This window comes from Pelobates fuscus, chromosome 1, assembly GCF_036172605.1.
Source record: "Pelobates fuscus isolate aPelFus1 chromosome 1, aPelFus1.pri, whole genome shotgun sequence".
Lineage (NCBI taxonomy): Eukaryota > Metazoa > Chordata > Amphibia > Anura > Pelobatidae > Pelobates > Pelobates fuscus.
The window spans coordinates 161,000,128-161,072,216 of NC_086317.1; the positions used below are offsets into that span (position 1 = coordinate 161,000,128).

At 44.1% G+C, this 72,089-nt stretch overlaps 1 protein-coding gene across 2 annotated transcripts; it reads left to right on the forward strand.

Moving 5' to 3' along the window:
- The first annotated feature begins 802 nt into the window (after window positions 1-802).
- On the forward strand, window positions 803-57,592 carry KLHDC8A (kelch domain containing 8A). 2 transcript variants are annotated; one of them, XM_063451387.1, is made up of 6 exons: window positions 803-1,124; window positions 40,340-40,766; window positions 41,803-41,967; window positions 46,583-46,798; window positions 52,986-53,087; window positions 55,663-57,592. In XM_063451387.1, exons 2-6 carry the CDS (start codon window positions 40,391-40,393, stop codon window positions 55,854-55,856), a joined length of 1,053 nt encoding a protein of 350 aa, XP_063307457.1. In that variant the 5' UTR covers window positions 803-1,124; window positions 40,340-40,390; the 3' UTR covers window positions 55,857-57,592. The 2 variants fall into 2 exon arrangements, with proteins under 2 accessions (XP_063307457.1, XP_063307465.1); XM_063451395.1 differs by lacking the exon at window positions 803-1,124 and adding an exon at window positions 21,262-21,400.
- Window positions 57,593-72,089: the final 14,497 nt, after the last annotated feature.

The window sequence follows — 72,089 nt, forward strand, 5'->3', positions numbered from 1 at the left end:
GATTCCAGTTTTCTGTCATTAGAGCTATCAACAATGTGTTTTGATTCAAGTTTTTCTCTCATTGAATTGCCTACAGTTTGTTTTGGTAAGTCTACAGTTTGGAGTTTGGATATTACCATATTTCTCTCTCTCTTTTAGCTTGACGTTATCGGTTTGTTGCCGTTTCCTGTTCTGGACAAGTTGGATTTCGTTCTTCTTACCTGATCTTCGGTTTTCGCAAGAAAGAGGGGGATTGTGGGAGACACAGGCCTTATATAGTCACTTCCTCTGTTATGTGATTGGTTGCCTGTGTATCTATACTGTTTTTTATTTCATTTTAACAATATTTATATTCCTCTATCTTTGCTGCTGAGGAAATAAAGAAAGAGTTATGCATAATACTCGCCTCCGTGTCTTTAATAAAATCATGACTTTACGTCATGTTAATAGTAAAATCTTGGAATTGTACCTCACAGTAGACACATTTTAACAATAAATTAAGATAGAAAAGGATTATCAAGCTGTTTAAAAAAAACAATGCTTATAGGGAATATCCATCAAGTTAAAGTAACCTTTGTTTAAAAATCATTTAATGTTCATATCATAAGAACAAAAGCTACCATTCAAGTTTCAGGGTGTGGCTGTTAAAATGATATTTGTAACTGTAATTTCATGCTTAGCTAGAACACATTTCATTTCACTGTTTAGTGACTACACCTTAATACACATTATGGAAATCGTGAGGATTGAACAGGACCTTCCCATCACAATCAAAGCAGCACTCGATGCTCTGATTATTCCTCCCTCCTCTGCTTACTCAAGTTTTTTTTTCCCCCCTTTCTCTTTCTTTTCATGAAGCCTGCTTCAATCACAGATTGTGTCATTCCCTACAGGCTGTAGGAGACCAGGGGAGGGAGAGAGAGAGAGAGCGAGCACACATTACAACGCATGTATGTGAGAAATAGTGGGACTGTCAGGAAAGATGTGAGGCTGACACATGCTGTGAAGAACCGCCAGGCATGTTTAGCTATGAGAAAGGAGACAGCATTTCAGGAAGATACAATTCTATGCTTTTGGACTTCAGCAGCCTGAAACTTGAAGAGGAAAGAGCAGCAGCTCCTAAAACTGGGGATTCCCAGATTCTGGTAAGTAAGACATATTGCTGTTTGTAAGTGAAGAGGGAGTTGGATAATGTAAAGGGCTTCATAGATGGAATGTGTGTGATCTGCTTCTATGCCCCCATCACAAAGCTGCTAAAGAGACACCTCAGAGATTGGAGAGGGGGTTGTCTTAATTAGAATTCACATGAATAGAAACATTTCATTATAATTCAGTTTGCAAACACTGCTGGGTTTTCAGGAAAACTAAAAATAATAATAATAATTAAGGATTACAATAATCAGTCAATGCTTCCCATATCTCAATCCATGTTTATTCTAAATACATCAATGGGTTTGGCTGGTAAACTTGGATTTCCCTTGCAGTATTCAGAACTGAAATGTTGTACCATAGTGTTTCGATGAGAGGAGAAGTGCACGTGAGGTTATTGCAATGTATTTTATATAAGTAGTTTTTTAATTCAGTGTGCTGTAATAACACAAATGGAGTTATTGCTTAAGGGCCCTTAAGAGCTTTGTGCCGTGGGTAAAAAAATAAATAAAATAAAAAGTAATTTGTAATACTGGACTAGACAAGCCCATCTAACCGTGACACCGCAGATGTTGTATAAACTACATGATGTAAAACTAGCTGTCAGGTTAGCTAAGCATCTTGGGAAATGTAGTTTGCAACTATTTGGGGTGCGGAGGTTGGCTAATACTAATTCAGTTCAAAGTTTAAGAATTAGGACATTGCTAGTAGATGGTGGCGTGGTATTTGATTACAAGAGTACCATCAACTTGCAGTGTTTTTATTTTTATTTTTTTTATTGTCTGGCAAAGCCTTGTAAAGGGGTTGCATTCCACCAACAGCTGGTGGGTTTGTGTTTGGATTACACCTGGGCTAATAGGATTTAGTTATCGGATGCAGTACTAATTTAATTTGTATTTTCAGAAGAGGCGCTGGCAACAAAAATAATCCACTACTAAAGCCATAGCATGAGCTTTTAAAGTCTATTCTCAAGAACATTCATCTGCACACTACATCCGCTCTGCACAGCTGGGAACTTAGACAATATTAGCTGCCCTGGAATTAGTTGCCGGATCCACCATGATTATTTTTTGGGGACACACATTCTTCAGTGTGCTGTCAAATAATGCATGAACAGTGCTTCCCTGCAATATCTAGAATTCATATGCTGCAGGGGGGCAATCAATTAAGAATGGGATCCTGTGCGAGTTGCCAAACTGAATTATTGATTTATCCCCTACAGCATATCGATTTTTCTCTTTTGATGTACCTGCTAGTGAAAAAATAAATAAAAATAAAAAAAAGGCATGGGGTTACCTGGCTAACCTAGAATTTCATCCTAAGACTCCGCACTCATACATCAGTCTCATGGTGAACAAGTAGAATTCTCTGGAAGCAATGTCTTAAGTATATTCCTTCACTTTGATGTTATTAGAATCTTGAAATCCCTGCTTGAATGCAGATAACGTGAGAAAATGATGCATCCTTGCCTGTTTCCATGATTTCCTACATTACAACCATTTGTCAGAAATGGCACACATTTACACATAAAGTGTGCATTGTCAGGAATTTTAATCATGGTCGGCTTGTAGAATTTTTCCAATGTTGCTGCTTTTGACAAAAATTTGAAGACACTTAAAATTAATTTTGAATACCTGACAATTTAAATTTCAGGGAATAACCCTATCGGTTTTTGTGATGGGCTAACACAGGGTTAGGCAACTTTCAGCACTCTAGATGTTGCAGGCAACATCTCCATGGCTTTAAATGGACACCGTAGGCACCCAGACTACTTCAGCTCATTGAAGTGATCTGGGTGCTCTGTCCCTTTTGCTCTTAGTGCTGCATGTAAAACATTGGAGTTACAGAGAACTGCAATGTTTACATTGCAGCTCTAAGTCTGCCCTCAGTGGCTGTCTACCTGACAGTCACTAGAGTGCTTCTGGAGTCCAAACGAACTTTAGATTCGTTATCTGACGCTGGACGTCCTCACGGACCTCCAGTGTCAGATTTTCCCCATAGGAAAGCATTGCATAATGCTTTCCTATGGGGAGGTCTAATGCGTGGGCGGAGCCTGATCCAGCGCCAAGGGACATCAGCGCTGGATTCAGGTAAGTGGCTGAGGGGTTTTAACCCCTTCAGCCCGAAGGGAGCGGGAGGACCTATTAACCCTATAGTGCCAGGAAACAACTTTGTTTTCCTGGCACTATAGGATCCCTTTAAGAGCATTATAGGAGATGTAGTCTGCAAAATCTGGAGTGCCAAAGGTTACTAACCCCTTGGCTAACAGAATTGTCTCTGTACCACATACACCGTTCCCTTTTGTTCTCCTGTCTTGAATAAAAAAATACATTAAAATAAATCTCTAATGGACATAATTCTCTGTTTAATTTGAAAGTGCACAAAAGGCGTTCAGAGGGTACAGGCACCAAACACATTTTGGGCTATGGGCAGCCCTTTAAAGGCCTAACACATCGCTTCATCAAGCTGTTCTATGTTTCATGAAAAGTGCTACCTTGTGGTATATAGGATTCAAATGCTGCATGAGGAAAATAAATTACATTAAATCCCCAAAAGCCTGCCATTATGAATTAATTGATTTCTTTCTTGCATCATATGATTTCTACACACATCAAGGCAGCTCTTTTCATGTACTGTCCATCATGATAAGGGGATACCTGTCGCAAACAATGCGCTGGTGAATTTGGAAACAATACAGGAGCTCATGTATGGATACTGGTTGAAAGTGTGTTTCTTATTGACCTATCCACTGATGCTGTAATCATCATTTTACTGAGAGTATAGAAAGTCTGACTTCTTACGTCTAAAGGGCTTTTATATTCTTTTTTATACTTTCTAAAGAAAATGTGATTATATTGAATAGGAAATCTTGATTAAGAGAGATGAGGGATTGATTGCAAACTGACGTGTTTTGAGACAGTGCAGGAACAGATTAAATGGGTCAAATTGTTTTTATCTGACATGAAGGTTTACATGTCAGAGGCTGATCTCACCAGTACACAAGAATCTGATGTCTTCATTTCAGATTTTATTTCAATCTCTTTTATCAGTATAAAATTATACAAAATAATGTTCTTGATTAAAAAATAATAATAATAATAATCCTGCAGCCCTTCACATCGAGGCTAATAGTTTTTTTTCCCTTCCTGCCTTTGTAACTTTACATGCATTATCAGATATTTTGTGTTCATGCTCTTCCGAGTTTGCTTTGGCTGCTTTCGTCTTGTAGAGATCTGAATACATTTTAGGATTTCAAAGAGAGTTTACATCTCAAAATGTGTAATTTAGACAAAAATAGCTGCCTGGGGGGAATATTTTTCAGTTCATTAGTGAATAGACAATTAATTAGTAAACTGGAAACGGATTTACAATATTCAGTCTAAAATAAGCCAACTGTGACCGTAGCAGTATGTACCCCCTATTTGTATATCGAAGACTGTCACATTAACCCTTGTGCTGTTTGTTGGTTGCTAGACTAGTTCCAATTATCATACACTTTGCTAAGTGAATAAAGGCCTCCCAACCATGCTGACTTCATTGGGACAGTTCCGATTTTAGGATCCTGTACCGGCTTTGTCCCCTTGTGTCCTGCTTTTGGGGACACCAGGAAACTGTCCCCCAAAAACATAATGTGATTGCTTCATTAGACATGGTTTCAATGTTCTCAGGACACTAGGACTCTTTGTCACCTTATCTGCCCTTATATGTCTGACCTGAATGATTGATAGGGAGCCTGGCATGCCAATCCTTTGGGCCGACCTGCCCTCTTTGGGTGGTATCAGTGAAGCAGTTTGCATCACTGGCCCAGCCCCTGCTGCCCAACATCACCATGGGATGCTGATGTTGGTAGTGTGGAGGTGAATAGTTACAAACTATACCCAGATTAATCAATACAATGTATACACTAAAATGTTTCTAGTGATCATGTGCTTTTGAGCTTATATGTAATAATTGTCTGGGAATCACAGGAAACCCCAGTTGAGTCAGTGATTAAGAGATATCTTATTAGTCAGTACATGTGATTTGACTGTCAATTAATTTAACAGCAGCTTGATATTGCATTTATGAGCAGAAAATCTCACTTGCCCACTATAGTACACATTGACTGAAGAGCTGCTAACCCACTTAATGAAAGAATAGGCTTATTTACAATAGCGGTTATTAGTAGATTATATGTGGCATTTTTAACACAAAAAATACAAGAAGTAAAAAAAAAAAAAACATTATGGAAACAGGCATATGTGGATCGAGATAGATATGTACTTAGATATATACATAATGATGGGTCATGTCATTTGAGAGACTGATAACTACATCCAGGTGTAGGGTTCTGTAGACAGTAGGATAAATCATGAGAGGTCAGTGTATTACTGTCTCCAGACAGTGGGAAAATCTGCATAATTTTCCCACATTGCATATTTTACTTGTATATATCTTTTAGCTTCATATTTTCTTTTTCTATTTTTAATTAATTTTGGGGCTAGGGCTCCTTTATCCGAACATGTCCCAGTTTACCAGATAGTGATGGGAGCATCTGCTATTTGACCTTAATTCAGTTTATCTGCCTTTTAGTTAGTATTGTCAGACTCTGATCCCCCACATGTGGTTGAACCATAACTTCATTAATTGCCTGTCCCACTGTGTCATTTACCAGTTGTAGCTGATGGGAGTTGTAGTCTATCAACATTTGTGGGCCAAAGTGCTTTAAGTGATATAACAGGAAAAGATCAGGGAGAGAGAATCTGCTCCTCTCACATTCAGGAGAGGGATTGAGTTAATGGTAGAATCTGCATATAGCAGCTGCTGCCTGCGGGTCTAACTCCCACTAATCTGAGGCAGGCTGAGACCTGTATCTCCTGTTGCTTCACTGAGGATATCTTCCACGAACAGTATGAGATTTTAAAACATGATCTGCACGTTGACCTGAATCATCTTCCTCTTCAATGGATCTTATATGTGTGCTTCTGACTACAGTGGTGACCATATTTTCTCCGCATGCTAACAGGTTAATTAGTAGGAGAAGTGCTCACATTATAGGGCCTTCATACTAGCGGTAGTATAATTAACCAATTCTGGTAAATATCCTCTTAACAATCTAACCTCTAGGGATCCTGTTCTAACATGGAATGTCCTACATTTTTAATAACATAGCTGCAGGTGTTAAAATGCAGGGCATTCTATGCTGGCACATGGGGTGTTTAGGGATCAGATTGTAATGTTTACAAAATACGGCTTTGGTCCTTAAAGGATTAACGGGTACATATGACTCCTACACGAGATCTTGTGTAATAGCCACTATAGTAATGGATAATGTACTTTTGCTCATTTTATCATGGTGTTATTAGGATACTCTGTTTACTGAATCCTTTGATTTAGAAAACACAACCAAAAGGGAGGCAGCCATGTGACTATCACATCGCTGTGCCTCCAGGGCTTCAAGCATAAAGAAGTGACCTGGATTTGTCTACTTTTCCCTAGCTGTTCCTCCTTCCTCAATAAACCCTTTCATTTCCCAAAAACTTCAATGTGAGGTCAGCTCGACATTCATACACCGGCATCCTCCTTAAATACACTTGTACAAGCTGGAAGAGACTGGCAACTCATAGGTTAATCTGTCTGTTTAATAATTGTAATATGCAAGTGCAACGTGTAAATTAATGAATTTTAATTTCCTTTAACAAGATTCAGCCACTGTTGTGAATGCAGCCTTGTTGTGCCGCGTGGTGTGTTCATGTGGGTGGTGGTTGCTTAGTAACCGGAACTCATCAGGCTGAGTGCTATCTTCAAGGTAGAGAGGTGGAATCCACTTGCTGCTGTGTTTAACCCCCAAACTTCCTTTTTTTTCTTAAACTATTATCTTAGCCTAAATTCCTAGGAGAGGACATTGTAAGCCAAAGACACCAGTTGTTAAAGGGCTACATGTTTTCTACAGAAGGATTAACCCAATTAAAATCTAATATTATTGTGGCTCTGTATGATGTGAAGATTGGTAAAAAGACAGAGCTACAGATATATGCCAGTTAATTTCTTCAGCAGATAAAGGGGTAGCTCCCTGCCCTGTTGTGATCTTTGAGTAGTACCTACTTCAGGTGTCGGCAACCTATGGCACTTGAGGTACCTTTGCACGGCACACACGGCTGCCAGAGCCGAACAGTCTTAAAATTTTGCGTTGCAGCACTTGGAGGAAGTGATCTCAATTGTGAACGGGAATCCACACTGGAGTAGGGCAGCCTGCAGCAGCTGTCACAGCTCTTGCTAGATATACACAGAGCTGCGGAACAAGCCTCCCCCTCATACAAATAATACAAACAGCCCACAAAGACAACACAACTGACAAACCACATACATGCACACAATCACACAGGCAGCCTCACACATATACACACCATCACAAACACTGTTACGTATTGTCCACACACAATTCCACAAGCAGCACCCATACACAGCCCACAGTCATAGGTATACACAACTTCACAAACTACTCATGAACATAATCAATATAACAGCCCACGTACAGCGCTACAAAGCAACTGCAGCACACATAGATAGCAAACGGAATATGGCAACTCATATACTCAATATACTCAATAAAAAAAAAAAACAGTACCGGCACACCAAGGGACTTCAAGATTTTGTTTTGGCACAGTACTACTAAAAGGTTCCCTGCCCCTGACCTATGTGTTTGGATGTATGCACAACCTGGAAACTTAGACTGGAAAACTCATCATGCTCCAATTTCTATAAATATATGGTGCTGTGCTAGTGAAAGCTGTGAGCCCTTCTTGTGGCAGTGAGGGCTAACGTTGACATTGGCTATGCCTGTACTGGTGTGCACACTTGCTGTGATAAGAGAGGCAGAATTAAATCTGCACATCCTGGCATGCACAGTACAGCTGCTGAACAGCCTCTGAATTCAGTGCTTCACTAAAAGACACGTAGTTGGGGCAATTCCTGCACATGCGTCCTGTGTCCCCAATGCTTCTCTATTAGAATCATTGGATTAGACTGAATTCATTAAGGATGATCTCACCATAGCTGGTCCAGTCTGGAGAGAGGATGCTGTCGTGGAGCTGGAAGAAAGATAGATTTATGTTTAATATTGGGTAGTTCCTTTCAAATAGTAAACTCTGCATAAATATCTGCAACACTAACACTCTATACACACACACTCTGACATTACAGTTAAATGTACATTAGCATTTGTACACAAATAGAAGCTTACATTCACACATTTACTACTCAGAATTAGACATTTTCATTTCACACACTAATGCAGCCGTGTACATACTGCGGTCGCAGCTGCGACCGGGCCTGTCACTCCAGAGGCCCGACTGCCCTGCGGACCCCCGCGACCGGCTACCAGTTGCCACGTTTTGAGGCCTCGGCCTGCGTGGCAAAACGCTGGGGCCGCAAGTTAAGGGGTCCACAGGGTGTCCCCATGCTGTCAGGGCCACCCGATGGATATGGATTATCAGGGGGCCCGGGCCCCCTGTGATGACATCACAAGCTGGGAGGAAGTGACTGCACGTCACTCCTCCCAGCATACAGAGAGCCCGCTCGGGAGGAAGGAGGAGGGAGTCAGAGTGGGAACTCTGACTTCCATCAGGCTGAGCCCCCACCCCAAGGAAAGTCACAAAAGGTAGGAAACAGGAAACATTTTGTATGTGTGTGTGTCTCTCTCTCTCTATGTATGTGTGTGTGTTTGTGTGTCTCTGAGTCTCTGTATGTGTGTCTCGCTGTATGTATGTGTGTCTCTGTATGTGTGTGTGTCTGTCTCTGTATATATGTGTCTGCATGTGTGTATGTATATATGTGTGTTTGTGTGTGTCTGTATGTATGAATGTGTCGGGGGGGGCACGGATCGGGGGGGCACGGATCAGTTTCTCACCGGGGCCCCATGGATTGTGTGTACGCCACTGCACTGATAGTATATATAAATTGACCCTTTTATACACACCAGACACATACAACAACCCATGACACTACATCCAAGAGCATCCTTGCATTGATACATACTGACAATGCACAAATATAGACATCTGTGCATTCATAATGATTTTACACACTGAAATACATACACGTACTCATAAACATGCCTTCACATTATATACAAAGATGCAAATACACCCAGCAGGTTTACTCATGAAACTTAGAATTGTGAAATAATGACAAGAGAATTGCAAATTCTAGGTCAAACAGCAGAGTTGGAGAATTTGTCTAGTTTTGCTTTTTTAATCTAGTATTATATACCAAATTGTAAACAGTTGGGATTTCAAGACACCACAGTTGACTGTATAGTATGATGTGAAGATTGGCAAAAAGACAGATCCTGGGACGGTTCCCCTTTAAGTTCATGTCTGCCTTGGCTAAGGGGACATATGTCTTGGGTTCCTCATGGCCAGTCCATGTAGAAGTGCAGGTTAGGAATTGGGCTGGAGGTTCTATAAACTCAATCACATAAAACAGTAGAAGTAATGCAGTTTTCAATCATGCTGGAAGTCATTAGACAGCTGGAGGCCTGATGAGAGTTTCTGGCCTCACATTGTGACATCCCTCCTTTAGAAAGTTGTTCCTCACAATACATTTTGCAGTTTAAGTTCTGTTCTTTCACACAGGATTCATTGTTTATGCTAGAAGAATACAGCCAGTCACAGTGCTTAATAATACAGCATCAGCCCACTTCCACTGTGTGTGGGGTCAGTCTGTATACATGTTCGATCTGGAACTATATCACTTTTTAATGTGTTAAACTTGTTTTTATCAGAATCTACTCGTTGTAGAATGCAGACTATGCAAGCTCTGTAATCAGCCATAGTGATCATTCTAATGGTAGATATATCTGTAACCATACCTCCAAACGGAGGGACAGTCCCAATTTTTCCCTTTAGTCGCACTCTCCTGTGTTTACTCCATGGTGTCCAGCTTCTGAATAAACTAAGGAATTGCCATTCACGCTTGGGCTGCATTACAAGCATATGTGACCCTGCACCTGTGCATATGTGACCCTGAGTGGGGACGGGCACGGAGGCTGCCTGCTTGGACTGCATTAATGCCAGGCTGACATGCAAGAGTTTTTTTTATTTTGTTTTGAGAAATCCACCTCTTAGACAGCCCTGTTCTTTTTTGGGATCACTAGTGAGGTAAAACACATCACTGACATGCCTATCTATATACTGATCAGATACAATATTAAACCTACCTACCCAACTACTTAATGTCGTGTATGTCCCCTCGTGCTGCCAAAATACCTCTGAGGCATGAATTCCACAAGACCTCTGAACGTGATGTTTTATATCTGGCACCAAGACATAAGCAGCAGATCCTTTAAGTCCTGAAGCAGATCCTTTAAGGTGAAGCCACCATGGATCGGATTTGTTGTTTTAGCAAATCCCTCAATTGGATTGAAATCTGGGGAATTTGGAGGCCAAGGCAACACCTTGGACTCTGTGATGTTCCTCAAACCATTTCTGAACAATTGTTTACAGTGTGGCTCGGTTGTCCTGCTGAAATAGACAATTGCCATCAGGGAACATCATTGCCATAAAGGGGTGTACTTGATCTGCAACAATCTTTAGATAGATGGTATGTGTCAAAGTGACATCCACACAAATGCCAGGACCCAAAGTTTCCCAGCAGAACATTGCCCAAAGCTTGACACTGGCTCTGCCGGCTTGCCTTCTTTCCATAGTGCATCCTGCTGCCATCTCTTCCCCATGTGAGCAACGCATATGCACCCAGTCTTGGGATCAATCTATATAGTCATGATGATGAATTGCACCAGAATGGAAGAGGGTCTGCTTTGTTGGGGGGAGGTTGGGTTTTGGAGGAGATTTTAAACTAGGAAAAAGATGCGGTGTCATGATTCTAAGCAGGTCAGAGAGGAGACTTATGCCAGGGTTGACTTCAGGTGCTTCAGCCAGGTAATTTTTTAATCACAGCAGACCAACTGAGAAGGGTGCTGGGCCAGAGAGAAGGTTTTTTGTGAGCATGTTGGTTCAATGTGCAGAGCCCTATTTATTAACATGCTTGCACTGTGTTTGATTGTGACCTGTCATGGGATACCAGAGGACAAAGGGACCAGGAAATCAAATTGTGCATGTGTTTGAAGCCTGCTTGTGGAATTGTGTGTGTGTGTGTGTGTAGAGTGTGCTGATTGTGGTGTGGCATTTTGTGTAAATAAGTCAGTTTTAGTTGTGTTTGTGGTGTAATAGGTGTGGCTAGAGGCTGTAGAGTGAGAGAAAGTTTAGATGTAGCAAGTGTGTGCATAGGGACTGTAGTGTATGTTTGTAGGGGTTGTAAAGAGTCTGTATTTAGAGAATGTAGTGTTTTTGCTTGCAGAGGATCTAGTTTGTGCATAGGGGATCCAGAGTGTGTATGTCAGTGTGTGCCCATAGGGGATCTATTATGTGTGGAGGTGTTAAGGAAATCAAGTGCGTGTGTATGTGCAGAGGATTCAAAGTGTGCATAGGAGGTCTAGTGTGTCAAGAGTTATTGTGTGTGTGTGTGTGTAGGCAGATTAATTGAGGGGAACTCACCTCCCTTGAGCCGCGCAGACCTCCTCTTGCCACGCAGTCTGACCGCTCCGTGCGGCATACTAAGGGAGACTCACCTACCTCGAGCTCCGCAGATCTCCTTCTGCCGCGCAGTCTGATCGAACCGCACAGCAGGACATCTATAAATAGATATAGGCATGATGTCATGCCCACTCTTAAAATGACCACGTCATCATTTCGATGCTAATCTATTTTGGGCTGCAGTGATGACGTGGACCTATCAGAACATCAGTTAGCCTATTTAAGGCTTGTTTTAACACCCCCTTCATTGCCCTATCGTGTTTTCTGTATAGATCCCCGCTTTGTTTTTCTGTGTTCGACCTCGGCTTCATATTGACTTGATTTTGGGTATCCTGACCCGGCTTCGTATTGACCTTGTCATTTCTGGTTTCCTGACTCTGCTTTGTATTGACCTTGTCATTTCTGGTATCCTGACTCGGCTTTGTATTGACCTTGTCATTTCTGGTATTCTGACCTCGACTTTGTATTTGACTGTTATTTTCTGGAATCCTGAACCGACTTTGTCTTGACTTTGAGTATTTCTTGACCTTGATTCTCGCTATATTAATACGTTAAGTCCAGCCACTCTAAGGCTCGCTAATACGCCTTTTGGATCCACCTTGTCACGATATCTAGTGACCCAATATAGGTAATGTTTACCGGTCCTTGGAATGGCTGGGTTATACGTTATAGAATAGAAAATGGTCAGGGACAAGCCGAGTCAGGGAAGCCAGAAATCAGGGAAGAGAAAAACAGTAGCCAAGTTAGGCAGAACAGAGCGGAGAATAGTCAGGAGGAAGCCGAGATCAAAAATACGTAAGTAGACACAGAAATACAACACACTCTTGGGAACTGTAAACCGAAATGCCAACTTATAAGCCACAGGATTGATACGTTGTATGACCTTGTAAGGGACGATATATATGGGGGCAAGTTTCATTGATGGCACTTTCAGGCAGATATTCTTAGTACTGAACCAGACCACATCACCCAGTTCATACACAGGAGCAGCACGCCGTCAATTGTCAGCATGTTTTTTGTAAAAAACAGAAGTACGAGACAGGATGTAATGCGCTTGTTCCAACATCCTTTTTAGGTTTGCAACATGTTCCTCCACCAGCGGCAGTTCCTGCTAAGGAATTGCGGATGGAAGAACAAGCGGATTAAAACCAAAATTAATAAAGAACGGGCTGTAACGAGGAGCCTCACAGACCACATTGTAATGTGCAAATTCAGCCCAAAGAACAAGGTCAACCCACCCGTCCTGATGATCAGAGAGACGAAACATCTTAAGTATTGTTCCAACTTTTGATTTGTACGTACGGCTGCTTAATTAGATTGGGGATACTAAGCCGAGGAAAAACAAAATATTTAATCTTTGTGACACTTAAATAGAATTTGCATAATAATTTGGAACAGGGTGTACTCAAAAACGGTGCATATCCCAGCAGAAAGAGATTTTAAACTATAAGCTGACGCTCCAAATGCCGAGCATACCTTGCTGAGTCTGAATCGGAGAAGCTTGCTGGGCATCGCCCGTGTCAAAATCTGAGGCCTACTGCATCTGGCACGTTGACGGTGTGGAGACGCGGACGATCTCCTACCAGTGGGCGTGCAACTCAATACTAAACACTCAGAGCCCCGTTTCACCTTTGCCCCCTTTGGTCCGGTGGGGAATATCCCGATCCCTACTGGGTTAGCTAAGCATGTTCCTGGGAGACTAGCAGAGGAATCTTGAAAGCCACGTGGCTCATCCAAAATGTCCGCCGCATTGACACCTCAGCACAATCAAACAAGCCTGTCAGGCCAGAACTGGAGAGAAAGCTTCAACGCCAGATTTGAAGCAATATGCCAGGCCTTCAGGGATCGTCTCGCTAAGCAGCAACCCACAATCACCCCTCAAGTGTCGCAGACAGCCTGTGAAGGCTCTTCTGGGCTGGGTGCTCAATGGGAGTTCCCTCCATGCCGCAGTCCATACGCCCACGGAGAAGACCGCATTCCGGGACACCCGCGGGCCCACGTTCAGAACAGGCAGATCCATGGACTAAGGGCACTGGCTCCCTTTAAGGCTCAGAGCCGAAACTACAGGGATCCACTGCACTACGGACTACTGACAACCCCCCTGTCGCACACACAGCACCACCCGACAGGCCTTGTGCAGGGGAGAGGAAACAACATACCTAACATGGAGATGGACTCTCTGTTATGGCCTGCATGAGGGGTTGGTTGATTACAGCCGACAATGTATTTCTCTATACAACTCTTGTTGCCTGAAATTTTAATTAATGATGTGCTCAGCGTTGATAGTTGATATTTCCCCTACCTACTAACACTCAGTGGCTACACTGCTACTTAATCACCCAGTCAGTCGCTTAGTCAGGTCTGACATGCATAATAGTGAAGCAGCACCGTTATTACCTATGGTCTTTACCTTATCTAGCTTGCTACCTTACAATCTCTTTTATATGTACCTAAGCTCGAAGATCCTCTAGTTAGCAATGGTTGAGCTGTGACATGTTGCTTAGTTCCAATGCCACACTACTGTTTCTGCCAAACTTGTTCTTGCTCTTGTGACCTGACATCTATGCATGTTTTATATTTAGTATCCTGACATTATTACCTTGTTTATTCTCGTGTTCTAAAAATGAGCAAGTCTCATCTGTTCCCCAACTGTTATACGTAATGCTGAGCCAGAGGAATGCCATTGGGGTACCTCAGGCATGTTTGTAATTCCTTTATGCACGAGAGAAAAAAATAAAAATAATATATATATATATTTATATATATATTATATGGAGAAGTGCAAGGGGCCAGAAGTGGAACCTTGAAGTGACAGAGGTATTGGGGAGGAACATGTGTCTTAGAGACTACTCAGATGGATGGATATAACTAGAACCAATAAAGTACAATGCCACGAATGCTGTGTATATCTGCTGATGAAAAAAACGCAAGTGGGCTGCTTAGGTCTTAGTCAAACTATTAAGAAGGCCAGATAGTTGGCAAGGGAGCCCAGGCTAGCAGCATATCAACTGGGTGTGCAGGAGACTACTAGGTCCTCCCTCTGGCCAAATGTGGGTCATAGTGACTCCCATATTTTTTTGCAAAGTTCATGGTGCATGCACTAGCTAACATTTGCACCACGAAGTATTTATTTTAATAATCTCTTAATTTAATCAATTTTAGGCTCTTCTCTCCCCTCTATACGATAATTTGTGATTATGCCCCCCCACAACTAAATAAAGCACTGCTGATAAATGATCTTAACTTGCCAATGTGCCTTTCGGCATAGTGTTCATATAGACACGTTACCCAGGTTTACGATTTGTAATTAACAAACTGCCCTGTGTATTTGCAAATGATTTATTCTTCTACAGCCGTGACAATATATACAGATGTCTTTCAAGCACGCCATAAAGCTCTGCATGAGTTACAATATAATTGTCAGTATCTGAGACAAAAGGAGACAGTGACTCACACAAGGTCACAGAGGATACAAGGCAGACTGTGCTGCTTCAGACTGTTTTTACCCTCCGTCAGCATTTCTTCTAACTACCTGTCTCACTACAAATTGGATTTTTATTTTCCCCTCAGCATTCTACTACCTGTTTTCTCTCCTGAATGTGTATATTCTGACCCCTGTGACTTGCCCAGTGTTTAACTTGCTATTGCACGCCAGCTAGATATTACCACTCAAAATATCAAAAGCATAATCTCTGTCATTGAAATGCTTTCATTATTATATGGATAATACCTATTATCTTCTACTAGACAAGACCATGACCAGACTTTTCTTACTAATGCAGGCTGTGCTTCAAGAAGCTATCAGAAATCTATTTCCAAAAGAACATGCAATGGAAAGGTTCAATTTAGCCTCTAGGCCAGGCATAGGCAACCTTCGGCACTCCAGATGTTTTGGACTACACCTCCCATGATGCTTTAACAAAAAATATGGGTGTAAAAGCATTATGGGAGATGTAGTCCTCAACATCTGGAGTGCCAAAGGTTGCCTATCCCTGCTCTAGGCTATAGATAATATCCGCAATGCAAAGCCTTTAACATGAAAGTTGAGACAAAATATTGCATTCTCAAAAACAAGTGAGACTTCCATCTGTAAGGGTATATTAAAACGTTAACCGAATGAATACCAAAATAATGGTACGCTTATGGAACACTTGTCCCACCAGTATTTACAAGAATGAATCGTAAAAAAATGATATATAAACATATTGTAGTGTAGACCATCCGCTCTATATATAAAATAAAAAGTGAAAAAAATAATGTATCTGGGGTTTAAACTCACATTTCCCCTGGGTACGGACAGCTCCAATGGAGAGAATTAACAGAATCAAGGTTGATATATCGCATGAATAAATGTACTAGCCAGTATTGGGAATTTGTGGAGGTGCTATGTCTACCATTAGAGAAAAATACATATATATATATATATATACATTAAGCTTATTAAGTTGTGATCCGTGATACCTCACATTCCAATGTACAGTGGTTCTGGATCATTGGAACATGTATAGAAGCATTAAACTGAAGACTTAAAAAAAGGGGGCTATTACTGTGTAAATGTCAAATTGTGTCGCCAACAACAATATATGTAGGCTAGTGACAAAGACAATAACACTGTGCGAGTCACATTACACAAACGTATACTTAAATGTACCATGTAGATACCTGGTCACGCAACTATACCCACCAAAGAGTAACACAACAACACACCAAACATGAATGAATCTTAAAAAGGTGGTATAGAGAAGAGGGTGAATCACAAGTCAGCATTAGTGAAAAAACATGTTGGAAATAGAACGGGACACAAGTTAGGGTTTGTTCAGAGTTAATGCAAAACTCCTTGGTGGAAGGTGACGAAGATGTGACTTACAATGAATGTGCAGTGTCTATGGTTGTTTATTATATAATAATGTTCAAATGCATGACATGTTACTTGGCTTTTGCACAAGCTAATATGCTAACGAGCTACCACTATGTCTACCAAGATGGAAAAAAAAATAAAAATAAAGAATTATAAAAAAAAAAGGGGGGGGGGGCTAAAACGGGAGGCACCTTTGGAGCACATAACCGTCTATACTTCTGCAAGTGCATTTTATCACAGCGCCAACAGTGTTCATATACCGTATCACCTTATGTTATTTTATTATCTGTTATTTCTAGATGTTAACAGCTGTACTACTTTGTCTTATGTATTTTTCCTACACTTGACCCGCTCTATGTGTGTCAGTTGTGTGTTTTCCAGGCACAAAGGGTACAGAAAACTGATTTGAACAAGAAGATGAACACCCCTGACTCTCAATGAGTCATTGGGCCTGAGATGGGGCACATATGGCAATACAACCTTAGAGACTGGCATCGGTTTTAAATATTTATATGTGTATGCATCATAGGGAAGCATTGAATCCACTGCCTTCCTGTGAGCTTCCACATAACGTCACCGAGTTTTACTTGGTCAGTGCAGCAGAGGCGCCCCTAGTGGCTGTCAGGAAAATAGCCAACAGAGCTGGATTTAACCCTGCAATGTAAACATTCCAGTTTCTAAATAACTGCAGTGTTCTCCATTGCAGGGTTAAAATGACACTAGGTGACATTGAGATTCAGTGGTCTGGTAGACTTTAGTGGTTCTTTAAGAAAATTGACCACTTGGAAATTAGAAAACTTTTGAAAAAATGCTCTTTTCTTAAATCACCAGTAGATGGAGCCAAACCAACTAAAACAAAACACATGATTTGTTTTATTTGTATAGCCAAAACATTGTGCAAGTTGTTGAGTATAATGAATGTTGACACTATCTTAATCCCTTAAGGACGGAGGCAATTGTCCAACTTCTGAACCAATACAAAGCTTCACATATATTGATATTTCTCACATTATCCTGCCTAACTGTCTATTAATCCATGTCCTGTTTTGTGCAGCACGTTGTCCATATTCCCTTGCATTCTAGCTAGGGGCGAAGTGGGGGGGCTAATGCATACCTTACAAACAGAAATGTTATTTATGAAAAGATATATATATAGTATACGTTATGTGTGTGAGGTGTCAATTGCCAGGTAGCCTTTAGGTGCTGAATATAAAGATATTAATTTGTCACCAACACTGGGCCAGTCTGACATTTCTTTTCTCCAATACTGTTCCTCAGCATCTGTCTATTTGTACACCATCCTATTTCAGTCCTGCTCAGATACTTAATTATAGTCTAATATGTCTCACACTTGTTTGGGTACTTAGTCATAGGCTTTTTAGCAATATATTTAAAGGTCTGCATTTTGTAATCACACTGTGCTTTTTTTGCCCTAGCAGCGTAACATTGTTTTAAGTAATCCTCCCCTTCATTCAATTTTTAAAAAAGTATTAATTAATTAATTTAAAATGATTTACATATTCAATCTAGATTTACTTTTAGAGGTGCTCCAAGTCTAAAAAACTTAATTTCGTAAAAGGTTATCTAAATGAAGAAAAGATAACACTTTTGAAATAAAGACAAAAGCTTTTTTTTTAAATGTAGAACATGTATGGGTTGTAGAAATAAACAGGATTTTAAAGTAATAAAGGAATTTTAATCCACAATTACACAATAGAATTACGGAATACAAGAACAAATTACTTGTTTCACTAAAAGCTTTATCTCTTTAGACCCCTCAATAGGAGAATGAAATAACATATATGTAACATTAAAAAGGTTTGCAAAGCCAGTATTTCTGAACATTTTAGAATAGTACATTTTAGAACAGTTCAGAATCAGGATCCAAGTGTTTTACAAATTATAGATATTAAAAAAATGCAACAATTGGAGGGGAGGTGATTTTACTAAATTGCTGGGACTGGAAGAAATTAAGTGGTGTTTCAATTTAGAAACATTGGAACCTTCAGGAGTAAATGTGAATTTTTTTTTTTTAAATTCTTTATTTTATTTGTGCATATGATTAACAAGCGTGTTTGCCGTGCCACAATAGCTGGAGCAAACTGGACTGTATACATAAGAAAACATTGTTGCATTTAAAACATTGCACATTTTTAGGTAAGTAATCAGGATGAACAAATATATCATGTCACTGTGGAGTATGTGATTATAACAGGTTAATTAGTGGGTAAACTTGCAAGGCAGGTTGCGCTTAGTGGCCTATGTTAGCTATCATCCTTGCTATCTGTTCTACTCCTTGTGTATAATAGAAATGTATAGCACTATGTGTGATGAGAGGCAGAGAATGAAATATTACAATACTAAGAAGATACCAACATTGTGGAGATTAACAATTCGCTTGCTTGGTGTGTGTAGCAGTAGCTGCCAGCAGTTGCTATGTTCGCTGGTTGTGTGATAAGCGTGTAGAGAGTGTGTTTTCTGAACGCTAGTGTGCTAATCTGCAAAATGTGAGTTAAGATGTACACGGTCACATGTTTAGTGCTTGCTAGTTAAATAGGTAACCGCCGGGATACACTATGGAGGCATATACATATCTGATTCTATGTAGTGCGAGGAACAAGCTAAATAACAATTTTAAGTGCTGAAGCTCTCATGGTGGGTATACGTCAGAACTAAGATTGCCCACCAGCAACGTGTATGTACAGGCAAAAGATAAGCAAACCACAAATATATATATAGTGATCGCCAAGTGAGGCATATGGTGTCCAGGATGCAGTTGCTGCTTGTGGGCTTCTGGCAACCATGCCCACCCAAGGGCTAGCAAATATAAGCAAACATAAGAAAAATAAAAATAAAAGTCAGACTAGGTGAGTCGCTGGATTGCGGTGGGTAGGGCTCTACCTGCCAGGTATAGGTCCATTAGACTCAGCTAGGTCAAACGTTACAGTTCTCGTGCACAGTAGCCTGAACTGCGGATCCGATACTTTTCCCAGGGAGCGGTTAAGGTGGTCAGCGGTGGTGGAGGGTCCGGTAACAGTTGGGGAGCAGCAGATTCACTGGACCTGATGGTTAACCAATGCCTGTAGCGGGCCACATTATGCAGTCTCGTTCATTGTCGGCTATGGATTGTATGTTGAGGCTCGAACCTCTGAGGGCTCCGAGTCTTTCTGCTGGGTGGGAGTGAGGTGAGATTGTGCCCCATTCCCAGGCCTGTGCCGAGAGCCGTCGCTTTGTGCTGCTGGGCCGGGAATTAGTAAGTCCCATGTTCTGCTCTGCCAGCGGAACGTAGGGCCGGGTCGCGGTTTTTCGGCGCAATTTCAGTTGATTATTCCGCTTACGTGGTCGCATCCGGACAGCCCGGGCAGGCTGCGTGCTTGCATTACTAACTTGGGGGTAGGTGCTGTGCCCGGAGCAGGGCGCCGCTTCCCTCCGTTCCCCTCTCCAGTCTTGCGGTCCGGCTTCTGTTGGGGTGATTCCATGCTCCTCACCCTGTGGGCCTCATACAGTCCCCTCTTAACTGGCAGGGAGTGCTGGCTTGTCATTGGTTTTTGCATCCTTTCTCTTAGTCTATGCCAGAATCGGGTGAAAGCCGCGTCTATACGCCATTGAATATCATTGAGAGCTTCCATTTCAGGTGAGCGTGTCAGCTCCTCTGATGTGTTTGGTGCCGCCATTTTGGGTGCGCCGCATGGTCGGCTGCCCCGATGGTGCTGTTCCTCTATTTGGTTGCTTGGCCTTAGATTGCCATTCCTGTCGCTTGGCGTGGACCGAGATGTCCCCCATCGGTCCAAAGGGGGGGGGGGGGTAGGAGGCGATCTTCTCGAGGGGTCCATATCCAGGTCAGTCAGCCTGGGGAGCGGCCGTCTCCCCGCTGCCCGATCTCCGATAGGCCGCAAGGCATTATGTCGGTTCCCCGGGGGGTTGTGGGCTCGATTTTGGTATCGACTGATACCTCCGGGTGTACCTTTCATGCTGGGTCCTCTCCTGTGAGCGGCTGTGTTATTTTTTGTGGGGGTCACCCCCGAATAGTGCATAGTGTAGCGGGAGCTGAGGCTCAGCACAACCGCTCTGCTCGGATGCCAGGCTCCGCCCCCCGTGAAATGGTCGTAAATGTGAATTTTGAACTGTTTATTTTATTAAAACTTTTTTTAAATTTGTAGTTTGTTTTTCTAATATAGTTTTATTTTTATATTAGAGGTTTTATCTAGATTTTTTTTAGTCTCTAAATAGAAGTCTAATTTGGCCTGGTGTGTAGATATGACTTATACCCCCCGTTGCTATAGTAAAAATATTGATGTATTTTATTACCGGTATATTTTATTTCCTTTGACATTAATTACAGCTTTACAATTTTATTGAACTTTCAAAAGATGTTTCTTTATGTATTAAAGGTCTTATTGCACGTTTTGCAAAAATACTAGGCTATTATTTGATGTTCTTTGTCATTTAAATATCTAATCTGTCTTTGATTTTAATATTTAATTTATTGACTGGCCTGACCGTGTATATAACAAAGCGCTTTTGGAGAACTGGCTACGTTATGTTTGTTACCGGTTTAAGCCTTGAAGAGAAAGCAAGGGGACGCCAGTTTGACCATGAGGAATCACAACAGCTATTAATGTTCCTGACTCTCTGCTCCCCCAATCCTCAGACATGCCAAACTTGGTACACTTTTTTTTTTCCTACTGTTGACACGTTGTATTCAGAATAAAGCTACTTTGAAGCATAAAGGCAGCCTGCTTTTTACTTCTTTATTTGAAAGGCGCTTGGAGACCCAACATTCCCTAAGGATTTACCAATACTTGATAGTGTTGAGTGGCACTTATTCCACCCTGATCTTGTGAGTGAGATTAACCTCTATTTTGTTTATGTTGGTTATTATTTTATTGATTTGCACTATTTGCACTTGTATTTTTTGTTTTAGGATACTAAACTGAGAAGAATTTTGGCATTTAAGTATATATACTTTATTTTTGTGTAAAGTGCCCGATTTAGTGAATTTACCTTTTTCCTTTACTCCACACTAATTTGATTCGCATCTTCCAAGGAATACACCTCGAAATTTATACACTTCCAAGTTTTGGGATTTTTTTGCGCACCAATATTTATTGATAAGGCCTGTTTTGTACCTTGAGGAAAGGGCAATTTTAAATTGTTTGTCTTTGTTCACCATTTATTTCCCTTTTAGCAGTTTATGGCCCTAACTTGTATTATAAACAAATCTACCTGTGCCTGCTGGAACTCCATGTTAATTAGAAGACTGTTAGTGTCAAGTAAAACTCTCCACAATAATGTCCTTGCATTTAAACACAAATTATATAGTGTGACTGCACTCTAAAAATGTTTTCCAAACAAATGTGTTGAAAGGGACACTATAGGCTTCCAGACCACTTCAGCTAATTGAAATGGTCTGGCAGTGTCCATTTTGCCATTAGTGCTGCAAAGTTAAACATTGGAGTTACAGAGAAACTGCAATGTTTACATTGCAGTCTCCCAGACAGCCACTGGAGGAGCTTCCTGCATCATAACAAACCTTTGGTCCAGTATTTGACGCTGGACGTCCTCACGCTCTGGATGAGGGCATCCAGCGTCAGATTTTTCCCCATAGGAAAGCATTGAGAACTTGCCGCGCATGTGCTTTGACACTGGATCGTCGCAAAACACCAGAGGTGGAGGAGTGTTGACCCAGCGCCAAGTGACATCGGCGCTTGGATAAGGTAAGTAAATAAAGGGTTTTTAACACTTTACTTACTGGAGAGAAGGGCATGAGAGATGGGGATCTGTGGGGCAAGGAGAGCGATAGTGCTTTGTATTCCTGGCACTAAAGTATCCCTTTAAATAAATATATCAGTACGCTGATGTGCCCTAATAGCCCTGTAGTGCCCCGCTACGCTTTTCCCCCATCTTTACTGATAAAAGTACTGGAAAAGATCCACAGAGACAGGGTACAGAACTTAGTACTAGTTTACCCAATCTGGACTTCTAGATACATGATACAATCTGGACTTCTAGATACATGAATCAGTCAAGGGAACCAAGGTCCCATTGGGCTGGACTGCTTTCAGGAAACCAGCGATCTTTTGCTCAGGCACCTGCAGCTTATGTGGATTGTAGTCCTGGTAAGCTGTTAACCCATCTCCTCTTTTTGGATCAGGAGCTGGACATCCCTAAATCATCTTTAAGACACAGTGCTACGGTAACATACAGAAGGATGATAGAGGAATTCAAAGAGTGGGAGATTTCTTTTCAATCCACTTCTCATGGGTCTGACACCATTCCCTTAGCTTTAGAATTCCTTACTCTTACATTCGCGATCAGTACCATCAGAGCCTTTGACTCTGCTTTAAACTTTCTTATCCCTAACCTTACTCAAGAAGTTCTGAATTTAAGTTTATTAATACGGTTATCAGTTTGCTACTAATATACTCCACGTACCACTTCTACTTGGAATGTAGACCTCATATTACATTTCCTTAATTCCTTGGATCACACAAAGATTTAAGATGGACTGCTATATAGTTGGCTTCTCTTCGTCTTTGGTGGCTAGAGGTGCTGAGTTAATTCATTTCCATATTTCAGAACCATGGTTTTCTCTGAATCCTTTGGGGGATTCATATTATTCTAACGGGAGACTTACTATTTCCCATAATTCCCTAGGTCCAGTGGAATTAGATTTGGTTCAAGGTCCTTCTGACCCAAGCTTATGTTTAGTCAATCTGTTACAATCTTAAATTGATCTTTCTGCTGCTGCTAGATATGACGCTAGTCACTTTTTCATGACCTCAACAAAGCCCTTTTGTCCAGCTAAAGTTAATACAATTAGAGGTTGGACTCTTTCTGCTGTGTTTTTGGCTGGCATTGACATTTCTATGTTTAAAAGTCACTCTGTCAGGAGTGCCTCAGCTACTAAAGCATCGGCTTTATATATTTTGAAAGCTGCTAGTCACTAGCTTTGCTAGGTTCTTTTTTTTCAATTTGTATTTTATTGTAATTTGCATGCACAAAAAAAAATATTAAAACATTGTTATAACAGAGTCATATATGAGGCAATACATACACTATGACAATTAGGAGTTATATATGGAGACAGGGCCGCCATCAGGGGGTGAAAACCATTACGGTTGTCACGGGACCATCGGTCCTGAGGGGCCCGGACTGCCCTGGCAGTCCCGGGCCCCACATTCCCCACATTCCCACCCCCCAATCCCCAGTTGCTGAAGGGGTGAAAACCCCTTCAGTCACTTACCTGAGGCAGCGACGATGTCCCTCGTCGCTGTCTCCTCCTCCGCGCCGCTCCTCCTACTGATTCCGTCGGCCGGTGGGCGAGACTAATCCCGCCCACCGGCCAAGGAGACCTAATGCACATGCGCGGCAATGCCGCACATGCGCGCTCCCCATAGGGAAGCATTGAAAAAAGATTTTCAATGCTTTCCTACCTATGGGGAAATGAGCGACGCTGGAGGTCCTCACACAGCGTGAGGACGTCCAGCGACGCTCTAGAAAAAAAAACTCTTTGCTATTAATCAGGAAGTTCCCTCTAGTGGCTGTCTAGTAGACAGCCACTAGAGGTGGAGTTAACCCTGCAATGTAATTATTGCAGTTTATAAAAAACTGCAATAATTACACTTGCAGGGTTAGGAGTAGTGGGAGTTGGCACCCAGACCACTCCAATGGGCATAAGTGGTCTGGGTGCCTGGAGTGTCCCTTTAACTATACACACAGCATACACTACACAAACTTCCTGTAGTCACAGTACACACACTACAACCACCACACATTCAAACACTCTGCATTCACTATACAGAGACACTGCGTCTAATACACACACCACTACAAACACTACATCCACTACACAAACACACTACATTACTGTACGCACACTACATCCACTACTCAAACACACTCTGCGTTCACTATACACACTGCATCCACTGCACAAACACACACTCTGCATTCACTGCATAGACAGTATCTAATACACACTAAAACTACATCCATTACACACATTCTAATTCACTTCCACTATACACACCACATTCAGTTGTGCATCATTGACAGCGGACTAGGTAGGAGTCCTGTGGGCGGACTCGTGGGCGGCCCGGGGGGGGGGGGGGGGACTTTTGGAGGGGGAGGGGCCAGACATTGTGCTTTGTCAGGGGCCCCAAAATTTCTGATGGCAGCCCTGTATGGAGACATGCATTATATGAGAGATCTGTGGTCTGAGATAGTTTTATCTTCTCCTGAATATGAATATATCTCTCCGCTAGGTGTAATTATATGGAGATAGAGAAAAAACTGAGGAAAGTAAAGCAAAACAAAGAGAGAGCAAAAACACATAGCAGAGTTCCTAAGCAAAGGTTCTTACAAGATGGTGTAAGCTTTGTGCCATTAAGCGGATGACAAAAACCTCCTGTGCCTGAGGTATAGAGGGTCAGCACTTTGCACTGGTCCTGGCCTTATGGGCCCCATTTGGGTCGGTGTTTGTCAAGCGTAGACACTGGAGAAAGGTCACCTGGTCTCCAGGAAGGGTAACATGAGTGTGTCCTCTCCCTTCTGAACCACTAGAGAGCCATCTATCCCCCACCTATATTTAATTGCTGCTTCTCGCAGCCCTCTTGCAACAGGTGTTAGCTGCCTTCTTGCTGCCAGCACACTAAATGGGAGGTCTCCGTAGATAGCTACGATGCATTCCTCAAAGTGAGTATTACCAAGCTCTCTAGAGCGGGACATTATAGCGGACTGGGCCGTGATATATTTTGTCACTGTAATGATGTCTCTGTCAGGACAAACCAGTGGTCCAACACGCAGAATTAAGTAAAACACGTAACAAATACAAACATATTACCGGGCCTTAGAATGGCTGGAATTAACATAATAGAATAAACAGTAACGAGCCGAGGTCAGAAAGGAACAAATACGGAAAGAACAAAGCCAAAGGGTCAGGGATACCAGAAATACGGGAAGTCAAGCCAAGCCAAGATCAAAAAACAAATATCAGAATCAGGAACGCGTTCTCGTATAACCAACAGGATGGAAATCACGACAGGGCACTGAACAACTGCAGGTTTGGGTTTAAATAACCCAGTAAATCCTGCTATTAGCTGATTTGGGTCCCATGACCCCAGTACGTGCAGGGCAAAAATGTAATGCGGCACGCACGTTCACGTCACTAGTGACATAATTGTGGTGACATAATTGTGGGCGGCGTTATCATATAGCGCCACCTTTCAGCGGCCGGCGGCCTTTTACTAACACTGGACCCGGCCGCTGAATTATAAACTGCACAGAGGGAGAGGCTCTGGAGGTAAGGTGAGTAACCTCTCCCTCCATTAGTGTGACCACACCGATCATATGCGGTCACACTGAGGTGCCGATCAGGCACCGTGACAGTTACGTATCTGGAACGCTGAAGTCACAAGCTCAGGGTCTGCACCTCTCTTGGCACCCATGTAGGTCAGTAGTCGCTGGAGGAAGGGTAGTAGGGTATTTACTTCAATTCGTTCCAGCACTCCCCTGAGGCGGATATTCTTTCTTCTGTGCCGTGAATCCAGCACTGTCACTGTCCTGGTAAGTCTTTGAACTTGGTGAGGGAGGTCCTGCATCTCATCTTGGGTGGTCTGCAGCCTTATTCCCTGTCTATCTCCCTGGACTCTACGTCAGTAAGCCTTTGACGCAGGGTCCCCAGCTCAGTTTGAGTTTCTTGCAGGTCTGCTTCCATACCTCTCTCATTTCCAGCAGGAAATCTTTGATATCCCATTTTGTCGCTTGCAACGAGTCTTCATAGGAGTCAGACTCATTGTAGGGGCCAGTTGTCGGAGGAGAGGCGGGAGCTTCCTCTTCATCTCAGGATGTCTCTGAGGCCTCATCCTCATTCAACTCCGCCGGCGCCATTTTAGGGGAAGCTCGCGGGGTAGGACTATCAAATAAAAGCCTAATATCAGGCAGTTTTGATGCTTCTGGGATGTGGAATTTTCTATTTTTTTTGCCCCATAGTGTCGTCTGTGTGGGGGTATTGAGGTGTGAGGTTTGTTGGAGCTTTTTAAATACAGTTGTCTGCTGTTTTCCAGTTTCTCGCTTTGCTAGGTTCTTATATCTCCCGGAGGACAACGTTGGTTAAACAGACCTTTACTGTAATAGAGCGTCTGGATATACATAAATTTATCATACAATAAATCTACTAATATTTGGAGATTTATGAACACCATCCCTCAGTTATCATAAAAGTTAGAATTTGGGGGGGCGTGGTTTGCAGCCGAGCGAGCTGGACGTGTCCGGATAGAGCTCCGCTGAACCACGGTGCCAACGGCCTATATTAGCAGAGATATACTCGTATAACTTACGGATTTAGGTGGGTGACCTGAGATGGATAGGCGGGTCCAGAGAAAGCAGCAAAAAAAATCTTCGGAACCGGGCGCTACGGTGTCGGAAATGTTTGCGGCCTCTCGCGCCATGCGCATGGCCACTCAAGATGGCGGACGGGATGGCCGGGGGACGCCTCACTCACCATCCAGCCCGGGGAGCGGAGTCTCTTCGGTGGCCCTGGAAACCGACACAGGCCAAATTCTGGCGAAGCTGGCGGAGGTTCGGTCCTACCTAGCCACGGAGATTGCCAGGAACACGGCCGAGGTCAAAACGGAGATTCAGGCCTTGGGCGTCAGGACAGCTGCCCTGGAACAGCGGATGGAGTCTACTGTGGTAGCCCACAATGCAGCTGCAGGGCAAATTAACGTCCTGACGTCCCGACTATCCCAAGCCGAGTTAGCTATCGATGACCTCGGCAACAGATCACGGAGAAACAATATCCGTCTTCGCGGCCTGCCGGAGCAGGAGGGGGAGGGGTCTCTCCTTGAACTGGTGGTGAGCATTTTTAGACCGCTTCTCCCTGACATACCAGAACATCTGTGGCATGTTGAACGGGCCCATAGGGCACTGCGAGCCCGGCGGATGGACGACAGGAGGCCAAGGGATGTGATCATCAGGTTCCTGTCGTTTCAAACCAAAGAAGCTATCATGACACATGGTAGGAATAACAAGATAATGTATAATGGGGCTGAACTGGCTGTTTACCAAGACTTAACGCCTGCTACGCTGCAGAAACGGCGCGAGTGGCGCCCTATTACTGAACTTCTACAGAGCAACAACATTAAATATGCTTGGGGCCACCCTTTCCGATTGATGGCGTTTAAGGATGGCCGCACCAAAATCTTGCTGGCTGATGGTGACCCGGTGCCTTTCTTGCAGGGGATGGGTATTCCGGTTCCAGTGGATCTGGCGATACAGGCTACTTCGGCAGGCACCTTGACTCCTCTGCCTCGTGACTGGCTCACGGCGGGAGAGTGAGGGAATCGGCTTATTTGGCGATCTACCGATTCGGATGTCCGTAGCTATGGGCTCTCAGGTGTTCAGGGGGGGCTCTCGCTGTTTGGGTGGGTAGATCTGGGGGGTTCCCTGATCCTTTTACTTGTTCCCTCCTCCCCCCCTCCCTTCCCCTCCCCCCTCTCCCTTCCCCCCCTCCCCCCCCTCCCCCTCCCCTCCCCTCCCCCCCCTCCCTTCCCTTCCCCCCCCCCCTCCCTTCCCTTCCCCCCCCCCCCCTCCCCTCCCCCCCATACCAAGGCCCTGGGTCGGCCCGACCCTATTTGTTTTTCAAGCTTCCCTTTTTGTTGGGGTTGGGACATCTTTATGGGGTGGGCTAGGGCTTACTTTCACTACGGCCTGTCATTTTTGGGCCCGACGAGCTGATGGGTGTGAGTGCTGTATTTTAGGGGCAGAGGTGGCCGTTCACATTCGGGACAACGCTTCTCTCTGGCCCTGGCCCTCCCACCGTCACACACTCTCTATTTGAGCGACATTGACAAAACTTAGGTGGCTTTGGATTTATTCTGTGCGGTGGGCGGCGGGTGGGGGTTTGCGCTAGTTATTGGGGACCGGCAGGGTAGATTTTACTTGTCACATAGTTATCGGGATATACTCCAGATGAGGTTATTTTTCTGCAATGTGTGTATGTCGGGTTGACCTGGGCGGTGGGAGCCTGCCTACGCGGCGGAAAGGGGTCATGTATTTAAGTTTAGGTTTATGTTGTACTGTGTTGGGAGGCTATCGCCCCCCCGCCCCCTCTCCTCCTTTTTGTCTTTGATGGGAGGTTCGGGTTGCCGTGGGCGGCGGGTTGGCTTTTGCGCAATGGTTTCGGGTTGTATGTACTAATTCAGATTTTTATGTGATGTTGGGACCCCTAGCTAAACTTGTCTGGCTCTGCTCCGGGCGGTAGACGGCTCTCTCCCTACTCTCCAAGTTTTTCATATCCCGGTCCTGTTTCTGGTCGGGTGGAGGTGGGGGGCGGCGGGCGGGGTTCTTATTTGGGTCATGCTATATTACTGTTCAGGATATGCTATGGAATCATGGGTCTGTGGCAGGGAGTTGGCCCTTCCCCCCCCCCCCCCCCCTTATCCCCTGAGCCGATCGATCGGCCGTGCCGCACTAGAGGGCCCGGTGTATGAGGGGTTGCCCACTGGGGGAGGGATGGCTTCGTTGCTTCTGAAATCATGGTTGCGGGGGTGGAGTCGCGGGGGTTGGTTGTCTGCCTGGGCCTTCGGGTAGATTCCTGGGGGGGAGGCTGGCGGGGCGGCTTTTAGCTGCGGGGGCAGACCCCTTGGAGTTGGGGTTGGTAATCCGCACTGTCACCCACCTAATGGTAGTATATTTAATATCTCTTAATTAGTTGACATTGGCACCCTTGTGGTGCATTCTGTTGTTGGTCTATGTTCCTAATCCGATGGATCTTCATGGAGGTTTTGAGGAGGACGGAGCTTACACCCCAGACATGCCTGGCTATAGGTAAGACCAGGCTTATTTTTTTTATGTTCTATTTTTCATTTTCTCTTTTTCTTTCTGTCCTTTTTTCTCCCCCTTACTTCCCTTTTCTTATCCCTTCCCTTGTGCTATCCCCTCAGGAGGGGGGAACGGGTGAACCTAACTGTGCCACGTACTATTGTCCTAGTCAGTTGGGCCTGGGCCTATTAATGTTTCTGAGCTACGTTATGACAGACCGCGCCTCTTGGCCTCAGGGCGAGCTGGCGCATGGGTTTAGCTGGACAACATGTAGAATAAGATGCCTCTAAAGTTATTATCATTGAATGTGAAAGGCCTTAATGCTCCGAACAAGCGCCGCCTTATGTTTCGGGAACTTAAGCGCCTTAATCCTGATATAGCATTCCTACAGGAGACACATATCCCGGCTGTAGCTAAGCTGGCCTTGAAGGACCATACCTTTCGGACAGCCTATGAGTCCAGGGCTTTAAACAAGAGAAATGGGGTCGCGGTGCTTGTCCATCATAGATGCCCGATCAGAGTGGGAACGGTCCAGGCGGATCCAGGAGGGCGTTTTATTTTAGTGACGGGGAGTGTTCATTCGCACCCGATACACCTGCTTAATATCTACGCACCGAACGCCCCCTCCACCGATTTTTGGGAGGACATGGCTCGATTGGTGAATTCTTTACCGCATGGCATGGTGATAGTTGGAGGCGATTTCAACGCGGCTCCATGTCCGGCGGTGGATAGAGGGCCATGCAGGGGACTCCCTCGATCCCATGGGAGAGGGGGACAGGATAAACTGTTATATGACTTTATTCGGCGTACGGGTCTTTTGGATATCTGGAGAGCACATCATCCCGATGTTCGGGACTACACTTTTTATTCTGCTCCCCATGATACCTACTCGCGGATCGACCTTTTTCTTGTGAACCCCCATGTGGTGCCCAAGGTATCCGGCGCCACGGTGGGGTCGATAACCTGGTCGGACCACGCGGAGGTCACAATGACCTTGGACAATTTGTGTACGGCTTCTCCGTGGTCTTGGAAGCTGAATACCTCCCTGCTCCAGGACCCGATCGTGGTGGAGAAGGTTCGGGGGGAACTGGCAGAGTATTTCGCTAGAAATACTGAGGTTGGTGTCCGTCCGCCCACGGTGTGGGCAGCGCACAAGGCGGTTATCCGGGGTGTTCTAATCCGAGAAGCCACCTTGAAAAAAAAGAGAAAGGTTCAACGGTTAGCGGCGCTCCTGGAGGCTCTTGGAAAAGCAGAAACGAAACATAAACTTAACAATTCGCCTCGCACCCTAGCTGACGTTAAAGCCTTCCGGGCATTAATACGCGAAACTCTCCTCGACGAGACGGCCAGGGCTATTGTTTGGTCCAAGCGAACTTATTACGAAAAAGCAAACAAAATGGATACACTATTAGCAAGGTCTCTCCGACCGAGACAGAGAAGCACGCACATTACGAGCATTAAAGATGCCTCGGGCACAGGCCATACGGACCCCTCTAAGATAGCTCAAGTCTTTACGGAATATTATTCCAAATTATATAACCATTCTAGGGGGACTGGCAATGACCCCTCTAAGGAAACTGATGACACCCGCTCTTTCCTCTCCCGATTGTCCCTCCCGGCCTTACGGGGTGCAGACTCCGAGGCCCTAGGAATGCGGATTTCGGCTGAGGAAATTGACGCGGCTATCTCCTCGTTAAGAGGCAACAGGGCTCCGGGCCCTGATGGCTTCGATGGGGGTTACTATAAGATCTTTCGGGAAGAACTGACTCCCCATTTGGAGAAATGGTTCAACGATCTATTGGAAGGGGGCGCACCGGATGGAGACATGTCAATGGCTGATATTGTTCTATTGCCAAAGCCAGGTAGGGATGACTCGGTGCCGGAAAATTTCCGCCCTATCTCTTTGATCAATCATGATTGCAAAATCCTGGCAAAAGTTCTGGCTCATAGGCTGAACCCCTTGCTGCCAGGCCTAATACATCCGGACCAAGTGGGCTTTGTCCCAGGTAGGCAACTGTTCGAGAATACTAGGCGCAATGTTGACCTCATCTGGCGACAAACCGCTAGGGACACCCCAACCTTGATACTATCACTCGACGCCGAGAAGGCTTTTGACAGGGTGAAGTGGCCGTATCTGTTCGAAGTACTTCGACACTTTGGCTTTCCAGCCCCGTTCCTTACATTGATTAGAGCTATGTACACGGATGTTAGGGCACGGGTAAGGATAGCGGGGGCCAGGTTAACGCCTTTCAGTTTGGGGAACGGTACCAGACAGGGCTGCCCTTTGTCGCCCCTGCTGTTTGCCCTTTCCTTGGAACCCCTTTTGCAGGCTGTCAGGGAAAACGCGGATATCAAGGGGGTTATGGTTGGAGGGCAGAAGTATGTCGTGTCGGGCTTTGCTGATGACATTCTGCTTACTCTGACTGACCCATTGGAATCTATGGAGGCATTGACGCTGCTGCTGGATGTGTATAGTGGAATAGCCGGCTATAAGGTTAACATGGCCAAGTCGAGCGTGCTTCCGGTGAGGGTGGGAACCGCGGAACTAGACCTTATAGGACGAACGTACAATATACGTATAGCGAGGGATTATATTACGTACCTTGGAGTCCGACTTACGGCAGACCCTGCTCAGCTGTTCCAACAAAATTACGCCCCTATGATGCGAACACTGATTGACGATATGGAGAGGTGGGTGGATAAGCCGATCTCTTGGATCGGCAGGATCCATTCTGTCAAGATGAATGTCCTCCCCCGAATCTTGTTCCTGTTTCAGGCACTCCCGGTCCGACTGACTAGAGCGGACTTGGGCGCGCTTCAGAAGGCGGTGGGTAAATTCATTTGGCAGAATAGGAGCCATAGGATCTCACGTAATGTTCTTTATAGAGCGAAAACGAGGGGAGGTTTGGGGCTGCCTAACCTTTATTTTTACTATCTGGCAGCCCAACTGACCCAGATAGCCATGTGGCACTCCCCTGTCGGGGAGAGGCGATGGGTTGATTTGGAATCTGCTATCTTGGGATCAGATTTGCCACAATTCTACATGTGGGTCCCTCGGGACCGTAGACCAACGACCCATGTAGCATGCCCGGCTATAAATAACTCTATAAAAATATGGGATGCAGCAGCTTTAAAGTATGGCTTGTCTCCCCATGTGTCCCCTTTGACCCCTTATTTGAGGAATGCGGCGTTCCTACCTGGGATGGAGGCGAGGGACTTTCGAGGTTTGGAGGGCACTGGGGTCCAGAGATTTTACCAACTTTATGAAGGCGGATCGCTTGTAACATTTGAGGAATTGAAATCCCGAGCCCCTCTACGTCCGTCTGACTTTTTCAGATACCTCCAACTAAGGGATTTTGCCCTGACCCCGGAGGTAAAAACGGCCGCATTGACCCCGCTCACGTTCTTTGAACGGATGTGCGTGAAAGAACAATTCCCGAAAGGTCTGATTACTAATTTATACGCACATCTAAGCACGACCACGACTGAGTGGGGGGATTTGACCTACACGGCCCACTGGGAGGCAGACTTGAATGAGGAGCTAGAAGGGGTCGAGTGGCAGGAGATTTGGGAGGCCGCGGCGGCCTCGTCAATGTGTGTCTCCCTGCAGGAACAGGCTTACAAGACCATGTTTAGATGGTATACCACTCCGGTAAAGCTTTACAGGATGCATAGGGCGCCCAATGATCTGTGTTGGAGAGGTTGTGGCCAAAAGGGGACTTATCTTCACATGTGGTGGGATTGCCCTGAGATACGGAAGTATTGGAAATTGATTGCAGACCTGCTACGGGATATTTTTGATAGAGAAGTCCGCCTAGACCCCTGGGTCTTCCTCCTGGCCAGGTCCATGGATGATTGGACCAGGAATGAACAGAAACTGGTACTTAAGGTGAACTTAGCTGCTCGGAGGGCTTTGGCACAGGTCTGGCTGCAAAGGGGGATCCCCTCGCGAGACCTGGTTATTCAAAAGATTAGAGATAATTACCTAATGGACAAGCTGACAGCGCAGGTCAGGGGTACATTGTCTAGATTTGAAAAGGTCTGGGGCCCGTGGATAGAGAGTGGAGTCGGCGAATAGGTGATGGGGTGGGGGGAGGTCTCTCCCCCGGCCCCCTGCGTCTCTTGCCGGCCGTCATCCCCTGGCCTTGTTTCATCCACCCGGCGCTCCTTCGTAGGGACGAATGTTGCTAATTGCTCGAGTTCCATTGTGGGCCTGGGCCGCGTGACTCTGTTGGGGTCGTGGCGATTGGTTCCCTGGTCTACCCCTTCCTGACCCCCTCCTTTCCCCCTCTTATACCTTCCCCCTACCCCTATCTCCTTTATCTTTCCTTCTTGGAAGTTTATGTGCTTCCACTTTTCTATAAGTCACCTTCTTCTCGGTCCTGACCGATAATAGTGCTCCTTTATCGCCAAGTAGGTGAGCTCAGGTGAGCAGGTGTGGAGTCTTAGGCGGTACTGGCGTAATGCTGGCAGATACGTGCTGACGACTCTGGGGAAGTTTTAGGCTCCCTCAAACATTCTGATCCCACCTGTACTTTATATGGGTAAATACATATGAGCATGGTGTGAGAGGATACGGAACTTGATAGCTGGTCGGATCACGATAATTTTCATCTTTTATATTATCTCTCTTATAAAAAACCCTGGCGGGGCACTTTCAGAACTTGGGATATGACAGTCTGCACACGATTTACGCATGCACTCGGAGAATACCTTATTACACTGTTTGTTTTTCTCACTTGTGCAATATCGGATGTATGCTATATTACCTTGTGTCTTACTGTATTGTGTTGTTTGTATCATTATTGGTGCTCTGCCTGGATATAAATAAAGAATTTAAAAAAAAAAAAAAAAAGTTAGAATTTGAAAAGTAATAATAGTGAATCAATTAAAATGAAATATGAGAACTATAATTGGAGAGAATATAATTCCTACAAACATCCAAATGTTCATTGACTTTCAGGAACACCTTGATACCCAATAGTCAATTTGCTAGTATAACAGGCTATGCCAGTCAAGATTATTGGAGTTGATTAGTTTTAATATTGTACTGAAACAAATTTTATGTCTGCTAAAGAGGTAAATGTGCCATTTCAACAGACTGTAAAAATGAATATGTTCAATCACAAGCAGAAATTTCTAACAAAGATTAGCAGAGTCCATCTGCTGTGAACAAAAGGTGTAAAGTTGAATTCTTCTTTCAGCCCACGAGGGGATAATTAACAAAATGAATTTTAGCATATTTTAATGGTTAAGAAACAACCTCGTTGGTTTAATAAATACACAGGTCAACAAAAGAAAACTTTTCTCTCATTGTGACGGACCGCCTGACTCCCCGACTGGGTGCCTCCGCCAATCACTGTCTTGAGTACTATAAGCACCGCCCCTGACACCATAAGCACCGTAGCCCCTTAGCCGGCGCAGCTTGGCTGGGGTCTCGCTGTCCTCCACCCACCCTTAGACCTAAAACAAGGATCCAGCTTCCAGTGGGTGGACCTCTCCTCCTCCAGAGAGTATAGCAGGTATAGCTGTGTAGCTCTTACAAGAGCTGGTGATAATAGCCAGTATAGTAATCCGAAGCAGGTATAGCTGTTCCCTACAATCACGAGATGAGGCTCTGTGTTGAGGGTGAAGTGAACTGACTTTAATGGGACCACACTTGGCCTTTTATGACACTCCCCCTGGACCTGCGAGTAAACCATAGTAGAGGGGCGTGGCCGAGCAGCAGAGGCAAACGGTCGCACAACTCTGGAGCTCCGTAATACAAACGGAGAAAACAAGCCTAATCTACTTCAAAATTACCCCCACTGAAAGCAGACCTCAAGCAAGAACCCCACAGGCTCCATGGGTCGCAAAAATAAGAAAAGGTCGCCGGATAACTCAGCCCCTGGGCTCACAATAGGGGAAATGTGGAGGCAAGCATGAGGCCCGAGCGAAGCCAATATGGCGGCGCTCCACAGATTTCTCTGATGACTACTCAGAGGAAGCGGACGAGCAATACCCCCAAATATCAGCCCCAAAAGTGAAACCTAAACCGGGCAAACCAAGGACTGACCCCGATGCCGACCTTTTTACCACCGGAGTGCTGAAAACTATCCTCACAGACGTCACCGCGTTAAGAGGAGAGCTGCAGGGCCTGACAGGCCGTATTACCGTGCTGGAAGACTCCTCTCAAAACCACCAGCACACCATCATCGCACTGCAGGGTGATATGCAGGAGCTGCACCGCAAACACACACTACTTGAATGGCGCCTGGATGCCCAAGAGAACACGAGAAGGAGACACAATATTAAGGTCAGGGGGATCCCAGAGGGACCACCGTAGACAGACCTTCCACACAAAATCAAAAGCCTCTTGGCCGCCATACTTCCCCCGGGTCAAGCCACGTCTATCGAACCCACAGACCTATACCGGATCCCAAAACCCACTGGGGCCCCAGTGGCAAGCACAAGGGACACAATCCTGACCTTTAAGAATTGTAGGGACAAGGCATCGGTCCTCAACGCCCTCTGGGGTAAAACTCCCTTGAAATTCAAGAATGCGCCACTCACCTTTTACAACGACTTGTCAGGGGGAACCCTGGCATGGCGCAGATCGCTCCGACCACTCACCGCTACACTACAGCACCAAAAGATCCCATAACGATGGAGGTCCCCTTACATACTCCTCGTGCAACGGGGTGAGACCACCCACCAAATTCATGAACCACAAGATGCAACAGAGCTGCTACTAACCTTGGGCCTCACCTGGGACTCACTCCTCCAAACAGGCCCCCTCCACACCGACCAACAGCTGGGACCCGGCGAACAGTGCACCATTTGTGCCTCGAAATCCTACACCAGTCACCTATGCTGCGGTCACCGCCTAAGCAGAGCAGAGGCGTCCGCACTCCAATCCTGGCACCACCAGCACCTGGCTACATTAGACTACCGTGCTAGTCAGGGGTAACTTATAACCCCCAGGACTCATGACATTTGCATCTCAGGCCCTGGAGGAATCCTTTTCCTAATCCTTGGAGGCTACTGCAACACTTCACACGCAGTCCCTGTCTCATATGCCTAACCGAACACAGAGAGCCATGCTGGAAAGCTACCAACACCCCGCAAGAAATCAGCAGACGGCATCAACACCCAAGTTCCTGGGAGCTTTCTTCCCTTTTTCACCTTTTTATTTTTGTAATTCTTTTTTTTATTATTATTACCGGTATTTATTTATTTTTTCATCTTTTATTTTTCACGGCTTCTGCCAGCCCATGATGAGGGACCCCAGGGGACCTTGTCGCTTTGACTTACATGACCTGTTTTGTTCCCCCGCTATTTAAAGCTATTATCTGTTTAATAGTCAATTAATCTACCTAGTTAGCCTCTAAATAGGCACATATAGACGCAATCGTACTGTTTACTTTACTTTGCTAGATCTAGCATTGTGTAAATAGCGAGATATGTCATAACCACTACGGTCTCCCGGGCACTCAGCATATAACACTCCATTTACGACGGCCATTGTTCCTTAGGTCAAAGATCGATCACAGAAGTTAGCCAGTGTATATTGTCTAGTGCTTATTAACTGACCCAGCCAATGGAGCAACCTAGTTAGACATGTAGAGCACTAACTAAAGAAACGTCACTTTGGTCAGCTGTGCATGTAATAGATATATAGACAAGATGTCTACCTTACAATCACACTAGTATTAGTAAGTTTATCCTTTTTCTTTCCTTTTTTCTTTCTTTTTAATACGATGAGTTATAAGAGTGTTTTTCACTGGGTCATGCCTTTAACAATTAGATTGGCAAATTAGCCTCCTTCCATGCTATGCTACTAAAATTTGCAGCTAGCGCGATCGCACCACCACTTACAACCACTCAATTTGATACAGTTCCACACAGAAGATTAGTGTTCAAACTCAAGGAAATCTGTCTAGATGAAAATGCTTGTTCTTGGGTAGAACATTGGCTTAAAAACAGAGTACAAAGAGTTGTCGTTAATGGTAAATTTTCAAGCTGGACAGAGGTGGCAAGTGGTGTCCCTCAGGGGTCTGTTCTGGGACCCATTCTATTTAACATGTTTATAAATGATCTTGAAGACAGCATTGAAAGTCATGTTTCAGTGTTTGCAGACGACACAAAACTTTGTAAAATAATACAATGTGAGCAAGATATTACTTTGCTGCAGAGGGATTTAGATAGACTGGAGGACTGGGCACTCAAATGGCAGATTAAATTTAATGTTGAAAAATGCAAAGTTATGCACTTCGAGTAAAGAATACACAAGCAACGTATACCCTTAATGGAAGCGAATTAGGGATAACAACACACGAAAAGGACTTGGGAATTGTTATAGACAACAAACTATGCAACAATGTGCAATGTCAAACAGCAGTGGGTAAGGCCAGTAAAGTATTGTCACGCATGAAAAAGGGCATTCATTCTCGGGACAAGAATATAATTTTGCCTCTTTATAAATCACTGGTAAGACCACACATTGAATATGCTGTGCAATTTTGGGCACCTGTTCTAAAGAAGGATATTATGGCACTAGAAAAAGTGCAGAGGCGGGCTACAAAATTAAAAAAAGGAATGGAACATATCAGTTATGAAGAAAGGTTAACAAATTTAAACCTATTTAGTTTAGAAAAATGTCGCCTGAGAGGGGATATGATAACATTATACAAATATATTCGAGGTCAATACAAACCATTGTGTGGAAATCTATTCACAAACCGGACTTTACATAGGACACGAGGTCATGCGTTTAGACTAGAAGAAAGAAGATTTCATCTAAGGCAAAGGAAAGATATATTTACTGTAAGAATCAGGATGTGGAATTCTCTGCCTGAAGAAGTGGTTTTATCAGAGTCCATACAGATGTTCAAACGGCTACTAGATGCATACTTGCAAAAACAGAATATTCAAGGATATAATCTTTCAATGTAGGGTAATAACTGCTTGATCCAAGGATAAATCTGACTGCCATTCTGGGGTCAAGAAGGATTTTTTTTACTAGCTTGTTGCAAAATTGGAAGTGCTTCAAACTGTTTTTTTTTGCCTTCTTTTGGATCAACAGCAAAAAACATATGTGAGGAAGGCTGAACTTGATGGACGCAAGTCTCTTTTCAGCTATGTAACTATGTAACTGTAATTTGAAAAACATTCTTAATGTAATTTTACATAAACATGCATCACTCCATATGGTTTTTATCACAAACTTGTGCGTAACTCACCTATTAATGACTTGCTCTCATTTATATAAAGAAAATGCATAATGTTAAAAATGCAAAAAAAACTGTTTTTTTCAGTCTTATTTACACAGACTGATTTCTAAACACATTTATTGTAATTATTGTGAGTATTATTGCTGCGGAACTCTGTTATACACTCAAACAAGCTAACAATATGGAGCTTCTAGAAAAGCGGGACATAGGGATTTTGGCCCTAAATTGGGACAGTTGGGATGTATGGTAATGGATCTGGAGTTTGGAGTATTCATTTAACAGGTGCCTCCATCCATCATTTCATTAAAATACTGTGATCATGCAGCACAAAAGGTATATGGTGTTTTTGGAACAGCAGAATGTTCATATCTAATAGATTGACAGTTTATCTACTCGAGCAGATATCTAATTGCCAGTTTGAAGTATTTACAAAATTGGAACTCACTCGGAAAGTTATTTCCATTTCTTTGGATCTCCAGCATTAAAAAAATAAATAATAATAATAATAATAATAATAAAGAATGTGTAAAAGGCTGAAGTCGATGGACAAGAATTTTTATTTCAACATCTATTACAATGTAAAAGCAGTCAAGTATATGTGTTAGTCCCAGTATAGCAGGTGATTTATCGGAACCCACTACATTTTATATAGCATTTTCTCTGTCTTATTATATGTTTTATTCCACAGGATTGGATTTTCATTGAAATTTCCATTACTTTATGATCTCAGAATACTAAAATCCTTATGAGCCTCAAAGTAAATTTCACAAAATAATTATCTGTCAGCGTATCTTTTATCTCCATCTTTGCACTGATGTGATGTCTCCTTGAAGAGATACCACTAACGGAGTTCAATAAACCATCTTATGTGTTCAGATCTGTAATTAAAATATCTAATGAGCACAAACTGGCTGAAATAGTAGTGATAGTACTGATCATATAGCTTTACGTTATCCTTCCTAACCAAAGTTAAAATAATTCCCTCATTTTCGAATAATAATAAAAAGAAATTCAATTCTATTTTCTTTCTTCTAATATACCTGTTAGAAAGGTAGTTACTTGGCAGGGAATGAAAGAGGTACAGTCCTCTGCAAATGACACACCAGAGGAGCAACCGAGGAGATAGTTATTTCACATGCAGACTGTTGTCTCAATCTGGGACAAAATATTGCATATTATAGACCTGCCCTGACCAAAATGGGAGAGGAGAAATTCCTTTCCATTATATTCCGGATTAGTGGATCCTGTTAAAAGTTCAAACTGCATTAACGAACAAGCCCACTTTTACTGAGATCATTTGGACCAAACAGCAAGGGAAGTGAGATATGTATAGGGTAAACAAATCCACCTTATTTTCCTGGAACTGTATCACTTGTTCATGCTCTTGGGCAGTACTAGAGAAATGTTGCCTTGTAGTTTGTAGAATTTACATTCTGCAATAGGGAACAGACACCTTTGGTATTCCTCCTTATTACATGATTCTCACCCTGCCCTATATAAATTCTAGATACTGTAGGGCCGCACATGCTGACAAATAACATTGTTATAGTTTACCTATTTCAGACGATGGTCTGTTTTGTTATGAAACACATTACACAACAAAATAAATACAAGTGTATGTACCCTTTTTGTTATAATTTAACAATAATTCTTCACTGATTAACTTGTTGGAATGTGTCAGTATTGAATAGGATATCCATTTTTATGGTATATTAACATTTGAATCTTCTTTTGTGTTTAAGATGCCAGCTGTCCAACACCCAGATGAGCTTCCACTACTCCGGTGATCCAGAATGGAGGTGCCTTGCGCCAAAGACTTCCACTGGCAGACACTGGCACCTCTATCCTCTCCCCGTGTATACTGCTCATTGGCAGAGGCTGGAGGGCAAATCTTTGCCATAGGAGGATGTGATGATGCAGGAAATCCAATGAACACCTTTGAAGTATTTTCTCCGGAAGCCAACCAATGGAGCAGCCTTGCACCCATGCCATCTGCGAGGGCTGGTGTCTCTGTAGTAGCTCTTGGCAAAAGGATCATGGTAGTTGGTGGGGTAGGAGAAAACCAGACACCCCTGAAAGTGGTAGAAGTGTACAACATTGACGAAGGCAAGTGGAAAAAGAAAAGTTCCCTTCGTGAGCCAGCCATGGGCATATCAATTACTGCAAGAGGTAATGTTCTGATTTTCAAACGTTGTTGGCCAAAGTAAGGGAATCAATAGCATTTTTCTATATATATATATATATATATATATATATATTATATTCCCTTCAATATCAACCCTGCCTTTCATTCTTCTGAGGCTAATAAATGGAGTAGTAATGAGTTGGGTTATAATCATGGGAAATACATGAAAACAGTAGAAAATCGATCCATTTTGGGAAAATATTTTAGCAGTACTTCTTGGGGGGGAGGAGGGGGCTTTGACAGTATTACCGATAAGAAATGCTTATTTGTTTGCATTTTCAAATGTAGTCACACAGGGTTCATTATTTTGGATAAAATGTGGATTTAATTTTGGAGACAGGAAGGTACAATGCATGCAATTCAAACCAGTTTCCGTTTCTTTCAGAATAGAACTTCAGGGTTGCAAAAAAAAATAATTAATGGGACCCATGGGACTTTTACAACAACACACTACACCTGAGGTTAATCCATGCTCCATATATTTACATATAAAATAGTGAAAAACTGCCCAAAGCAATATTCTAGGAATCTTACTTTGGCGTTTCCTGGAGTTATTCACTAAACTGCCAATGATCGGGATTTTAAGGAATTGCAAAAAAACTTCAAACATGAAAATAAAAAACTCCTTATCAATATTAAAGGAACACTACAAGCACCATAACCACTACAGCTCACTGTCTGCCATTTACCGCCTCATCTGCAGCACTAAGTTTTCACATGAAGCTCTCAGCCATTGAGCTGGCCCTGCACCCCATACACGAGTTTCTGGGCTGCAGAGGAGGAGGTACACAGGTAAGTTGTCAAACCGTCAATGACCTGTTTGCTTACGAACAGTGGGAGAAGACCAGGGCACTATACCCACTGCAGCAGGCTGTTGTGGTTATGGTATTTGGAGTGTTCCTTATTTTGACCTAGACAATTCCCGGTTTAACGAATAAACCTGCTGGCTTTGTTAACCTGTTGCAGGGAGAACAGCTGAAAACCTGCTGCTTTTTATAACACTTGTCATTTCTCTGTCAGATTGCAGGGTCTATGCTGCAGGCGGGATGGGTTCAGATCTGCGTCCACACTGTTTCCTTCAGCAATATGACATGTTAAAAGACATATGGGTTTACCTGGCACCGATGCCCACACCTCGATATGGCGCCACTTCCTTCCTGCGTGGGACCAAGATCTATGTACTGGGTACCTACAATAAGAGCACTGAAATATCACACTGCGACCTATCTCCTGTAGTTTGGAAATTTGCCCACCTGTATCTCTCTGTTCCCTGAAACTAACTACTTTTACATATATATATATATATACCGTATTTATCGGCGTATAACACACACCTCATTTTAAGAAGGAAATTTCCCCCCCTCCCATAGTATTCCCCCACCCTCATCCCATAGTGTTCCCCCCTCTTTCCATAGTATTCTCCCCCCCATAGTATTTTCCACCCCCTCATCCCATAGTGTTCTCCCCCCCTCCCATAGTGTCCCCCCCTCCCCTTGTCCCATAGTGCACTTTCCCTCCCCTTGTCCCATAATTACTTACCTGTCTTGAAGCGTGGGCCGGCTTCACAGCGCGCACCGCGGTACAGGAACTTAAATTTCAGGTTCCGGTTTCCGGCGGGACTGAAAGGAAGTGTGCACACTGAGTGCGCACTTCCTTTCAGTCCCGCCGGAAACTGAAATTGAAGTTCCAGTACCGCGGTGCGCGCTGAACACCGGCCCACGCTTCAAGACAGGTAAGTAAACCTTCACATTCGCTCCATAAGACACACAGACATTTTCCCTCACTTTTGAGGGGAAAAAAAGTGCGTCTTATGGAGCGAAAAATATGTATATCGGCGTATAACACGCACACATCATTTGCCCCCTATTTTCAGGGAGAAAAAGTGCGTGTTATACGCCGATAAATACGGTATATATATATATATATATATATATATATATATATATATATATATATATATATATATATATACAGTAAATAATTATTAACTAAAGTTTGAATCCTGCCGTCTGTTTTTGCAAAAATAACTCCCGTGAAAATACTGCTGAAATCCAACACATATTATGTAAATACCCAACCAAATGCTCAGATCCAACAGAAATGGCCACTAACTGCCTGTAAATTGACATTATTCTGTTAAAGTGCATTGGCAGATAAATATATTCTAATTCAATTTGATCACAATTTCTCCTATGTAACTCCTAGTGAGAATGGGTTAACTCTATAAAGATTATTTTAGAATGAACCCAGTTGAGTTTTTTTTTATAAATTAATGACCCTTACATTTTGAAATAGCCAAATTGCATTCCTATTTTCAAAAAGAACACAAGAAATAACCATTTAGGAGATAAGCCCCCATAGGTGGGGAGTAACCCTAATTATTATTATTATTATTTTATTATTTATATAGCGCCAAGAAATTCCGTAGCGCTGTACAATGGGTGGACTAACAGACACATAATTGAGATCTGACCACTGGACGTACAGGAACAGAGGGGGTTGAGGGCCCTGCTCGATGAGCTTACATGCTAGAGGGAGTGGGGTATAGTGACACAAAGGGTTAAAGTAGGGGAATTAAATAGTTTGTTAGAGAAGGGTTTATTGAGTGCTTGGTAGGTCATTTTTGACAGTTGCAGGAAAGGAGTCATGGGGTGGTGGATGAGAAACCTGCTGACAGTTTAATTGATACGCTTTAATGAAGAAGTGAGTTTTCAAAGATTTTTTGAAGGAGTGGAGGCTGGGTGAAAGTCTGATTGAGGAGGGAAGGGAGTTTCACAGAATAGGTGCAGCCCTGGAGAAGTCTTGAAGGCGAGCGTCAGAGGTGGGGATCCGGGCAGAGGATAGGCGTAGGTCTTGGGCTGAGCGCAGGGGTCTCGACGGGACATACTTGTCCATGAGGGAGGATAGGTATGTTGGAGCAGCATTATGTAGGGATTTGTAAGCAAGAGCCAGAATTTTGAATTAGGACCTATATCTAACTGGAAGCCAATGCAGGGACTGAGAGCGTGGAGGCGTGGGAGGTGCGACCGGACAGGAAAATAAGCCTCGCTGCCGCATTCATTATAGATTACAGCGGTGCAATCTGGGAACACGTAAGACCGGTGAGAAGGGGATTGCAATAGTCGAGGCGAGAGAGAACAACAGCATTAACCAATATCTTAGCCGCGTCCGGCGTTAGATATGGGCGGATGCGCGCTATGTTCTTGAGTTGGAAGCGACAGGATTTGACTATCGATTGGACATGGGGAGTAAAAGAGAGGTCAGAATCAAAAAGAACCCCTAGGCAGCGAGCCTGCGAGGTAGAGGTTATAGTAGCGCCGTTGACTTGGATGGAGACAGACACAGGAGTAGCAGCACTTGAGCAACTAGAACTTCTGTTTTGGACAGGTTGAGTTTAAGGAAGTGAGCAGCCATCCAGTTGGAAATAGCAGAGAGGCAGTCAGAAACACGAGTCAAGGTGGGCAGAGAGATCAGGGGAGGACAGGTAGATTTGCGTGTCATCTGTATATAAATGATATTGGAAGCCAAAGGAGCTGATGAGTTTACCAAGGGAGGCAATATAGATAGAGAACAGTAGGGGGCCAAGGACAGAACCTTGGGGGACGCCGACAGAGAGGGGTTGGGGAGAAGAGGCAGAACCAGAGAAAGAAACACTGAAAGAGCGCTGGGAGAGGTAGGAGGAGCACCAGGAGACCAAAGTTCCGAAGAATGTGAAGAAGTTGTTGATGATCAACAGTGTCAAAGGCAGCAGAAAGATCAAGGAGAATTAGAATAGAGTATTGGCCGTGAGATTTAGCAGCAATTAAATCGTTGGATACTTTGGTCACAGCAGTTTCGACAGAGTGACCAGCGCGGAATCCAGACTGAAGGGGGTCAAGTAAAGAGTTGGATTCGAGAAAGTCTGTCAATCTGGCGTACACAACTCTCTCGAGGATCTTTGAGGCAAATGGCAGTAGCGAGATAGGGCGGTAGTTGGATGGGGAGTTGGGATCAAGGTTGGGCTTTTTCAGAATCGGGGTTACGGTTGCATGTTTGAAGGGTGAGGGAAATGTGCCAGAGGAAAGGGAGAGATTGAAAATGCTGGCGAGAGGAAGAGCAAGAGAGGGAGACAAAGTGCGGATGAGATGCGAGGGAATAGGATCGAGGGAGCAGGTGGTGGGGCGGGAGGACAGGAGCAGAGCAGAAACCTCTTGTGCTGTAGCAGGTGCAAATGAGCATAGGATGGCAGGGGGAGTGGGGTTGGGTGATGTATTGATAGGGGTAGGAGAAAGATTAGAGATCTCTTTCCTGATTGTAGAGATCTTCTCAGTGAAATGAGATGCAAAGTTTGTGGCGGACAAAGTGGTGGAAGGAGGGGGAGTCACAGGGCGAAGAAGAGCATCAAAAGTGTGAAACAGGTGTTTGGGTTGATGGGACAGTGTGCTTATGAGGGTTTTGAAGTAGTTTACTTTTGCAGAGGAAAGAGCCATGCTGTAGGAGCGCAGCATAAATTTATAGTGGACAAAGTCAGATGCAAAGTGAGACTTTCTCCAGCAGCGTTCAGCAGTTCCGGAACATTTTTGGAGGTAACGGGTCAGCTTGGTGTGCCAGGGTTGTAGTTGGGGGCGCTTGCTGCGTTTAACTGTAGGAGGTGCCATGATGTCAAGTTGAGAGGAGAAGAGTAAAGTTGTAGAGTGAGGTTGCAGAGTTAGGGCAGTTGAGATTTGAGATGGGTAAAAGGAGTGTTTGGAGTTTGGCGGAGAAGTGCTGGAGATCAAGGGAGTTGAGGTTTCTGCGAGGTTGGAGAGTTGATGTTGGTGAAATTTTGGTATGGGGTATGCAGATGTTAAATGTTAGCAGATGGTGGTCAGACAAAGGAAATGGAACAGTGGAGAGATCAGAGGTGGTACAGAGATTGGTGAAGATTAGGTCAAGAGTGTTTCCTGCAGTGTGAGTTGCTGAGGAAGAAATCTGTGTGAGTCCAAAGGAGGAGGTTACAGAGAGCAGACGAGAGGCATCAGGGCAGTTGAGCTTGTTGATAGGGATATTGACGTCCCCAAGTATGATGAAAATAAAAAATAATGAATAATAATACGGATAATTAACTGAGAACACCTCGTGGGTGAGGTGAAAAATCAAACGAGCAACAGAGAATACTTGTGTAATGAATAAATGTATAAAATCTAGTATGGGTGGTATTGTCTCAGGTAATATAGGCAAAATGTCATCCTATGTCTTTTGTCCAACCCTATACATAAAAGTCCTGACGCGCGTTTCGCCAAAAAGGCTCTTCCAGGGGTATTTACTGAGAATTGCAAATCCAGTTCAAATTTGGTTGTGTTTTTATTTCCATCTGGACCAAATTCGGACTTTTAGTGAATAACTTTGCATGTGTTTTGAACATATCTATGTAAGGTCACAAACACCCCTTTAGACAATGCAGCAGCCTCTCACTGCCTTCATAAGAATGGCAAACCTTCTCTCCACAATCTTTGAGGAATCCATAGCAAATGTCTGTTCTCGCTGGTATGATCACACATACTTTATCACCTTAAAGATCAATGGATGAATATTTTAATTATTAAATATAGTCTATAAAGATTCGTATAAAAATGACAGTGTTAAATAACTAGAAAAATCTATGCTGGGACAGGATGCTTAGGGACTAAATTGTTGTGACGGCATACACATCAGTTGGCCTTATGGGGCAGCATAGCTGTTTGCTGATGTCACCCTCATACCACAATTATCCATTTTTCATTGTGATTCTGCTTTTGCTACCTACATTAAACATAATCTTACTACTACTTAAATCTTGCAGGTGGCCGCCAGTCCAAATACGCTGTGAGCGCATTTGAGGTTTTTGACCTTGAGACACGTTCCTGGACCAAGTTTCCTAGCATTCCCAACAAGAGGGCCTATTCTCGATACATTCTCAGTGACGGGTCACTCTACAGCTTAGGGGGGCTGCGACAAGGAGGTACCTACCGCAGGCCAAAGTTTACAAAGACCGTGGATATTTTCGACATGGAACAGGGTCAGTATTGACAATGAAAGAAAAATAGACCAACAGAACAAACACTGATGGTATCGTGTTTTGTGGTGGTTGGGACAAAGTGAAAAAAGATAAGTGATTAATGCAGTTACGTACCATCTTCAATGTGTTAAAGGGACACTCCACAATTCTAAAGCACTTCAGCTTGCCTAATTTCTCTATGTGTGAATGTGTGAAGATTGTGTCATCTGGTTTTTGTTTTATAAAAAGTACAGATTTCAATAGAAACTGACACTTTTATAAGTTAATCTGACTGTCAATCAGACAATTGGTTCTGTTACTTCCTGGTTGTTTAGCTCAATGGATCATGCATATTTTTTATTGGTGGTACAGCTACTAAATAGTGATTCTTATATGATTTGTATTTGGGCAGTGGAGTGTTTCTTTAAGGAAGGTGATGAGCATGTATGAATTATCTCATTTTGAACTATCCCTAAGAGGTTTAAACATTTCCTGTGTTCACCGGCTGCTTTAGGACTCACAATTATATTAACAGTTCTAGTGGAACAGCATATGCATTGGACTAGAATTGAGGTACAGCCCAATGGAAATTAAAAATAGAAACATAGAATGTGACGGCAGATAAGAACCATTCGGCCCATCTGGTCTGCCCAATTATCTATAAAAGTATGAAAGCGGAACAATTGGTGTTACCTTCAATGATGAAAGGTCACAATTTGAGAACAGACAGAAGAAAGACAAGACATTAAACTGGATACAATTTAGGCATGTGCATGGGGAAAATTTTCTGTTCGGTTCGGCATTCCGAAATTCGGAACTTTCGCAATTCGGGACTTCGGCACTTCGGCACTTCGGAAATTCGGAACTTCGACACTTCGGCATTTCGGGACTGCGGCACTTCTATTGCAGCCACTTAGTAGATAACTCCCTAATTCCCACGGTATTAGGGAGTTATCTACCAAAAGGCTGAAATACCTAGATTGGTCTTTCAGACAAATTTACTAATACTAAGTAAAAATGACTTAGTATTAGTAAATTTTGCCCCTACTCGCTATACCGCGAGTAGGGGCATGTCTAGTAAACAGTGAGCAGCCTGTGACCTAATGTCCTCCCCCCTGGCCCCCACCCCTGAGCGGCGGGTGGGGGCCCTAAATCCTAAAAAGGGGGGGCCTAAGGTCCTGGCCCCCACCCCTGAGCGGCGGGTGGAGGCCCTAAATACTAATAAAGGGGGGGACCTAATGTCCTACCCCCTGGCCCCCACCCCTGAGCGGCGGGTGGGGGCCCTAAATTGGTATAAGGGGGGGGGACCTAATGTCCTCTCCCCTGGCCCCCAACCCTGAGCGGCGGGTGGGGGCCCTAAATAGTAATAGGGGGGGACCTAATGTCCTCCCCCCTGGCCTCCACCCCTGAGCGGCGGGTGGGGGCCCCAAATACTAATAAAGGGGGGGACCTAATGTCCTCCCCCCTGGCCCCCACCCCTGAGCGGCGGATGGGGGCCCTAAATTGGTATAAGGGGGGGACCTAATGTCCTCCCCCCTGGCCCCCACCCCTGAGCGGCGGGTGGGGGCCCTAAATACTAATAGGGGGGACCTAATGTCCTGGCCCCCACCCCTGAGCGGTGGGTGGGGGCCCTAAATAGTAATAGGGGGGACCTAATGTCCTCCCCCCTGGCCCCCACCCCTGAGCAGTGGGTGGGGGCCCTACAGTAAAATAAGGGGGGACCTAATGTCCTCCCCCCTGGCCCCCACCCCTGAGCGGCAGGTGGGGGCCCTAAATCCTAAAAGGGGGGGCCTAAGATCCTCCACCCTGGCCCCCACCCCTGAGCGGCGGGTGGGGGCCCTAAATACTAATAAAGGGGGGGAGCTAATGTCCTCCCCCTGGCCCCCACCCCTGAGCGGTGGGTGGGGGCTCTAAATACCAATGGGGGGGGACCTATTGTCCTCCCCCCTGGCCCCCACCCCTGAGCGGCGGGTGGGGGCCCTCAAAAAATGCCCCCCCCAGGTGACTAGGGGTCCCCAAACCCCTAGTCACACCCTCCCCCCCCAAAAAAATTATCCCCCTTCCTACCCCCCTCACCCTAAAAATAATGAGGGGGGGACCTTTAACTAAGAACCTGTAAAAACCAAAAATAACTTGCCATTCGATGTTTTCTTTCTTCTAAAATCTTCTTTTTTCAGCCCCAAAAAAGGGCAAATAAAAAAAACACAATAACCGACGCAATAAAAAAAAAAAATGATCCTTCTTCACCCATGGAGGGCTCCGCGCAGACTGAGCTCTGCAGGGCGGGGGAAGGCGTATAAAGCCTTGCCCCGCCCTGCAATTAGGCTCAGAGCACTCTGATTGGTGGGTTTAAGCCATCCAATCAGAGTGCTCTAACAGGTAAATGAAGAGACTGACAGGTAAGTCTCTACATTTACCTGTCTCTGCATTCTGATTGGTTGGTTTGAAATCCACCAATCAGAGTACTGTCATTTTACAAAGCGTGGGAAAGTTCTTTGGAATTTTCCCACGCTGTGTAATTTGACTCATAACTCTCTGATTGGTGAATTAAGTAACCAATCAGAGAGTTATGAGTCAAATTACACAGCGTGGGAAAATTCCAAAGAACTTTCCCACGCTGTGTAAAATGACACAGAGCACTCTGATTGGTGGATTTCAAACCAACCAATCTGAGTACTGTGGCAGGTAAATGTAGAGACTTACCTGTCAGTCTCTTCATTTACCTGTCAGAGCACTCTGATTGGATGGCTTAAACCCACCAATCAGAGTGCTCTGAGCCTAATTGCAGGGCGGGGCAAGGCTTTATAAGCCTTCCTCTGCCCTGCAGAGCTCAGTCTGCGTGGAGCCCTCCATGGGTGAAGAAGGATAATTTGTTTTTTTATTTGCCCTTTTTTGGGGCTGAAAAAAGAAGATTTTAGAAGAAAGAAAACATCGAATGGTAAGTTATTTTTTGTTTTTACAGGTTCTTAGTTAAAGGTCCCCCCCTCATTATTTTTAGGGTGAGGGGGGTAGGAAGGGGGATCCTTTTTTTTTGGTGGGGGAGGGGGTGACTAGGGGTTTGGGGACCCCTAGTCACCTGGGGGGGGACGGGAAATTTGATTTAGGGCCCCCACCCGCCACTGAGGGGTGGGGGCCGAGGGGGGGCCAATAGGTCCCCCCCCTATTGGAATTTAGGGCCCCCACCCGCCGCTCAGGGGTGGGGACCAGGGGGGAGGACATTAGGTCCCCCCCTTTATTAGTGTTTAGTCCCCCACCCGCCGCTCGGGGGTGGGGGCCAGGGGGGAGGACCTTAGGTCCCCACCTTTAGGATTTAGGGCCCTCACCTCCCCCGCTCAGGGGTGGGGGCAAGGGGGGAGGACATTTGGTCCCCCCCCCTTATTTTACTGTAGGGCCCCCACCCACTGCTCAGGGGTGGGGGCCAGGGGGAGGACATTAGGTCCCCCCCATTACTATTTAGGGCCCCCACCCACCGCTGAGGGGTGGGGGCCAGGGGGAGGATCTTAGGTCCCCCCCTTTTTAGTATTTAGGGCCCCCACCCGCCGCTCAGTGGTGGGGGCCAGGGGGAGGACATTAACAGTGAGCAGCCACAGGCTGCTCACTGTTTAATAGACATGCCCCTACTCGCGGTATAGCGAGTAGGGGCATAATTTACTAATACTAAGTCATCTTTACTTAGTATTAGTAAATTTGGCTGAAAGACCAATTCAGGTCTTTCAGCCTTTTAGTAGATAGCTCCCTAATGCCGTGGGAATTAGGGAGTTATCTACTTATTCATCCTGTCATTACATTGACTGGCCAAGTAACTTACATTTTATATGAATGTATGTTACTTGATTGTTGTAAGTGTTGCAAATGCTTACAGCTGAATCCTGGCTATGTTTGTATACTTTTTATTTAAAATTGTATACAATGTAACATTTTTCTTCTTTCACTGGGTAAGTATATTAATACTGTGCTTCGGAACTTCGGCACTTTGGCACTTTGACACTTTGGAAATTCGGTAACTTCGGGACCTCGGCAATTTGGCACTTCAGCAATTCGGACATTCGGAAGTACCCAAAAGTCCGAATTAAAATTCAGACTGCTAACATCTGGATTTCCTTATTTCATAATGTATGCATTCTCATGTCTTTACAATATGAGAATATGTCACCTTTACCCCATAAATAAAGCCTATTTAGAAAGTATTCTCAATACCATACAGATGTAATAACAAAAATATGAATAAATGAAAGCTTACAGGGTTATTTACCAAGTGAGAATTGTCGGGAATTCAAAGAGAATTTCCATTTTAAGGCCAAAGTAGCTGAACTGTATAGTTTTCTAGCCTGCCTATTTTGGCTTTAAATTTGAAATTCACTTTGACTTCCAAACAATTATCATCCTAGTAAAGCTTTATTTATACATAACCCCTAGTTGTCTGGAATTAGTGAATGAACGATACAAAGTTTTCAATTAAGCAAAGTATAGGTACATGCCAAATTATTGGGTAGGTTTAAGTATGAAAATACCTTTATGAGAAAAATAGTATGTGTCAGTTTTTTATTGAAGACGACAAAATGATCAGCAAGACCAAAGACTTGTATGTGCAAAGGAAGGCACGGCTAAGGTGTAAAAACAATAAAGTGGAGATTGCTTTTGGGCAGAAATGAAACTCCTTTTAGATGTTTACCGCGATTTCTTTATTGCAGTGTACTGTACAAACACATACTGCTCCTCCCTGTTATAGAAACACAGTGTCATACTCGCCCACACACATTTCTCGGAATACAATTTCATCTGTGGATCAGTAGGGATTGTCTAGATCAGGACAATAGATGAAATGCAGTATGTCTAATAAAAATCTCTTTAATCCCCATGCTATTGTGCAACTTTGCTGTTTCTTAACTAAATAGTTTTTAACTGTTGTATCTATCTCACAAATAACTGAATAAATCATTTCAGTAGAGTATGCTGTAGTCTAGAACATGGGTAGTCATGCTTTGGAACTCCAGATATTGCGAACTACATATGCCCTGATGCTTTGCCAGCATTATTATTTTTACCACCATTTATAAAGCGCCAACATATTCTGCAGCGCTGTACATTTGGGATAAAGGCAGTATGATATAAACAGACCAATAGAAAAGGGAATGAGGGCCCTGCCGTGTGAGAGGAGATCTATGCCTGGAGATCTTTTAAACAGAGTACATTGCTAGATAACCTGTAAACTTACAATCTAAAGGTTTAAATGGAAGATGAGACAAGAGGTAGTAGGGGGAATTTGGAGGTGATGGCAGAGATAATTAATAGTATAATTGTAGTTGCTTTGTGGAATTGGTCCTTAAAGTTGCAGGGAAAGATTAAAATGATGACTTTATGGAATATGTAGTCCAAAAAATCCAGAGTGTTGAAGGTCACCTACTCCGGCTCTAGAACCAAACTCAGCATAAATGCACATAGAATAAAGTTGCATCTGGAGTTTATTAAAGGGACACTCCAGGCACCCAGACCACTTCTGCCCATTGGAGTGGTCTGGGTGCCAACTCCCACTACTCTTAACCCTACAAGTGTAATTATTGCAGTTTTTTTATAAACTGCAATAATTACCTTGCAGGGTTAACTCCATCTCTAGTGGCTGTCTACTCGACAGCCACTAGAGGGAACTTCCTGGATTATAGCACAGATTATCTGTGCTAGAGCATCGCTGGACGTCCTCACGCTGTGTGAGGACCTCCAGCGTCGCTCATTTCCCCATAGGAAATCATTGAAAATCTTTTTCAATGCTTTCCTATCGGGAGCGCTAATGCCACGCATGCGGTCTCCTCGGCCGGTGTGTGGGATCAGTCTCGCCCACCGGCCGACGGAGTCAGTAGGAGGAGCAGCGCGGAGGAGGAAGCAGCGACGAGGGACATCGTCGCTGCCTCAGGTAAGTGACTGAAGGGGTTTTCACCCCTTCAGCAACTGGGGATTGGGGGGTGGGAGGGAGGGGGAACCTGCAGTGCCAGGAAAACGGATTGTTTTCCTGGCACTGGAGTTTTCCTTTGACTAAACGAGATTATGGAGGTTATTAAAGATTTGTGCTAAAACCCCCAAACTGGAATAATCGCAGAATTAGAGAATTAGCAATTCCTATTATTATTCCACACAGTTTCCATTTTAGTGAATAAACCCTTTCGATTTAGAACAACAAAGTACATAGCAATTTTTCACATCACCTCTCTTGCAGGAGGCTGGATGAAGACCGAACGTTCATGCTTTTTAAAGAAAAGGAGGGCTGATTTTGTCGCTGGCTCAATAAATGGGAGAGTTGTAGTAGCAGGAGGTCTTGGTAAGTACAGAACTTTAACAATTTATTATTGTCCTGGGAAAGTCTTGGTTCAGTGATTAAATGGTTCAACAACTGTTCATCCCGATACAGATGTCTTGCCGGAGGTACGATTTGACTAAGTCAATGTATAACAATCATAAACATTATTTTCACAAGGCAGGTGACAGCAGTGACTTAAGGAATGTTAATCCTGGTTGCACCCATAGGATGCCTGCTTACATGAGCAATGTAATTAAACAGCTCAGTGAAGCCATCAGGTATTTTATAATCAGAACTTGATATTGGTGAGAGAAAATCCTAATTCTATGAAAATAATTGTTGCCAATAAGGTCAGATAATTGTATTGTTGTTAATTTGTTTTATCCTTATTAAAATTATACTATAACAACAAATTTTGTTTGAAATTACCTTTACTTAAAGGACCACTCTAGTGCCAGGAAAGCATACTCGTTTTCCTGGCACTAGAGTGCCCTGAGGGTGCCCCCACCCTCAGGGACCCCCTCCCGCCCGGCTCTGGAAAGGGGAAAGGGGTTAAATCTTACCTTTTTCCAGCGCTGGGCGGAGAGATCTCCTCCTGCTCTCCTCCTCCGATCCTCCTCTTTTCCTCCCCGTCGGCTGAATGCGCACGCGCGGCAAGAGCTGCGCGCGCATTCAGCCGGTCACATAGGAAAGCATTCACAATGCTTTCCTATGGACGCTGGCGTGCTCTCACTGTGAAAATCACAGTGAGAAGCACGCAAGCGCCTCTAGCGGCTGTCAATGAGACAGCCACTAGAGGACATAGGGGGAAGGCTTAACCCATTCATAAACATAGCAGTTTCTCTGAAACTGCTATGTTTCTGAAAAAATGGGTTAACCCTAGAAGGACCTGGCACCCAGACCACTTCATTAAGCTGAAGTGGTCTGGGTGCCTAGAGTGGTCCTTTAATACTGTAAAGTTCTTAAAACCCATTTGAAATAATGAAAGCAGCTATTTTGCTTTTGGGGGGTCTTTGTATAATTTTGCCTTGAAATTCGTGACCACGATCTCAGCCAATCCAGTGCTTTGCATAGGGAAGCAAGTGAGGGGGTAAAGTGCATTTTTGTCAATTGCCTATGTGACACCAGGTTCTGTCTACGTCAAAGAGACACATAAGCTGTATCTTCATGCATATTGTGAACATTCCAAATGTCAGGTTTGCAAAGATTGCAGGATTGCTCCAGGAAGCTCCTCTAGTGACAGCGACTGGAGGTGTCCTTACAGTGCATTGTAAAAATGTGTCACCTGCAGGAACAATCTCTTTGTACTGGAACCTCTACATTAAGCTATAGTGGTTCTGGTTCTGAAAATGTCCTATCTTTATGAAAAACTCAAAAATTAAAGGAACAATATAGTTATCAGAACACCTACAGCTTAAGTATAATCAGTCCCTGCAGGCTTTTTGCTCTAAACACACCCTTTGTACAGAAAAGGCACTGTTTACATTGCTCCCTAGGAACACCTCTAGTGCCAGTCACTGAGACACCCACTAGAGGTGTTTACTGGGTGCAGCACTGATGTTCAGCACCTCCACCCTCTGCATGAAGGTGCTGAACTTTCCCTATAGTGATGCATTGAGTCCGTGCATCTCTATGAGGAGATGCTGATTGGCCAGAGAAATAGCCTCCCTATGGGAAAGCATTGGATTGGCTAAGATTGTCAATTCTGATGATCTCAGTCAAGTAGGGGGATTGGGGGCGGGGTGCTAAAATAAAGGTACGTTTTCTACTTATTTAAGGAGTTAAGTAAGGACTGGGGAGCTAGATAGTGTTTTTAACACTCTAGGGTCAGGAATACATGTTTGTATTCCTGACCCTATAGTGTTCCTTTAAAAAGCCACTTTACAATATCCACTAGCTCAGATCAACCACATCTTAGCACTGCATTTCCCAAAGCAGTAACAAGGGCTCCCTTGTTTTTGAGGGACACATCTAAATGATTAAAACAGTGATACTGTGAATTAAGAATACTTTTAGCAGCATGTAGCAAACGTCTCCTGCTAAACTGAAAGCAATTAATTAACAAAGCAGTCAAGCCTGGAGTTTTAATTTTTTTTTATGAATTCATGGCTCAAAATAAAAAAAAGTTTTTTTTTAAAAGGGAAACTATAGTGCTAGGAATACAAAGTTGTATTTGCAGCACTATAGTACCCTTTAGTGCTCCCCTCCTGGGCAACCACTTCTCTGTTAAAAAATACATCTTGTCACTTACCTGAATCCAGTGCTGATGTCCCTCAGCACTGGGTCAGGCTCTGCCTCCATCCCTCCTCCACTGATGGGGGCCTTAATACGCATGTGCGGCGAGTACCGTGATCGCATTAGGACTACTCCATAGAAAACCATTGAATCAATGTTTTCCTATGGGGTTTTAGCTGACGCTGGATGTCCTCATGCAGAGTGTGAGGACGTCCTGCATCAGGTGATCAAACGTCTTATCGATGTGCCTGTTTTAAAACGTATTAATATTATTACTATATCTAAGGTGATTATTATTTTTGTTGTTTCCCCATCTCTCTCAATACTAATCTTTTCTTTCCCTGTGATGCCCACGCTTTAGGTAACCAGCCGACAGTTTTGGAAACAGCAGAGATTTTCCATCCTGTGAAAAATCGCTGGGAGAGTATAAACTCAATGCCTACTCCACGCTGTGCATGTGCCAGCATTGTCTTAAAGAACAGACTGTACGCTATTGGTGGTGTGAACCAAGGTCCGAGCACGGCAGTGGAGATGTTGAGCTTGATGGAGACGTGAATAATGTGTTTATATGCAGGGCAGTGAGTCTGACATGCTGTGTGTGTCTCACAAAGTGCAAGTGAGTGATGTGTGTTGACCGTGCATCAGGGAGTGTAAACAGACATAGAACAATGGAATGTTTTATTTAAAGCAAACTAACCCGTCATCCATGTATTTTCTCATGGGTGAGCAGCACTATACACATGAATCCTGCCTATGCCAGTTTGCCCCTGCAGGTTCTGGGGAGAGTTACATGGATTACACATTACAAAGTACAAAGTACAGGGTACTCTTACTTTACAGGGTCTTAACTTCAGGTTTGTTGTTTCCTCATTTTTTATTTTTTTTGTTCTTGTAAATTATGCACTCTCACAGGCTGTGCTTGAAAGTGCTGCCCAGTAGAATGTGGCATTCTTCTGCTTCTGGTGTGAAATTAGTTAACTTGTCGTGGCTCTTTTGGATTCCCAGTTGTGGTTAATTCACAATCAGAAGCAGACCAGCTTCACATTCTGCAGGACACCACTTTAAATTCCTGCCGTGCCGAATAAAGAATTCAGCAATGTTCAAAATAAAAAAAATGTAGACGTGAGAGCTAGGTATTATTGGATAATATGCCACACCCAAGGAAGTGAAAGATTAATATGTCAAACCGGATTTTTCTAATGTTGTACACTGATCAGCCACAACATTACAACCAGTGAAAGGTGAAGTGAATAACATTGATTATATTGTTATAAGGGGTGGGATACATTAGGCAGCAAGTGAACAGTCAGTTCTTGAATTTCAAGAAGAGTCGGAAGAAGGAAAAATGGGAAAAGGAAAAAGATATAAAAAGATCTGAGTGACTTTGACAAGGGCCAAATAGTGATTATAGACAGATGGATCAGAGCATCTACAAAAGTATGGAGTGTTCCTGGTATTGGTTAGTACCTACCAACAGCGGTGCATGGGAGCAAGGAAACCGATGTACTGGCATCAGGGTCATGGGCACCCAAGGCTTATTGATGCACATGGGGAACAAAGGCTAACCTGTCTGTTACAATCACACAGAAGAGCTACTGTAGCTCAAATAGCTGAAAAACATAATGCTGGCCATGACAGAAAGGTGTCAGAGCACACAGTGTATTGCAGTTTGCTACATAAAGAGCTGCGTAGATGCAGACCAATCAAATTGCCCATGCAAATTGTCCACCGCCAAATGCACCTTCAATGGGGTAGCCACATCAGGACTGGATCATGGAGCAATGAAAGATGGTTGCCTGGTCTCATGAATCGTATTTTGTTTTAGATCAGGTGGATAACCATTGAGCATCTGTGGGATGTTCTGGGACAAAAGAAATCTGACCTGTGGAGGCCACACTTTGCACCTTGCAGGACTGAAAAGAGCTTCTGCTCATGTCTTGGTGCCAGAAACCACAGGACACATTCAGAGGTCTTATGGAGTTTATGCCTTGACACATAAGAACTGTTTTGGCAACAGGAGGGGGACCTACATGATATTAGGCAGGTGGTTTAATGTTGTGGCTGATCAGTATATATGGTACATCACAATCAAATTAGATATACATACATCTTATATGTATATACACCTATATACAATTTTCCACTAGGTATTTTAGGAGCAGTAAATGTCAGTACAGAGGTTTGTATTAGTCTGATTAATGTACCCATAATACCTTGTTATACTATAGGTAGGTTACTAAAAAAACAATATTAATCTGTGTTAACCCTTCTTTTACCAGACAATAAAGTGATACCCAATCAAATTACTGTGTTGCATGATGTGGTTTAGTGAACAACCCTGTGTGAAAAAAATTGAAGCACAGAATATTGGCTTCCTGCTTTTGCATGGATTGATTACCTGCCTCAAAGCACAGGTGCTAATATTTGTATTTAAAGTGTAATGCACCATTTAATAGCTGTGCAGACAGGGAAGCAATCAGCCGAGAAATTCAAATAGGAATTGTTTATCTAGTATGCCAAATATAGCCAGCACGCTGCATATATGGCTTATGTGAAAATTACACACAGCACAGACTGGAGAGAGACAAGGGAATCTGTCAGGGTTATTTACTGAAGTACGGATCGTCAGAAATTCAAAGTGATTGTTCAAGTCAACTATAAGCATTATTCACTAAAGTGAGAATTGCTGAAAATTCAAAGTGAATTTCACATTTAAGCAGGATTACCATATCCACCATGTTTTCAGGGACTACATATCGATGGGCAGCACATAAATAGGGCTACCCTGTAGTATGTAGAATTCAGAAAAATGTGTATAAGATTATGTAATTAGGCAATGAAGATAACATGCTGGGCAACAGTTTTCATGCATTTTCATGACAAAATTATATGTGTCCTTGAAAACATGGTGGTTATTATGGTAACCCTATATTTAAGTCAAAAGTAACCAAACTGAAAACAGATTGGATTTTAGCCTACATTTTGACATTCATTTTGAATTCTTGTCAATTCTCACATTAGTTAATAACCCTGTCTATATTTTGGTTGGACTATATTGGCCTAAAATTTGAATTTCACATTGAATTCCTAAAAAAATCTCACTTTAGGGGATAACATGCCTTTCAAGTGGGAGGGACAGTCCCTATTTTGGTCCCAAATCCCGCTGTCCCTCTTTTCTATCCCAATCTCCTTTTTTTCTAGGAGCTCCTCTATATTATTGGTGTCCGAGTGTAAACTTCACATCAATAATACTTACGTGCCTTCAAACTACAATAAATGCTTATATATTAGTCTTTGTAAATATGATACATTGGTCAATTTCACAGAAAATTTCCCGTCTCTGTACACAATGTTGGGAGATATGGAAAAACACTGATAGTCTATGTAGGGTTGACAGACTGAATTCTGCATTTTGCTGTGCAGGGCTTGAAACTGTTCTCTGACCAAGTGGAGTTCATATACTGCAGGTATAAAAGCAATTCATTATTCTTGGCCTAGAACCCTATTAAACCACCATAATTGAATCTGATATTCTGCATTCTACTGGGCAACACTTTCAAGTCATATTTAAAAGAATGTGGAATTCACAAAAATGGAGATCTAACAACTCTACTTCTTTAACGTTGGTTACGTAACTGTCAGGGATAGTTACTAAAGTAGAAATTGTTAGGAAATCAACATTTGAATGTAACATTTTAGGCAAAAAAAAGTATCTGAACTGAAAGTCTACCCAATTTTAATTGAAAATGTATCTAATTTGGCTATTCCTGCCTAAAATGTACATTCACTTTTTAACTTTAACTTTTTAATTGACTTGGGAATCTTAAAGTTGAAATATAAAAGCTGAGTTAGAGAATTATATTTTCTAATGTGGCTATTGTGACCTAAAATCTAAAAATCTCTCAGCTCATAGCAATTCTTTGTTTAATTAAAGAGAGACTAAAGGCACCAGAACAACTTTAGCTCAATGAAGCAGTCATAGTGTATAGATCATGCCAATTCTCTGCCATTTAGGAGTTAAATCACTTTGTTTATGAAGCCCTAGTCCTTGCATGTGACTTACACAGCGTTCTAAACACTTCCTGTAAAGAGTGTCTAATAGTTATGCTTCATTTATTGCAACTTCTGTTTAATTTAAAATGTCTTATCTCCTGCACTGTTCAAAGCCTTCAAGACCCTGCAGGAGACTCATGTGTAGTTAAAGTTCAATTTACAGAGCAGGAGATAACAATTTCTAAAGCAAGTTAACATTTGATTGAAAATGAAACCATTTTTTTGTTTCACGCAGGCTGTATCAGTCTAACCCAGGGGAAGTTTGCCTAGGGCTTCATAAATAGAAACAAAAAAGATTTAACTCCTAAATGGCATTAGACATGATTGCCTACCCCTGATCTATACACTGAAACTGCTTTATTAAGCTGTTCTAATGCCTACAGTATCCTTTCAACAAATAACAGCAGGGCTTGTACAGATAACAAAATGTGCCTTCCTCAACCGCCAATAATTTCTCCTATGGCAGATAATTCTTGCTGTTACATGAAGTCACAGTGCGTTAACCAATAGCTGTAATAATAATGGATCTACCACATCAGACTTCCAACTTGGCGATGAGGCTAGGTTTTCAAGGGTTCTATTTACAACCTTTATACCTCTCTAAATACTGAACTAAAAATAGTCTTGCAGTGAATGAATTCCATGCATGTCATACAGAGGGCTAAATGAGTATAACAACAGGAGGTGTTTTTTTTCGTCAAGGCTGGAATTGCAAATACTAGATCATCACAGGCTCGGGTGAATATTTTCATGTGTAGGTGCTTGTGAGACTAATGGATGCTAGAAAGATAAAAAAAATTTCTTTTAGCAAGTGGTATATGGAAAGCTGGAGATCATTCTATGATCTTGTCAGGAATAGAATTATCCTAACACGCAAACCTAAAGGAACATGTACCGATCCTTAGAGTGGCCGGGTTAGTGCCTGAGATAGATATATGAAATGTCTGCAAGCAGACAGAGAATAAACGAGAAACAAGCAGATGTCAGGATTACAGAAATACACGGAATTGATAGCCAGGCCAAGATCAGGATAACAGAGAGCAAGTCAAAGAAGCCAAGGTCAGATAACCAATCCAATACACAGTAAACACACACTTAGGTAACAAGAACCAGGACAGGGCAAAGAAACAAGGACAACCAGGAAGTATATATACCCTATACTGGGTAGTGATTGGTCACAGAGGACCATGATGCCACAAGCCTGTACACATCATCAAAAAGCGACCCATGGGCTGACACTATAAAAGGAGACTAACGGGAGGGGTCCACATTATATATGATGTCATAATAGGGCACCAGGAAGTTAGGGATGAATGTGTGTGCATCAGAACTCAGAAAATACATAATTTCTGTGATCGCACGGTGCCGCGAGGTATCATGACAGATCTATCATCCATTCATCCTTTGAAGAAGCATATAGCAGCCATGTAGAGTGCTAGAAGATACATTCATCCTGATGAATGCTTTGATAATGTCAGTCCATCCATACATATGAATGGGGCTCAGATCCCAGGGCTGCTTCCGTCTGAATAGTGAGTAGAAAGAGCAGTGAGTAATAGGCTTGGACCCCCATAGACATTCCAAGCAGATATTCCTCATTCTAACTAGAACATAACTCAGTGAAATGGATAACTGGACAGAACCAGCACTCTGGATACCGCTTCTAAAGAATGGGCATAGACCATTATAGCAGGCAGATCCTGTGCCTACCACTGCTGCCAGGGAAATACAGCACTGCTGTAAATTTGAATTATCAGGAATTCAAAGTGGATTTGTAGTTTGTGTTTTAAATCAATCTATAATGTGTTTGAGGCTAAACAATAGATTCGACTATTTAAATTATTTAGGCCACAAATACAAATGGTCTGTTATTTTATGGTGGACCAATAGAATTTACACTTTACTATATAGGTTTTAAATCCCTAGGTGTCGACATTGCAAAATATATATTTATACAGTAACATAGTGAGCTTCCTACATGAAGAAAAACTGGAAATCTATATCCGATACATTTCTCACAGCCGTGGTTTTAATTTGGCTTTTTTGGCCTGAAATTTGAAATTCAATTTGTGATGCAGCGCATTGCTGCTTTATACATGTCTATTCAATAACTGTCAGATATTCAGAGGCTATATGTCTATAATGTAGGTACATAAGATGATGTGTGCATGCAATGATGAATTGCTATGAAAAGTAATATTTATATACAGATGCATACACACACATATAAACAGATTGGCTGGTTCTTGGATTCTATGCTCTCCATCTGTCCCCCATCATCATTTTATATAAAAAGCACCAGTAAAGCCTACATTGCTGTACAATGGGTACAACACATAAGTAATTGATGACAAATCTAGGTATACAGGAACAAGATGAGACAGATACTCTGCTCGAAACTAGATTTCTTCTTCATAGGTTTGCATGTTTGTCTTTCACAGGACTGGCTAATACATTTTTTATTCCCTCTCTCTCAGAGTGAAATGTCAGCTCCTGCTTTCAACATTTTCACATACGGTGACATTTCAACTGAAAAATGACAAAAGTGACTCCAGGCAGAAAATTAATCCTATTCATTTTTTTTTTTTTTGTAAATATATTTTTATTGAGTATTTTTCAACATTGTGTTAAAAGAGAGAAAGCATCAGCGTGGACTCGCAGGTCCCATCAATCGATTAAGTCATCTAGAATAACGAAAAAAGTTGCGATCTTATATGCAAGCGTTGGTGACGCGCAGGTCACACTGTTTCGTGTTGGACATTCACATGTTGGACTCGCAGGTCCTGTATCATATATATACTTAGATGATAACCTAAAATACTCGTTGGAGTCAACCTTTCGGGTCTCCCTTTCACCTTAGAAATGACGGGCTAGTGCGACTTATGTGGCTCTTATGGGGAAGCTACCTCTATATTAGTGGTTATGTAACCCAGTGCCCAGGGAATCTTATAGGGCGGGTGCCGGGTTTGAGATATGCTTTACCCGTGGGAGGGGTTTCCGTTCTCTGGGCCCTGGGTGTTCATTAGCTTACCCCAGTTAGGCTTGCTTAACCCTGCAGTTACGGGGGATCTCCGCTCTGCGTTCCTATCGTTGATTATCTTATTCTGTGAATATTATTGTTTGTGTATATATCAGTTTTCTTGGGTTTATCAAGGATTTTCGTACGGTAAACCAACATTGTGGACGCGCAGGTCCAAGCGTGTGTGAATACTAGCATAGCATACGAAACAACTGTAAACTTTCAAGGTGCAGCTGTGGTGGGTTTGTAGGTATGAGTGGGGTTCCCCCCTTTTTTCCTTCCCTGCAACCTTGTGCGTGGTATATCCTAAGTTCTATGCTTGAACCTGTCTATCTATGGTGTCTCGTCCAGCTGGAACAGGTACAGCACCCGCGGCAAGACATTCATCTTGAGAACTCTCACTCTTCCGAACCACGAGAGCCGCACCCGCTCCCATTCGTTTAAGTCTTTCTGGATGGTGTGCAGCAGCGGTTGAAATTTTTCCTCGTATAGCTGGGTGAGATCCTTGGTGATCATCGCCCCTAGATACCTCAGGGAGGTGTCCGACCATCTGAACGGGAGGTCCCTTCTCAGTGTAGTTGCCCTGCTCTTCGGGATCGATATGTTTAGGATCGTGGATTTGGAGAAGTTTATCTTGAAGTTCGATAGCTCTCCGTATGTGTCGAATTCCCTCAGTATTGCCGGCATAGTGGTTTCGGGTTTGGTGACGAAGAACAGCAAACCGTCCGCATATGCTGCTACAGAATGCCTCCTGTTCCCAACCTCCAGCCCCGGGATGAGTGGGTTGTTTCGGATCGAGTTCAGAAATGGTTCCAGGGCGAGCACGAATAGGAGGGGTGAGAGTGGGCAACCCTGTCTGGTCCCATTCCCAATCGGGAAGGGGTCGGTGAAAGCCCTGTTTACACAGACACGCGCCGTCGGATTCGAGTATAATGCTTTGATCCAGGCCATCATGAATGGACCCATCCCCAGCTCCTCCAGCACCCAGAACATGAAGTCCCAGGATATCCTATCGAAGGCCTTCTCCGCGTCCGTATAGAGCAAGAGAAGGCCCTCTTTGCTGATCTTTGCAGTGTGGATTAGGGCTAGCGCCCTGATTGTGTTATCCCTAGCTTCTCGCTGTGGGGTGAATCCCACTTGATCCCTATGTATTAAGTCCGGGAAAAAGGTCTGTATTCTCTGCAAGAGTACTTTTGTGAAGAGTTTTAGAGCAGAGATATTGGCCGGTAATTGGCGCATAGTTCAGGGTCCTTCCCTTCTTTGGGGATTAAAGCGATGTTCGCCTCCAGAGTTTGTGGTGGGATCTGCGTCCCGTCACGGATCGCATTGAGCGCTGCCAGGAGGCGGGGGATGAGAAGCTCCGAGTAAGCTTTGTAATACCTGATAGGTAGACCATCAGGTTCCGGGCTCTTGCCTGGTTTGGCCGTTTTGAGAGCCCATGCTACTTCCTGAGAGGTGAATGGTTCGTCCAGTTCTGTGCTTGCCTCTTGTGTGAGACTTGTACCTATGCGGGATTCCAGGTATCTTGTTATACGTGCCTTCTTGTCCGCTAGTGCGCTGTCTGTCGTGTGTGGTTCTAGAGTGTATAGGTCTGCATAGTAAGTCCGTATGGCGTCTGCCATGTCCCGTGGCATACCCTGGATCTTCCCCTGTTTGTCCCTGATCTTCGGAATGTATGCTGTCGCCCTCATTTTGGCTATCATGCGTGCAAGGAGGGCGCCGCATTTGTTAGCTTTGTTATAGAAAATCGCTTTAGTGTGTAGGCATGCTTTTCGATAGTTAGCGTTGAGGATAGTGGAAAGTTCCCTACGGAGCACCGTCAGTTGTGCCCCGTCAGCTGGGAGATGGGTCTGCTTGTGTCTGTCTTCTAGTGTGCGAATTTCGGTCAGTAGGGTTTTGAGTCTGGCGGCTTTTGCCCGTTTAAGGGCTGCACCCTTCGCTATGAAGTGTCCTCTCATCACACATTTCTGAGCTTCACAAAGGCAGAAGGGCGTGACGTCCGGCGTGTCATTGTCTGTGAAATATTGCGCATGTCGCGTTTTGGCCTCTGTCGTCACCACTGGGTCATTAAGGAGGGAGTCGTTAAGCCTCCAGCTGTTGCACGTGGGTCTGAATAGCGGGGATGTCACCGTCATCAAGACCGGGGCATGGTCCGACCAGGTTGCCGTGTCTATGGTGGTCCGTCTGATGTCTGTCGGGTAATAATGTGGCATGAGGAAGTAGTCGATTCTCGAGTAGGTCTTGTTGGGGGTCGAGTAAAAGGTGTAGTCTCGGTCCGTTGGGTGTGTCGCCCTCCAGCAATGCACTAGTCGAGCTTCATGTAGGGTCTTGTCTATGTCCGTTAGGATGTGGCAGGGCAGCGTTGAGGTGCCAGTTGACGTGCCTACCGTCAGTCTTAGGGCTACAGTCAGGTCCCCCCCTATGATCAGGCAACCTTCGGCAAACCTCTCTATGGCCCTGATTGTGGAGCACAGGAAAAGGTGTTGGCGTCGGTTGGGGGTATAAAGGCAGGCAAACATATAGGGTCTTTCAGCTATCAGTCCCTTGACACAGATGTATCGTCCCTGTTTGTCACCCTGAATGTCGGTGGGAGCAAAATGTAGCGATTTATGGATCAATATTGCAGTGCCTTTGGTTTTCCCTTCTGGGTTGTTACTAAAGAAGCCTTGGGTGTATCGCCTGTCTGTGAGCTTAGGGGCCTGTCCCTCTTTAAAGTGGGTTTCCTGGATTAGCATAACATGTGCCCTCTGGCTGTGGAAATGGCGTAACGCGTTGGAGCGCTTCTCCGGTATGTTCAAACCTTTAGCGTTAATGGTTAGGAGGTTGATCTCCGCTCGCGTGTGTGTGGTCGGTGACGGCATGGTCAGGGCACGGCTGGGTTGTTGGCTTTTAGGGGTGGGTGGGTTAGGAGTGGTTAGTGGTGGGGGGGCATGGAAGCCGTAGAAGCCGGTCTGTGGGCTTCTTCCCTACCCCCCGGGGGCTCCCCAGGTGAGGGCCACACGCTGCGATAAATAAATTCAACAATAACAGTTAACTGTAATTCAAACTCTGTAACCAAGTAAGGTAAAGGTGTGGGCAAGGTAGGAGTCGGCTCGGCCGCACCAGTCGGCCCAGTCGAGTCCCCCGCCATAAACTATACACCCCCGTCCGGTGGGAACGTGGCCTGTCTCCCCGTCTTCCCCTAGGGTTAATCCCCTTCCCTCTGTCGGGGTGTAGAGGGTGGTGTACCACCGAGACGCGCCCTTCTCGCAGGCGGTGTGTGGATAAACTTTTCCTGTCTGGGGTCACCTGTGTCCTCCGTCACTGCCCGCGTAGTAGTGGATGTATCCGGCCCCTGTAGTGTCGTCAGTTGGGAGGTCCTAACCTCAAGCGTTTTGGCGTACCCTGGGTATCAAACTAGTCCTACGTGGTTCGTGTGGTCCGGTCTACTTTCATGTGCTGGCGTGTCGCCCCTTCTATCTCCCCACCCGACCTGGAGATCTGTCATTGTTGCGGGAGGGCCCCTGTCCAGTGTGGTTCCCAGGTGATGTCAACCCTGTGGGCCATAGGCGCCATTAAGTTTCACGTCCCCTGTATATCAGCTGCAGTGGGTCTACCGTATAGCTGTCTCGTTGGCCGGTGGGGGCCGGAGGGGTGGTGGATTGCTCTCCGGGTGCCCTCAGTCTCTCTTGGCCATTTATAGGCAGTGGCGTCCCCTCCGGGTCCCCCAGCCTGCCCCCTCGGGGGGGGGGAATCCGCATCCCACCTACCCGCTCCCTCCCGCCTCACCCCTCTCCCCAAAGTGTCAGTGCATTCTCAGGCCAGTCTGTGGCCACCAACAACCCCACTGCAGGAGACCCGGGCAAGAGTCCAAGATTCTTCTGTGGCGCTGCAGGCCCACCCTCCGCCCCCCATCCCGATGCCCTCCCCAAGGGTCTCAGCAGACCGTGAAATGTGAGACCTGTGTGTATGAACCGTGTGCATGTGGGGCCGATGGCCCAGGTGTGTGTGATTATAGTTACGTGTTCCATGTGTCCTTTCGTATCCTCAGGACCGCCTAGCGTAGCTAGCGGGTTGCCCCGGCCGGCCTCTCGGTTTCCATCCGGGTTCTGGGTCGTCGCTGCGGCTGTGGCTGGCCCCTTTGTGGTGGTGGTGGGCTGTTGTAGTAGTCCAGTGGGTCCGGCCATCTCAGGTGAAGCGGTGGCAGTTGGAGTTCGTCCGTGAGGTCTTGTAGATCTTGCGCCGTGCGTACTTGTCTGGGGCCGCTTGTCGTGTGTGCGATCAGGCCTTTCGGGAAGATCCATCTGTATCTTATTTTCTGGGCGACCAATGCTCTAGTGAGTGGGTTCAGGGCACTGCGGTACCCAAGAGTGGCCGGGCAGAGGTCTGGGTATAGCTGAAGTTGGTGGCCGTCGTGTTCGAGCTCTCCCCTGTTGCGGGCCTCATGTAGGATCTCCTCCTTCAGCGCAAAGCTCTCCAGGCAGCAGATCACGTCCCGTGGAGGGGCGTCCGGCGGGCCTCAGCGTTCTGTGGGCCCTAACGAACGGCATGGGAGTCTCCCCAGGGCGCCCCAGGAAGCCATTGAATATGGTAGAGATGAGGTCTATTAGTTGGGCGAGAGTTTCTTCCCCTTCCTGTAGGCCGCGTATCCGTAGATTGTTTCTGCGGCCCCTGTTGTCCAAATCTTCTATGTGCCGCTGTTAATTTGTCATGGTCTGCCTCTATGTGGGCCATGCGGTCGGCTATGCCTTGAATATCCGCTCTCATCATTTGGAGGTCCGCCCTGATGGAGGTCTGAAGGGCCGTGGTGGCGTTGGTCAGGTCAGCCCGGGTAGGCAGTGCCTTTAGCAGGCTGAGCCAGTCTGCCGGTGGGGCCGCAATGTGGCCTTCCCTTTCTGGGGAGTAGGAGTTGGGAGTGGAGGCGTCTGACTGCGTGTAGGCCTCGGACGCCGCCTGGGAGTTCGTGTCCGGCGTCGCGGCTAAGTATTGCCACATGGAGGCGTGTACCAGCGCCTGGCTTGTCCCCGAGGGTTTAGGGGTACTCCCGGGTTTAGAGTGCTTCCCCATATCGGGGTGAAGAGGCAGCTTTCATGCGATTTGCGGGCATACTCGGAGGAGCTGTGTGTCTATGCGGCCATTCCGGTCCCCCTATTCATTTTTAAAATACCTGAAGGTTTTTTTGTTTTGTTTTTAAATATGTTTGAAACTTTGCTAATGAAATGTTAATGATTGCAGCGATCAATGTTCACATTTTTGGCTTTCCTTTGATCCTCTCTAGGTTTAAAATTATTTGTTACAGATTGCCTTTCCATCTAGTCACATGTTTTTTAGAAAAAGACATGTTCGATATCTGACAACATTCAGGATGGCTGAAGTGGAGTGCAGTGGTGGCTAATAGAGATCAATTGGCGCAAGCCACGCAGGCACAATGTGCTGGAGTTAATAAGCTATTCCTCATATGTTTTCCTAAAGACCAACTCACCAAAGGGAAACAGAGGCCATTCACGATTCAAAAGTCTGGACGGTCCTGTAAAATCAGAGACAGCTATGATCTAGGTTGTTCCATCAAATAGTAATGCAGTATTTGGACCTGGGTTCCAGCAAAGATTTGTATATCACCAAACAAGGTCAAAAAGGGATTATTGTTATTTAGGGCACGTGGATAGAAGTGTGGCCAGAATTGTTAGGTCACTTAAAGACTTATTTCATGACTATGCAATTAAGTTATTATTAAAAACTATATTTTATTTATGCAGACATAGTAATATGGTTATAGTAGTTGAAAGAAGGGAGATGTTACATGCCCATTTAATGGAGAATGATTTGCTGGAATGCATAGTCTGTGTTTCGCAAACATTCATTTCTATACAGGGGATTTACTTTCACATTAGCTGACCTACAGGCAATGGATTAGGCTGGTAGCACCAACGACACTATGCATCATTAAGAATTATGGTGATTGGAGTGGCCCTTCAAGATTCTATTCAGAGAGTTCAAGTTGCTCTCCAATGAGAGATTGGAACACTACAAACCAGAGGTCTAGAGCAGCTTCCCAAAGGCTGATGACACAGCTTACTGAAAATTTACTGGTTAAAGCTGCTTAGCGATGACATTCTATGTAACGGATCGACGGGCACCCCGACTGGGTACCTCCGTTGAAGGATGCTCCTAGCGCTTCCTGAGGACTCCAAGCACTGCAGCAGACACCACAACCACCGAACCGGAGCAGCATCCGAATGCTCTCAAGCACATGAATGCTGTAAAGGGCTGAACAGGAAAAGCATATGTTAAGACCTGCAGTGGTTATGGTACTGCAGTCTTCTATTCCTTTCCCAACAGCTGAGCATAAGTGATTATAGCTGCAGCAGGGAGTAGAGGAATAGTATAGATGAATGCAGCTTCCAAGACGATTCTCCCCAGCAAATAGAATATTCCCCAAACATGAGCCTAGACTTTATGAAGGGTGTAACAGGAATGATATTTATTGAAAACACACTGGCTTTTATGAGAAATCCTCCTGCAAGAGGACCTCCCACAGCAAAGACATTGACCAATCATCATACACAGTTTTACAGTAATACACGCCTTCCCTCTGCCTGGGAGATATTGAGATAAGTTAAGGAATAAATCAATTATCTCCAGGCAGAGGGCACACAATTTCCCCAAAAGTTAGAACTCCCCTTTCCCCACAAGGTATCCCCTGAAAGCCCCGATCTGGGGGACAAACATATCCAAATTTCACCCAGATCGGTTCAGGGATTCTTAAAAAGTTTGGAAGTCATGTTGTACCGACCACACACGAGGCTCCTGCCCAAAACAGTTCCACGAATTCAGCGTGTGCGGTCGGTCAATTAAGAAAAAGGTAAAAAAGGAGCGATTGCTCCCCTTGTCTGTACGAACAAAACTACCGAATGGCGGTCTTCTGGCTGTTCGGTAAGGTAGAGAAGCCTGCGTTTGGTAGTTTCAGCGGTGGTTCGTGAGGTCGAGTGTCCGATTTTAGTTCCAGACACTCGACGACCAAGTCCCGCTGACTCCCCTCGTGCGAACAAGATGGCCGCCGTTTTCTATTCCACGTGGCATTCGGCTATGCGAACAGCGGCCGCCCAGGGAGCACTTAATAGTCGGTTCTTTTGAACTTAATGAGCCAGGACGGTGATCGGTGTTCGGTAGTTTCAAACTACCGAACCAATATTCAATATCCATACAGTGAATGGGGAAAACAAACGAATAAAGAAGAAAATGTTAAGTAAAAGTCCATTTTCTTCACAGCATACAATCAGCTTACACTCCTGGCAATCAGCATACAATCCAATTCCCCCAATAACGTGACAACACTTCGTTTTGAGGTCAAGCAGAACTGACGGTACTGGCACATACAGCCTCTTTTATTCACAATCCACAAACATAGTACTGCCCACAATGTTTTGAAATACAACCAATCAATCCATACAATACACACAGACACTCCCACACAAAATCATCCCCTCTGCCTGTGATATGATTACTGAACACAATGGGTAATATAATTATCACAGGCAGAGAAATACAGTTTTATAAAACATATCACAGGGACCCCAAAACATGCTATAACCCCATAACAAGTATATCCTCAGAACCGGGGGATCTGGGTGAACCACATATCCAAAAGTCTCCCAGATCTGTTTAGTAGTTTGGAAGATACAGTTTAATGCAGATTCCGCAGAACATATACAGGCTATATGAAAAATAATTACTGTATAATGTGTCCCCTGTTGTATAGTTTAAAACTACTGCACGATGTCTTTGTGCACCAAATACCGGCGAGATGGCACCGTGTAGAAAAGTCCAAACAGTGTCTGTGAGTTAAAATGGCCGCCATCCATTGTTCTCACCATGTGCCTCTGATACATGAAATAGTGGCCACCCAGTAACTCCACAGTATGTCCCCAGATGGTTCTTAAAGGGCCAGCAGCAGCATAATAAAATACAATGTGCCCAAATCAGTTCCTAGAAGGGCAATACATCCCAGGGCCATAGTCGCAGGGCAGGAGGCTGGCAAACAGGCCCCTCCAAAAAACAGTGGTGAGGTCACTTTTGCCACATTCTATCTGTATGCTGCATGGTAATTATTAATACATAGAGAAAAGACCATCAAGGACCATGTAGTACAGTGGTAGGCAACTTTCAGAACTACAGATGTTGTGAAGCAGATGTCCCCTGATTCTTTGCTAAGTTGGTTGTCCAAGCATAATGGGAAATGTAGTCCACAGTATCTGGGGTGTCAAAGGTTGCCTACCCATGATGTAATCTATATCAAGAGAGTGTATATATTGAAAGCTTCATATACAAAGTCTGGTTTGAGCAGTGAATCCAAACATTTCAGAGTCTGAAGTCCCTGGCCTCATCCACTCCCACTCCCCTACAGTATATACAGACCCCACAAGACAGCAATAGCAAAATCTATAGAAAACTAGTATGAAACAACATATACAGCACAGTTATTGCACCCACATAGTATACAATATACATTTACAGCATCCAACAACGTACATGATTGTATAGCACCAGGACTGCTTCAAAAGTCAAGGGAGACCATGGCCTGCTGGGATTGCTCTTTTTGTGTAGGCAAGATACCAATAATATGCTCTTTTCTTCCCTCCTGCCTTCTTCCATTGGAGGGATTTTGATGAGACGGCAGTTGGCATTTATTGGGGATATAGCTGGGGTAGGGTAAGTAGCAACTATCGGGCCAGGTAATGGTTAACGAGGGCAAGGAAAAGGTATAAAGTTGTAAGTGAACAACAAGGACCAGGAGGAGAAGTTTCCCGTGTTAAAGCAATCACCTATTAAAATATTTATATCATATTTATTTACTTTTATAATTTTTTGGTGTAATTGGTATTGTTCTGTAATGGTAAATTGTTGCAGTTATTAGCATTTACAAGTAAGGAGACAAAATAAAGGGACCTAATTGCACAATAACATATGCAATCAGCAGATATTGTGATGGGGAGTATTCCACAGAGAAACAGCAGATATAATTGTCACGGGAGTCTTACCCCAACACGCAGGAAAGTGAAAACCCACAAAAGGTGGATCCAAAAGACGTATTACTGAGCCTTAGAATGGCCGGACGTAACATATTAAAACAGCAAGAAACAAGGTCAGGAATGAAGAAATACACAGAGTACTGTATATACAAAGCCAGGTTAGGATACCAGAGAATAACGAGTCAAATACAAAGGCGAGTCAGAATACCACAAATCACAAGTCAAATATGAAGCAGAGTTTAGGATACGAGAAATCACAAGTCAAATACGAGCTGAGTTCAATAACAAGAAAACAACAACACTAATGTGTATCCGGACACAAACCACGATAGAAACATGTACAACCAAAAAAAGTTAAAGCGCACACACACACCAAACAGGAGTGATTACCTGAAATATAGCAAATAGGTATCTCCTCCTTAGTACACAATGATTAGATTGACTAATGGAAAATCCCTATACAAAAAATATAAACACAAAGAGGGACATAGTGCAACCTGTATATTGTATATACTACAAAGGGAAATTTTGAGATGGAATCACTCACACTTATATGAGCCGTTTGGAAGTAGGCTCAGGACTTATACAGCTTCCATGTCACTTAAATGGGACATGCACATTTCTTTAAATCCTCAGGCCGGTTCCCCTTAGGTCTCAATGATCATCAAGTTTGGAGTCAGGAGTCAGGAGCCAGGAGTATCAGGATAA

Coding starts and splice junctions, on each gene's coding strand:
- KLHDC8A (XM_063451387.1), top strand. CDS start 40,391: ATGGAGGTGCCTTGCGCCAAAGACTTCCACTGGCAGACACTGGCACCT. Junction 41,968..46,582: donor GACCAAGATCTATGTACTGG/GTACCTACAATA, acceptor TAAATCTTGCAG/GTGGCCGCCAGTCCAAATAC. Junction 46,799..52,985: donor TATTTTCGACATGGAACAGG/GTCAGTATTGAC, acceptor CCTCTCTTGCAG/GAGGCTGGATGAAGACCGAA.